The sequence below is a fragment of the Nerophis lumbriciformis genome, linkage group LG12 (assembly GCF_033978685.3).
Source record: "Nerophis lumbriciformis linkage group LG12, RoL_Nlum_v2.1, whole genome shotgun sequence".
Taxonomy (NCBI): domain Eukaryota; kingdom Metazoa; phylum Chordata; class Actinopteri; order Syngnathiformes; family Syngnathidae; genus Nerophis; species Nerophis lumbriciformis.
In genome coordinates, this window is record NC_084559.2 from 22457647 (window position 1) to 22529735 (window position 72089).

The 72089-nt window shown below is 39.9% G+C and overlaps 1 protein-coding gene across 1 annotated transcript; it reads left to right on the forward strand.

The window, feature by feature from the left end:
- Positions 1–25373: 25373 nt before the first annotated feature.
- On the forward strand, positions 25374–38613 carry angptl2b (angiopoietin-like 2b). The gene is made up of 5 exons (XM_061985772.1): positions 25374–25893; positions 28768–29656; positions 36937–37130; positions 37867–38137; positions 38201–38613. The coding sequence occupies exons 2-5, from the start codon at positions 28792–28794 to the stop codon at positions 38398–38400; spliced, it is 1530 nt and encodes a 509-aa protein (XP_061841756.1). The 5' UTR covers positions 25374–25893; positions 28768–28791; the 3' UTR covers positions 38401–38613.
- Positions 38614–72089: the final 33476 nt, after the last annotated feature.

Sequence of the window (72089 nt, forward strand, 5' to 3'; positions counted from 1 at the left end):
AAGAGCTGAGGGACCATCTTCAAAGTGCAATGCTGAAACAAATAATGCAAACAATAAAATGTAACTTCCAGGGCTTGAGATTAACGTAGTCCCGTTGTCGGTAAAAAAAATGCACAGGACGAAATTAAATGCTCCCCGGGACGATGGCTTTTAACCATTTTTTTTCTTTTTCTTTTTATGTATTTATTAATTTTACATTTTATATTAAATGTCTTGGTTTTTCCACCCTCTGAAAATCCTATGAAATGTTTAACAAGCCATCCTATAATAATACAACAGTTATTAATGTAACAATACAATAAAACAAATATATTTAATGATGTTTTTTTCATTATTTTAACAATAGGCTAATGTACAGTATATTACTTTATATAGATTCTACAAGAAACACAAAACTTAAAAACTAAATTATTTACAATTGCAGACACAAGGTTCTTGTTCTGCAGTGCTTTGTGCTAATGTGTTTCGTACACCTGCAAGACCGCAAGCAAGGTGGCAGAGAAAATGCGGACTGGATTTTGAGTGATGTGGGCATTTTCTATATGAACAAGTGGAATGGATTGGATACGACACACTAAATGGGCTCTCTACCTTACGCTATGAAGTGAGGGGAAACTGAGTGAATAATGACAGGTTATATGATTATTTATTTAAACTCATATTCGGGCCACTTTATAATGAATATGTCAGCATGTATTTGTAAAAAAATAAAATAAAATAAAAAAATAGATTTTTATTTTTTATTTTTTTTAACACCAAATTATTTAGGGGGGCTTAAGAACATTTTAGGGGGGGCTTGAGCTCCCCTAAAATAGGCCTAACAACGCCAATGATCTTTATGTAAACTTTTGACCACGACTGTACCTGCTCAAGCTGTGAAAATGCGCCGTGCAGTGTATAAGTAGTTGTATACATAGTCCACTTTGTGTAACCCTCACTAACGCAGAATTCGCTGCCTGCTAGTCATTAAAAGTAATTATGTAATCCAATCACACTCTGTGTTATATGTCAGGTGCATTCAGCTCGCCAGCCATTACTTGTGAACACATGATATTAAATAGGCCAGTAAAAAATCAACAGCAGAGTGTTAGAAATGAAAACCAGACGAAAAAACACGTTAGCAGCAGAAATACCAATTACTTCAGAAATTGCATATGAATGTTTCAAGATGAACCAAATTACCAAAGAAAGACAAACCCTAAACCCTGTTTTTTAGTCAATATTCATCCACACGAAAGATCAAACTTGCTTCGATGCACTAACAATTAAACCACTGGTGTCTGTAACATCGACTTGTACTTAGAGGAGTTGATTCACATTTTCTAAATCAGGCAGCTCTAGATTTCGAGTACAACATCTGGAAACAAATATGGAATTACCAGACTTGGAGGATGTTCATTCAGTTGTTTAAATTTGGAGAAAAAAAGTACATACAACATGACTTTGAACTGTAGTAATTTCATTTGGCAACTCTCTGGCTTTAAGAAACACTACAATAAAACAAGAATATAAATTGGGGTAGTCAGTAACAGTTATATTTTTAGATCAAGCATAAAGAAAGAATTATGGAATCTCTGAATTATGAGAAAAAAATTATGTATTTACTCTGTAAATTATGTATTTACAGAGTAAAAGGTGTATGAGAATCAGCACCTCCAAGTCCGAGTCCATGGTTCTCGCCCGGAAAAGGGTGGAGTGCCATCTCCGGGTTGGGGAGGAGATCTTGCCCCAAGTGGAGGAGTTCAAGTACCTCGGAGTCTTGTTCACGAGTGAGGGAAGAGTGGATCGTGAGATTGACAGGCGGATCGGTGCGGCGTCTTCAGTAATGCGGACGCTGTATCGATCCGTTGTGGTGAAGAAGGAGCTGAGCTGGAAGGCAAAGCTCTCAATTTACCGGTCGATCTACGTTCCCATCCTCACCTATAGTCATGAGCTTTGGGTTGTGACCGAAAGGACAAGATCACGGGTACAACTGGCCGAAATGAGTTTCCTCCGCCGGGTGGCGGGGCTCTCCCTTAGAGATAGGGTGAGAAGCTCTGCCATCTGGGAGGAGCTCAAAGTAAAGCCGCTGCTCCTCCACATCGAGAGGAGCCAGATGAAGTGGTTCGGGCATCTGGTCAGGATGCCACCCGAACGCCTACCTAGGGAGGTGTTTAGGGCACGTCCGACCGGTAGGAGGCCGCGGGGAAGACATAGGACACGTTGGGAAGACTATGTCTCCCGGCTGGCCTGGGAACGCCTCGGGGTCCCACAGGAAGAGCTGGACGAAGTGGCTGGGGAGAGGGAAGTCTGGGCTTCCCTGCTTAGGCTGCTGCCCCCGCGACCCGACCTCGGATAAGCGGAAGAAGATGGATGGATGGATGGATGGATTATGTATTTACTCTGTAAATTTTTATTTCAAGAGCTAACACCTGCATCAGATGCAATCCGCTCATTAGTCTGCAGTTGAAAAGGAGTGTCCACACCTTAGAGAGCTGTTGCAACAGGTGGCGTGACATGAATCATGGCTCCGACACCAGAGGTGTCATTTAAAACAAAGGAAGGGGATTATTAAACTACTTCAAGAAGGTAAATCATCATGCAAAGATACAAATCATGTTGACTGTTCACAGTCAGCTGTGTCTAAAATTTGGACTAAGTACAAACAACACGGGGAGGTTGGAAAAAGCAAGCATAATGGTAGACAAAGAAAAACATTAAAAATCAAGACAGAAAACATAAAGAAAAATGTCTTAAATACGAAATGCACAGCTAAACAAATGAAGAACAAATAGGCAGAAACTGGAGTCACCGTTTGTGACCAAATTTTAAGAAACCGCCTAAAGGAAATGGGACTTAAAAACAAAAATGCTAAACGAGAGCCGTCATTTCCATCTAAACAAAAAAGCAAGGTTCTAATGACCAAAGGAAAAGTAATCGTGGACTATAGATAACTGGATGAAAGTCATATTCAGTGATGAATCGCGAATCTGCATTGGGCAAAGTGATGATGCTGGAACTTTTGTTTGGTGGCGTTCCAATGAGATTTATGAAGACGACTGCCTGAAGAAAATATGCAGCATGGCCGTCATTACATCTTCAATAAATGCACACGTTTACATTGACATTTTGGACATTTTTCTTAATGCATCAATCAAAAGGGCATCATTGTTCAAGATGATAGGGCATCTAGATCAGTGGTTCTTAACCATGTTGGAGGTACCGAACCCCACCGGTTTCATATGCGCAATCACCGAACCCTTCTTTAGTGAAAAATAAAAACTTTTTTTTTTTCAAATTCAAGACAAGGTTATATGTTTTTTTACTGGTGCACAAAATGAACCGTTTATGAACATCACCTAGGTCAAAGAACAAAACCAACACATTGCATGAACTCACAACAAATGACACACCTGAAAACCATATCGTCCATAATACGACGATAGGGAGAAGTTTTTATTTACACGATGAGTCGGGTGTGTCTTGACCTCCGCGGCGGAGGCTCCATCGAACCCCTGAGGCCGACTCACCGAACCCCTAGAGTTCGATCGAACCCAGGTTAAGAACCACTGATCTAGAGCAAAAACTGTAAAAAAAAATGTAAATCCTTTCCCTTAAAGAAAGATACATTCAGTCATTGTCATGGCCGGCAAATAGTCTGGGGTTCAATCTAATTGAAAGTTTGTGGTGGAAATTGAAGAAAATTGTACATGATAAGACTCCAACCTGCAAAGCTGATCTGATAAAATCAATCAGTGAAAGTTGGAGCAATATTGATGAAGAGTACTATTTGTCACTCGTTAAAAGCTTACTGAAACCCACTACTACCGACCACGCAGTCTGATAGTTTATATATCAATGATGAAATCTTAACATTGCAACACATGCCAATACGGCCGGGTTAGCTTACTAAAGTGCATTTTTAAATTTTGCGCAAAATATCCTGCTGAAAACGTCTCGGTATGATGACGTCAGCACGTGACGTCGCGGATTGTGGAGGACATTTTGGGACAGCATGGTGGCCAGCTATTAAGTCGTCTGTTTTCATCGCAAAATTCCACAGTATTCTGGACATCTGTGTTGGTGAATCTTTTGCAATTTGTTCAATGAACAATGGAGACAGCAAAGAAGCAAGCTGTAGGTGGGAAGCGGTGTATTGCGGCCGGCATGCAGCAACACAAACACAGCCGGTGTTTCATTGTTTACATTCCCGGAAGATGACAGTCGAGCTTTACCATTGGCCTGCATGTGGAGAACTGGGACAACAGAGACTCTTACCAGGAGGACTTTGAGTTGGATGCACAGACGCGGTACCGTGAGTACGCATGCAGCTGCGTCTTCCAAACATTTGATCGCTTGCCCGTACGTGCGTGCCGCTATGTGTATGTCACATACGTAACTTTGGGGACTTTGGGGAAATATATGTGCTGTATGAACTTTGGGGAGGTGAACGGTACTTTGGGCTGTGGGATTGAGTGTGTTGTGCAGGTGTTTGAGTTGTATTGGCGGGTTATATGGACGGGAGGGGGGAGGTGTTTGTTATGCGGGATTAATTTGTGGCATATTAAATATAAGCCTGGTTGTGTTGTGGCTAATAGAGTATATATATTCTCTTGTGTTTATTTACTGTTTTAGTCATTCTCAGCTGAATATCAGGTCCCACCCGCCTCTCACAGCATCTTCCCTATCTGAATCGCTCCCACTGCCCTCTCGTCTTTCACTCTCACTTTCCTCATCCACAAATCTTCCATCCTCACTCAAATTAATGGGGAAATCGTCGCTTTCTTGGTCCGAATCGCTCTCGCTGCTGGTGGCCATGATTGTAAACAATGTGCAGATGTGAGGAGCTCCACAACCTGTGACGTCACGCTACTCGTCTGCTACTTCCGGTACAGGCAAGGCTTTTTTATCAGCGACCAAAAGTTGCGAACTTTATCGTCGATGTTCTCTACTAAATCCTTTCAGCAAAAATATGGCAATATCGCGAAATGATCAAGTATGACACATAGAATGGACCTGCTATCCCCGTTTGAATAAGAAAATCGCATTTCAGCAGGCCTTTAAATCCATGCTTTGGAGACTGTAAGCTGTTATAGAAACCAGAAGTGGTGGAACTAAATACTACTGGTATGTTGTAGTGTTTTCTTATGTGTTTTTTTTCCATGATTCCATAATTTCTTACTCATAATTGAGCGATTCCCTAATTTGACACTCTGCTTGATCCAAAAGTTTAACTGTTAGTAATCACTCAAAATGTATTTCCTTGATTTATTCGAATGTTTCTTAAATTCAGAGAGTTGCCATTTGAAATAACTATAGTTTCATGTCATGTTTTTTATCAGCTTATTTTAAAATGCAAAATTAAACAATGAATCAACGTCCTCCAAGTCTGGTGATTCCTAAATGTTTGTCATGAGATGCAGTTCACCAAATATCTAAAACAAATACAGACCTATTGGTGTTGAACTGTTGAATTCAGATAACTTTTTAATGACCCTCTTTTTTAGTGACAACAGGCATATTATTGAAATCTGCCTTGTTATTAAAGTGTAAGTAAATATTACCTGTCAGTCAAAACACACACAGAGTTCACCTCTGCTTACGTTTCCATTTAATTCTAACTAGCCCTAATTGTGATACAAGTTGGAGACCACAGCTATAAATCATTATCAGATGGAGGAAAACCGTGACAAAGCATGACTAGTTGATCTGGGATGAGCTTTGTGGGTCACTTTAGGTTGGTATATTTTTACAAGTTGAACTGTGAACCTTTACTTGCACAGGAGCAGGTCATGAAGAGGTTGCTTCTTTTAAAACAACACTTAGGCTGTGTTCACACTTAGGGATGGGAATCAAAAACCAGTGTATCAATTCCTTAGGAATCGCTTGCCATTTTGTTTAGCGGTTCCCTTAACGGTTCTTCCGGGTGGGCATGACGTCATTACCCAACATTCCCCGTGGCCTCCTACCGGTCGGACGTGCCTTAAACACCTCCCTAGTGAGGCGTTCGGGTAGCATCCTGACCAGATGCCCGAACCACCTAATCTGGCTCCTCTCGATGTGGAGGGGAAGCAGCTTTAGTTTGAGCTCCTCCTGGATGACAGAGCTTCTCACCCTATCTCTAAGGGAGAGCCCCGCCACCCGGCGGAGGAAACTCATTTCAGCCGCTTGTACCCGTGATCTTGTCCTTTCGGTCATAACCCAAAGCTCATGACCATAGGTGAGGACGGGAACGTAGATCGACCGGTAAATTGAGAGCTTTGCCTTCCGGCTCAGCTCCTGCTTCACCACAATGGATCGATACAGCGTCCGCATTACTGAAGACGCCGCAACGATCCGCCTGTCGATCTCACGATCCACTCTTCCCTCACTAGTGAACAAGACTTGAACTCCTCCACTTGGGGCAGGGTCTCCTCCCCAACCCGGAGATGGTACTCCATCCTTTTCCGGGCGAAAGTTAGCGCTAATATTTGTCAAATTGAAATGAATGTCTTCTCATTTAGATGAGCATGACGGGGAACATATTCTGACTGGCTCCGAGGCTGGCAGTACTCGCTCCAGTTCATGTCTGCCGCTAGACGAATGTCACTGAGCAGCGACTAAGTTTGTGGTCAAAGGTTTGCATTTACTTGCTACAGTAGACACTCCTTAATGTTCAACTGTACTCAGAGAAAAGTCACATGTTCCCCCCCCCACTAGATTTTCTCAGATGTTATATTTTACAGGTGAAACTCAAAAAATTATAATATTGTATAAAAGTCCATTTATGTCAGCAATTAACTTCAAATGTGAAACCAATATGTGATTGTGGAGGTCGTCCTCCAGAGGGTTCCTCGGATCACCAAACACTGACATTACAGCCCGGTTCAGAGTTACAAAACTCTTTTATTTTCGTGATAAAGTCTCTTGCCCCAACTCCCACACCTCTCTCCTCCCCGGCTGCTGCCTTTTAACAGAGCGACAGGTGATTAGATAACCAGGCCCAGGTGTGCCATCTACACACCTGTCGCTGATCTCGAAGCGGGTCCTGGCACACTCCGTTTCGCTGCAGGTCCGCAGGCCACGCCCCCCTCCACAGTGATATTAACTCATTACATGCAAAGTGAGATATGTCGAGCCTTTATTATCATTTTGATGATCTTGGCTTACACTTTTTGAAACCCCACATTTTCTGAGATTTTCAATTCAAGGTTTTCATAAACTGTAAACCACAATCATTAAAATTATAACAAATAAAGACTTTTGACACAGCTCACTTTGCATGTAATAAGTTAATATCACACGTTACTAAATGTTACATTCCTGTGCAATTTTCACATAATTTTTTTTGTTCAATTTTACAGAAGGATATTTATTTATTACATTTGTTTTCCAAAAAGTACAATTTTCTTCTTTGCTACATATGTGACCTAACTGTAGGCTTTGTAAGGTCATGTTACCTTAAAAACTAAACAAAATTGAGTCCGGTCCACCTTTTTTTCCTCTTTCTTTTCAAATAAAAATCGATAACTGAACAGAATCGTTAAGCAGAATCAAAAGTGGAATTGGATCTTATCAATTCCCATTCCTATACACACTGCAGGATATGATGCGAAATTCCGGTTTTTTTTTGTTGAATTTGATTTTTTTATGTAGCCCTTTTACATCACAAAAAAGAAGCAATATGCGAGCTGCCTTCATAAGCCGGCACAACCTGCCATGCCGAGCCGGAATATAATCTTCTTCGTACATACCCTCCGTCGTCTTGAAAGTGAGATGTGCGTCTCACTTTTCCCTGGATCTCCCTCTGGACTTTTACTGCCTCCCTCGAACCTTGACTTCCCCCGCTTTGGACTCGGACCTGTAGACTTCTCTCTCCCATGGACTTCCTCGTCTCTCGTTCAACATTTACGGTAACACCAGCTAATCCACACACATAGTCTTACACCATACACACTCTTGGATTTTGTCACACTCAATTTCTTTAGATTAGTTTATTAGTTAGTATTGTTTAGCTTTATTTTATATATTGAGTATATATACATATATATATATATATATATATATAATACATTATTGAACATTACGGCTCCCTGGTGTCTGTTGCCGTCATCTCCCTTAGTCAAACCTGAACAAATACACAGTGATGCCTAGAAGGCAGGGAGTAACTCAATCCTCTTGAAAAGTTTCTACTTCAGTTCGTATGGTTTGTTGAGTTAGCACAGGATAAATACATGGAAATGACAAATGATGTTGTTGATACATTTTATATATGCTTTATTTAGTTTTTTCTTCAATCCTAGATGGGCTGTGACTTTAAGTTGAATTGCTTTGTAGATACACTGAGATTAAGTTTAGGTTTGTTGTGTTCTTCATGGTGTTTTTCTAAGAATTCTCAGAATTTCCAACTAACTTGAAGTGTTTGGTCAAGAAGATTATTCGTGATATGTACATTTTCAGAATGGGCTTGTTCTATTTAAAGTAAAACAAAGAAAACAATCTGAAGTTGTCGAAGTTGGATTTTTAAGTTATTATGCCATAATTTTACCCGTCCCGGCCCACGTGGGAATAGATTTTGCTCCAAGCAGCCCCTGAGCTAAAATAAATTTGACACCCCTGCTTTAACTATTTCTGGGTCCTTGCTGCCACCCATTATTCCATAAACAAGAGGGAAATGAGCAATGGTCCACTTTGGGGGGGCACTGTTCCAGTCATTCCCCAGGATGTCCTCTCCCCAGGACATCAGTCATTAAAGCCAGTAGACCTGAACCTAAATACACAGCTACAGAAATGTGTCTGTGTGCTCCATAGTTCAATGAAAGCAACTCGCTCCAGTAGCTGCACTGGCATGATTCTTTTAATTTTTTTTTATACTTGACGGCTAGATGTATCTGTCTAGCAAAGAAAAACAAACCTGTTTGTTGATGTGAAAAATCCACATTAGTAACTGCCAAACGTGAGTGACATCATGATCTAAGTGTGAAAGGGACCATTATGGGGCAATAACATACAGTACATACAGTATTTAGCTGTATAAAGTGCCGTTTTCATATATTTTTCATACATTTTGTCTTGTATTTTCACTATTTTATTTAAGGACAAAATTGCAATAATAAACATATGTTTAATGCACCGTAAGATTTGTTGTTAAAATAAAGCCAATAATGCCATTTTTTGTGGTCCCCTTTATTGGAAAGGTACAGAAAAGCATCAAAATAATTTTGGTAGCGGTACCAGTACCAAAATATTGGTATCGGGACAACACTAACTCTAAGTCACCATGAAGAGGGGGGCGTATGTGACCTAGCAGGTGCTTGTTGCTACCATATCTTCTTAGAGAGGAAGCCAACATTTTTTGTTTTGTTTGCAACTACTGAGGAGCAAGAAAGTCTTAGGTACTTAATTTACTAAAGGTTTGCGTGTGCAAACCTGATAGCACACGCAAAGCTGATCTACTGAATGTGTGCAAAGTGCATCGCGTCCCTTAAGTCAGTGTTTTTCAACCACTGAGATATTGTCTGGTGTTCCGTGGGAAATAATGCGACTTCAACTAATTGGTCCAAAAATTATTTTTTGCAAATCAATAATTATAATCTGTAAATAATGTGCCGTTGTCGAGTGTCTGAGCTGCATAGAGCTCGGCAGGGTAACCATGTAATACTCCATATCAGTAGGTGGCAGCAGGTAGTTAATTGCTTTGTAGAAGTCGGAACGCGTCAAGGATGGTTTGTCGTGATCCCAATATGCAGAGCACAGCGGGAGACGGCGTGCAGGTAAAAAGGTGTCATAACGTGGACTATGGGTTGTTTGTTTTCCCGAGTTGCAAGGAAAGTTGGAGTGGACAAGGCGTGCAGGTAAAGACATATTCATTTTTACACTAACAAAAGAAACAAAGGCGCGCACAAGGCGGAAGTACAAACTTGGCGAAGAAAACAAAACTAGCACTTGGGCAAAAACTATGAACATGAAATAAATAACACTTGCTAACTGTGAGATGAATAAACAAACACTTACTTGAAAAGCATGGAACTATGGCATGGAATACGTAATCAATGGAGTAACAGGGATAACACAGTTAATGTCGCCAGGCCGACCAACAGAAAAAGACAGGCTTAAATAACAGTGACATGATTGGTGACAGGTGTGTGAGTCCAAATGAATCAGGTGCGTGACATGAGGACAGGTGAAAACTAATGGGTTGTCATTGAAACAAAACAAACAAGAGTGCACAAAGAGTCCAAAAACCAAACCGAACATAACCAAAACAAAACATGGTCACACAGACATGACAAAAGTTATGTAACGCTTAAACCAAAAATGAACAAAACGGAAAGAAAAAGGCAATAAAGCATAGGGATGGCTATGCAAAAACGAAAGTAAAACTGAACTGGCTACAAAGTAAACAAAAACCGAATGCTGGACGACAGCAAAGACTTGTGGAGCAGAGATGGCGTCCACAAAGTACATCCGTACATGACATGACAATCAACAATGTCCCCACAAAGAAGGAAAAGCGTCCGCACAACTGAAATGGTCTTGATTGCCAATAGAAAGCAGGTCAGGCAATAGCACTCAAAGGAAGGTGTGAAGCTGCTACAGGAAAACACCAACAAAACAGGAAGAGCCACCAAAATAACAGCGCAAGACAGGAACTAAAGCACTCTGCACCGGAAAACAACAACAAACTCAAAATAAGGCACGACAACATAGTGGAGTTTCATTTTTTAACATTTTCTGCTGGTGGTGTGCCGCCGTATTTTTTTTAATGAAAAAAAATGTGCCTTGGCTCCAAAAAGGTTGAAAAATACTGCCTTAAGTCAGCCGAATAAGGCTTGTAATCCATTTTGCGTCTCTTGTCTTTATTAATATGCAAAATATATGCTTATCATCAAAACGCCCACAATAGTGGGAGGAGAAGATGCAAATAAATCAAACAGCACGTGCTATGTGATTAATCAACACTCGCCACTGTTTTGGGAGCTCTACTTTGTGTTTTATTTGGCGGCTGTAGAACGGAATGCGCAAACTGACAGATGCACACGGCTGTGTGGAAAGAGGTGCTCACGCTGCAAAGACGATGGACAGAGAATCCTCTGTCCGTTTTGTGAGTTTCAACCTATTTGGACATAGAGAAATAAAAAACATATTGTCTATTGAGCAATTCTATAGCTGTTGAATGACTTAAAGAGGAAGTGCAGTTTTTTTGGGAATTGTTCACAATCATTATGAGACATCACAACTGATGGATTTTTTTCTATGCATTCTACACTCCTGCGCACGCTCTGAGGTCCGAGAGCCAGCTCCAGCTCGTGGTGCCCAAGACCAGACTTAAATCCAGGGGAGACATGGCCTTCTCTGTGGTCGACCCTAAACTCTGGAACTCTCTGCCCCTCCATGTTCAAACTGCTCTCACAGTGGAGTGTTTTAAGTCTCGTCTTATTCTTTGGCTTTTAACACTACGCGAGTTGTGTGGTACTCTGTCCTCTGTGTTTAAAAAAAAAAAAAAAATTCTATTTGCTGTTTTAATTGGTTTTACCCTTTAAAATCGTTTTTAATCATATTTATTTTTACATTGTTTTTATATTGGTTTTATATTTATTTATTTTTCGTTTTTATTCAGTCATTGGTGGAGCTAAGGATAATATTTGAATATTGTTTTTAATATTGTTGTGCAGCACTTTGGAAAAATGTTTTGTTGTTTAAATGTGCTATATTAAATACATTTAATCAAAAGTTTGCTATGGGAGCCGTTCAATTATGCCTATAAAGCCCCTAAAAAAACATCCAAACGTCTCCATTAGGGTTTTATATACATCATGTAAGTATATATGTAATGTAGTAACGAGCACATTTATAATAACATGTAACATTTACGTATTTTGCTCATTTTAAGCATAATTTAAATTTATTTAAAAAACGCATCACAATTTTTGCTTTTTTTTTCATCACTGATTACTACTCACTGCAGACTTTATTAGAGCCAACAAACATAATAAAACATCACATACTGTACAATGTCTGCTGTCATTGGGATGCCGACTGCTGGGATGTTTCTATATTCTCATTTAGATGAAGAATAAGTCATAATCCTCGCAATTTTCATGTCGTTCTCGCTAGTTCCAAGTCCTAAATGGCGGCCAAAGTGTCCCAATTTGTCGGATTATAATCTCAGCCATCTACTTTCCAGGTGAGAGGCGTGATTTATGATCTGCAATAGATCATTGTAATCGATCGATGTAAACATAGGGATCTTCTAAATGTGTCCACTGGATGTCGCAATAGCTATTCTTTGTATCTCTATGTGCCCGGTTAAGATAGAGGACTGGGGACACATTATCTCGGCGCACATAAATACGCTGAAACAACATGTATCCCCTTCTAACTTCATGTGTGATTCATGAAATGAGTCCAGATTCACGAGTTTTATTGTCGATGATACTACATATGTACATACTAAACCACATGAATTTAGTACATCAGTTGAGCAAAATGAGTAAATTACATTAACAACATCCTGTAATTAGGTTTTGATATTACTGTTTATTACATCTTCTGATAGATTAAAATTTTACACCAATGAGAGCATTTTAAAAACCCCGCCAGACTTACACCTATTTGACTGATCAATATTATCTAGAGATGTCCGATAATATCGGCCTGCCGATAAATGCTTTAAAATGTAATATCGGACATTATCGGTGTCGGTTTCAACCTCCCGGGAGACTCCCGAATTTCAGTGCCCCTCCTGAAAATCTCCCGGGGGCAACCATTCTCCCGATTTCCACCCGGACAACATTATTGGGGGTGTGCCTTAAAGGCACTGCCTTTAGCGTCCTCTATAACCTGTCGTCACGTCCGCTTTTCCTCCATACAAACAGTCACATAATATCTACGGCTTTTACACACACACACAAGTGAATACTTGATCAACAGCCATACAGGTCACACTGAGGGTGGCTATATAAACAACTTTAACACTGTTAAAAATATGCGCCACACTGTGAACCCACACCAAACAAGAATGACAAACGCATTTCGGGAGAACATCCGCACCGTAACACAACATAAACACAACAGAACAAATACCCATAACCCCTTGCAGCACTAACTCCTCCGGTACGCTACAATATACACCCCCCACTACCACCGAAGCCCCCATCTCCCGAATTCGGAGATCTCAATGTTGGCAAGTATGCTCTAGTATACTCTGGACTGAAGCTGCGTGCCTTCATTGTTTTTGTAGCTGTTGTTTTGAGGCATGTTTAAAAAAAAAAAATAATAATGCCCTTTGTGAAAATCAAAGTATAGTATTTCCCATAGTTGTAGTGGGTATTAGGATTATCTCAGGGAGAGCATATCCCAAATTCCAAGCTGCTGTTTTGAGGCATGTTAACAAAAATAATGCACTTTGTGACTTCAATAATAAATATGGCAGTGCCATGTTGGCATTTTTTTTTTCCAGAACTTGAGTTGATTTATTTTGGAAAACCTTGTTACATTGTTTAATGCAACCAGTGGGGCATCACAACAAAATTAGGCATATTAATGTGTTAATTCCACGACTGTATATATCGGTATCGGTTGATATCGGAATCGGTAATTAAGAGTTGGACAATATCGGATATCGGCAAAAAAGCCATTATCGAACATCTCTAATATTATCACATCATTTATTCAGAAATGATGAATCACGACAAATGAAGATAAACTACTATGAACATGTAAGTGTAAAAAAACATTATGATTTGTATGTTTTTCAGATTGTGCTTGTTCTATTTTTTTAAACAAAGAAAACCATCTGAAGTTGTCTTTATTTTTAAGTTATCGTGCCGTGATTTTACCAGTCCGGCCCACTTGGGAGTAGATTTTCCTCTATGTGGCCCCCGAGCTAAAATGAGTTTGACACCCCTGCTCTAAATGCTTTATGCAGGCTCCTCTGCAGTTCTGGAGCCGGCCACACAGGCTGGACTAGACTAATGAAGTCAGAACAATATCCTTTTGCTTTTGAATTCTCACACATTCTATATTTAATGGTCTCCTTTGGCGAAGGGGAACAGTTTGGACGAGCCTGACAGTTCCAGTCTTTCCACTCAAACTATAAATCTCACAATTTTCCAACCAATGAGTGGTCCTGCCACCAGCTTGAAGTAGCAAGACCATGGAATATCTAGTAATCTTTTTCCATACCATATTACAGGGTAAAACACAGATTTTTAAAGACAATTTTATTAGAGTATGAACACTTTTTTTTATACACTAAATGCTCAGAGGACAGAGTTGAAATGTATTCTGCTCAACTCATTCTGAACTTGCATTTGGAGCAATAAAACGTTACTTTGTAAGAGACAAAAATGGCCAAAAGGAGCACAATATATGTGAGTTTTTGAGACGGAGGTTTATAAGGGTCACCAGAGAATTGCTCGTCATTGCTGGCTTCGTTTAAACTCTTCTTAAAAACAAAAATTAGACTTAGACAAACTTTAATGATCCACAAGGGAAATTGTTCCACACAGTATCTCAGTTACAAGGATGGAAAGGATGATGCACACAAGGGCACAAAAAGAGGGTGAAAACAAAAGGTATAAAGTAGACTAAAAATGTACCATAGTAGCAATATAAAATAATAATATTTACATATTATATATACAGTATATAATATATACAATGTACAAACCCCGTTTCCATACGAGTTGGGAAATTGTGTTAGATGTAAATATAAACGGAATACAATGATTTGCAAATCATTTTCAACCCATATTCAGTTGAATATGCTACAAAGACAACATATTTGATGTTCAAACTGATAAACATTTTTTTTTTGCAAATAATCATTAACTTTAGAATTTGATGCCAGCAACACGTGACAAAGCAGTTGGGAAAAGTGGCAATAAATACTGATAAAGTTGAGGAATGCTCATCAAACACTTATTTGGAACATCCCACAGGTGAACAGGCAAATTGGGAACAGGTGGGTGCCATGATTGGGTATAAAAGTAGATTCCATGAAATGCTCAGTCATTCATAAACAAGGATGGGGCGAGGGTCACCACTTTGTCAACAAATGCGTGAGCAAATTGTTGAACAGTTTAAGAAAAACCTTTCTCAACCAGCTATTGCAAGGAATTTAGGGATTTCACCATCTACGGTCCGTAATATCATCAAAGGGTTCAGAGAATCTGGAGAAATCACTGCACGTAAGCAGCTAAGCCCGTGACCTTCGATCCCTCAGGCTGTACTGCATCAACAAGTGACGTCAGTGAGTAAAGGATATCACCACATGGGCTCAGTAACACTTCAGAAACCCACTGTCAGTAACTACAGTTGGCCGCTACATCTGTAAGTGCAAGTTAAAACTCTCCTATGCAAGGCGAAAACCGTTTAACAACAACAACCAGAAACACTGTCGGTTTCGCTGGGCCTGAGCTCATCTAAGATGGACTGATGCAAAGTGGAAAAGTGTTCTGTGGTCTGACGAGTCCACATTTCAAATTGTTTTTGGAAACTGTGGACGTTGTGTCCTCCGGACCAAAGAGGAAAAGAACCATCTGGATTGTTATAGGCGCAAAGTTGAAAAGCCAGCATCTGTGATGGTATGTGGGTGTATTAGTGGCCAAGACATGGGTAACTTACACATCTGTGAAGGCGCCATTAATGCTGAAAGGTACATACAGGTTTTGGAGCAACATATGTTGCCATCCAAGCAACGTTACCATGGACGCCCCTGCTTATTTCAGCAAGACAATGCCAAGCCACGCGTTACATCAACGTGGCTTCATAGCAAAAGAGTGCGGGTACTAGACTGGCCTGCCTGTAGTCCAGACCTGTCTCCCATTGAAAATGTGTGGCGCATTATGAAGCCTAAAGTACCACAACGGAGACCCCCGGACTGTTGAACAACTTAAGCTGTACATCAAGTAAGAATGGAAAAGAATTCCACCTGAGAAGCTTAAAAAATGTGTCTCCTCAGTTCCCAAACGTTTACTGAGTGTTGTTAAAAGGAAAGGCCATGTAACACAGTGGTGAACATGCCCTTTCCCAACTACTTTGGCACGTGTTGCAGCCATGAAATTCTAAGTTAATTATTATTTGCAAAAAAAAATAAAGTTGACGAGTTTGAACATCAAATATCTTGTCTTTGTAGTGCATTCAATTGAATATGGGTTGAAAATGATATGCAAATCATTGTATTCTGTTTATATTTACATCTAACACAATTTCCCAACGCATATGGAAACGGGGTTTTTATAACAAATCCCAATTACCATGTACAATATCACAGTATATGTATCAGCTGCAGCAAAAAAAAAAGGGAAGCATAAAATAAAGAGTAGATCCAGCAGAAAATATACATTATAAACAAAGAGAGGTTGCTAACATTGAAGCGGTCTGGTAATATACAAATGTTATCTGTAGTTTTCTGGTAATATACACATATCATCTATTATACAAATATCATCTTATGCAAGGATGGCCTCCACATCAGGGCTGGACGATCAAGGCAACAATAATAATGATGATTATTTTGATTGATATTGTAATCACGATTAACAACACGATTATTCATTAATTTGAAAACATGATTATTAACTAAAACTCAATGTGGAGGGGGGTGTGGCCTGCGGGCCTGCCGCGGAGCGGGGTTTGTAAGGACCGGCCTCGAAGCCAGCGGCAGGTGAGTAGATTGCCCAGCTGGGGCTTGTTATCTAATCACCTATCGCCTTTATTAGCAGCAGCCGGTCAGAGACACGTGAGTGGGAATTGGAGCGAGAGAGAGAGAGAGAGAGAGAGACACACGGATGAGACAGAGACTGCTGGAAAGCAATTCTGACCTGTTTGTCACATAACGACTTGATTCAACCTATCTACCGGGCTCCAGACAGATCTATCGGCTTCAGGAAACCTCTACACTCAACTTTAAATATAGTTTAAAAAAAACGGATATAAATTAGTAACAAGTAAACACATGTTAAGCGACACGTAAAAAGATAATAATACATTTAAATAACAATATCAATATAAAAAATAATACAATTCATTTTTTTCCGATTTAATTGTTTTTTATCTAGTCTTATACTTTTTACACTTATTTTACCACATAGAGTGTGAGCTTTTTGCGCCAAATATATATTGAATAAAATGATCGACAATTAAATGCAAAAATCCTCACATTTATAGGTGCGATACATCTTTAAACAATTTTGAACAGTATTTCAATCACTGCAGAATCATTTTGTAAATGTATCAATGCGTGCTTTAAGTACATGATGCTTGTTTAAGATTCTTTTTTGAAATCTTTATTTTGTTGGCGCAGTTAGACCGGATGTGGCGCACCGGGCAATTTTGTGAAAGGAGAAAGTTTGCTGTGCTGTTTTTACCTTGACGATGTTACGGCGCATACGCAGTCTGCTTCTCACTCTTCTGCGGGAGCACCTAGAAGCTCCACTGTGAGCTCCGCTAGACATGCCCCCACGCTCACTGCGCAGACCGCGCCCACGCACCGTCACAGCTGGAGGCAATCTTCAATCCACGCACCTGGACCCAATGAGAAGCGACAGTATAAAGAGCCTCGCCGCTGACTTCTCCTCGTCGGAACGTAGCCCTGTGTACAGTAAGCTTCTCATCTCTGACTCCTCTCCTGCTTGTCTCCCTCGTGCCTTGTCCTGACTTGTCCTTGTCGTTTCTTGTCCCCACAGTCCTCCGTGTCTCAGATTTAGCTACGCGCTTCTGCTGCTGCTCTTCCCCCCCGGACTTTGATTGCCTTCCCCGATCCTCGACCCCACGCTCGGGCTTCTGGATGCCTCTCCCCTGCCCCACGACCCCGCTTGGACCACGGACCTCTTTGCTTCTCCCCCTCTGGACTTGGTCGCTGCCACATCCAACACGTACTCCAACAAACCCTCCGGTATTTTATACGGTTAATTTCCACACATAGTATTCCATTCACACACATAGTAGCATACACACCCCACGTAATCATCAAGTGCTCATTAAAACCCGTTGAGCTAGATCCTCTGTTGTCCTGCCGTCCCCTTCCCCCTTGTCGACCCATAACAGACGATGAGTAAGGAGATAATTTGAGGCTGTAAAAAAAAAAGAGAGCACCTCTAACGTTGCAACTGCTGTCGTGTTTGTACATTAATTTTACATCGATGATGTCGTTCACAACAACACTAGCAGATGAGATGTGTTATGGGTGTATGGATTGTTCTTGCTCTTGGGGCGGCGTGCACAATAAGTTAATATAGATATAAATATCGCACCAAAAACTCGGGTCGAACACCAATTAAATTAAACAATAGCTCCGTTAATAATAAAAAAACGCTACAGTGACGCAAGATTACGCATATTGTGCTTTAGGTGGGTTAGGGTGGCAAACCGGGCGCTCGTTTTGAATAAACATTAACTCATTGTAAACAAACATGATGTCGATTGTGTGTAGGGATGTCCCGATCCGATATTTGGATCGGATCGGCTGCCGATATTTGCCAATATTTGCGTATCGGCAAGGAATGGGAAAATGCCAATCCAGATCCAGTTTAAAAAAAAACTCCGGTCCGTGTTTTCCAACGCACCGATTTAAATACTACATTCTTTTCTGCTGCTCCGTAATTTCCGTTCCGCATTTTCCAGCACACCTTCAACACATCCACATGTCTGAATTCTCACGCAGTTGCTTTTAGCTGCTGGCATTACACGACAGGCTCTTCTCACTCTTTCCTGTGTCTCCCTCTCACAGACAGCAAGTGCACCTTCTTACACACGTCACATACTGTCACGACACACGTCACATACGTATACGTCCTAACCGAGCAGAGAGGTAGCAGCATGGCTAACGTTAGCTGTGATGCTAGCGCAGCCGTGCGAGCAACGCTCCCTCTAAGGTGCTTGCCTGTGCAATTGCGCACTGTTTAAGCGTCCTCTGCGCATAGCAAATCTATGCCACGCACAAAATCAAATAAAAAAATAAGCGCATAACAATTTTCGACACACGGACACGACAGAGAAAACAGTTTTCGTCATCATTGTTCAAATATTGTGACGTCTGTCGAGACGCTTATCTCCATTCGGTGCCAGACATCCCCACCATCAAAATGCTGAGGCAAAAATTTCCACATCAACACCGTATGAAAAATTTTTTGATTTTTTTAGTTGTGATTTCCTTCTCTGCATGAAAGTTTAAAAGTAGCATATATTAATGCAGTATGAAGAAGAATGTTTTAATGTAGAAATGCAAGCCTTGAAAGAAAATTTTGAAAATCAAGACTACATTTCCTGCAAATGGGTGCATTTCCACCCTATATTTTAACTTTAGATTTATTCTCATATCAAACTCTTTTGGCTGTCTTTTTGACACTTACATCAGGCGCCCCCCTCCACACCCTGGATTATAAATAATGTAAATAATTCAATGTGATTATCTTGTGTGATGACTGTATTATGATGATAGTATATATCTGATAGTATATATCTGTATCATGAATCAATTTAAGTGGACCCCGACTTAAACAAGTTGAAAAACTTATTCGGGTGTTACCATTTAGTGGTCAATTGTATGGAATATGTACTTCACTGTGCAACCTACTAATAAAAGTCTCAATCAATCAATCAAAACACATAGAATCATCATACTGCTGTGATTATATGCATCAAGTGTTCATTCAAGGCTAAGGCAAAATATCGAGATATATATTGTGTATCGCAATATGGCCTTAAAATATCGCAATATTAAAAAAGGCCATATCGCCCAGCCCTAGTTCAATGATGCCATTTCTGTTTGTCATGTATAATTTTGTCTATTTTGTGTTTATCCTTGAATAAACAGGTCAGTTTCTTGTTACCAACCATTGTGTATTATTCAAACTCCCCTAATTCAGCTGGCTAGTTGTTATCAAGAGTACTAAAACCCTTTTCAACATGATTCTGACAACTAAGTAGGCTAAATAACTTTAAACTTTAATACATGCTCGGATAGGCCAGTATCGGTCAGTATCGGTATCGGTCAGTATCGGTATCGGATCGGAAATGCAAAAACAATATCAGTATCGGATAGGAAGTGCAAAAACCTGGATCGGGACATCCCTAATTGTGTGGGACTTTACTGTTTCAAACAAGACTTATCGTGTGACATATGCACTAAAACATTCCGCGATGAATGAAACAACATTGAGCTTCAACACATCAAACATTATCAGCCATCACAAATAACACCATCGCAAGGATTGTGCCCCAAAGACCTGGGGGCATACTTGCCAACCCTCCCGGATTTTCCGGGAGACTCCCGAAATTCAGCGCCTCTCCCGAAAACCTCCCGGGACAAATTTTCTCCCGAAAAACTCCCGAAATTCAGGCGGACCTGAGTGACGTGTTGACAACACACAACAACAGTGTCTACCGTAAAGCAGTTCGTCTGCCGTAAACAGCAATGTTGTGACACTTTTAAACAGGACAATACTGCCATCTACTGTACATGCATATGTGACCCACCCATAATGTGTCACATTTTTGTGTTGATTTATTTATTTTATTTTGTGGTTTGAATTCGTTTTTGGAGCTGTCATTACACATTTATCAGTATTCACATTGGTCAGTAGGGGGCAGTAGGGCGTTTCTTCCCAATTGAATGCTATCACCTGCAGACCGGAAGTGGCTTGTCATTCTGATGAGCGCGACCAGTCTGTGAACAATTGAAACGTCCTGTGTGCTTTTTCCTCCTGTATAACAGGTTAGTTTTGGTGAATCAACTCACTGAATAATATCATGTGATCTTTATAAGTTTAAGTACACATTCTGATGGTGGAGCCTAACTCTAAAGTGTTGTAGTTTGTAAATGAACACTGAAATTCAAGTATTTATTTTATTTATATATATATTTATATATATATATATATATATATATATATATATATATATATAGCTAGAATTCACTGAAAGTCAAGTATTTCTTATATATATATATATATCTTAACCACGCCCCCCGCCCCACCCCCGACCACGCCCCCACCCCCCACCCCCCACCCCCCACCTCCCGAAATCGGAGGTCTCAAGGTTGGCAAGTATGCCTGGGGGGGCTTATTCTTACAGTACTTACAGTATTCTTACATTCTTGCAGCGTTTGTAAAATGCAACAAGTTTGCCAGAGACAACCTGAGGGCGAAAGTTATCTGTAAATTCATCGTGGAAATGATGAAATCACAGATTTTTCAAAATTTTACCATCGTTGAAGATACTGGCTTTGTCATGATCCGTGGTCCAGATCATGTTTTTGTATTTTCTGTTAGTTTTGGACTCCTTTAGTTCCTGTTTGTGACACCTCTGAGTTTGGTTTGGTTGCCATGGCTACTTATTGTTTTCACCTGCCTCTGGTGTTCGGGACGCTCACCTGTTTCTCATCAGAGGCATTATTTAAGCCTGCCTTTGCCAGTCAGTTGGCCTGGCTTCTTTGTTTGCTTCATGGTCCTGTAACGTGAGTATCGCTTATCTTTAGTCTATGCTAAGGAGTAGCCTTAGCTTCAAGTGCGATCGGCACTTTGTTCCGTCGGTTTGTTTTCTGTTTTTTGTACCGCTCTGAGTGTTTTCAAGATTAAATCATGTCCCTACCTGCAAGTCCTGTCCGGAGTCGTCCGTTTGCATCCCGGGGGAACGAACCTCGCAGCAAGCTGCAACCCTGCCGTAACAGGCTTTTGTCAGAACAAATCTACAGGTACAATTTGTCAAATCCACCTTTGACTTTCTTACCTCCCAAATAATTTTAAATAAAATAAAACAGTTTACCGCTCAGAAGGTTCCGGTTACTCATCCACTTCCAAAGACATGTATGACAGGTTAATTGGAGACTCGACTGTTCATTGCGAGTGTGACTGGTCTACTGTATAAATGGCCTGTGCTTGACCAGTCCAAAATGTATCCTGCCTCTAAAATGTAAATGAGTAAAACAGGGGGGGGAAAAAATTGTATTTCATGCATAGTTTAATATATAGTAGTGATACATATTATTTTGTATGGCAGTGCATGTGACATTGTTAGCAAAGTGAAAATTGGACAGCTTTTTAAATTTCCAATTCCCTCAGAAAATGAATAAGGATACATTCTGTCACACAGCAAAATGCAAAAGAAAATCATACTATTGAATGCTTTAAAGAACATTATAGCAAGTACCACGTTACATGCCGCAATATATATAGTGTACCGTAATTTTCGGACTATAATTCACAGTTTTTTTCATAGTTTGGCCGGGGGTGCGACTTATACTCAGGAGCGACTTATGTGTGAAGTTATTAACACATTACCGTAAAATATCAAATTATATTATTTAGCTCATTCAAGTAAGAGACTAGACGTATGAGATTTCATGGGATTTAGCGATTAGGAGTGACAGATTGTTTGGTAAACGTATAGCATGTTCTATATGTTATAGTTATTTGAATGACTCTTACCATAATATGTTACGTTAACATACCAGGCACGTTCTCAGTTGGTTATTTATGCGTCATATAACGTACACTTATTCAGCCTGTTGTTCACTATTCTTTATTTATTTTAAATTGCCTTTCAAATGTCTATTCTTGGTGTTGGGTTTTATCAAATAAATTTCCCCAAAAAATGCGACTTATACTCCAGTGCAACTTATATATGTTTTCTTTCCTTCTCTATTATGCATTTTCGGCCGGTGCGACTTATACTCCGGAGCGACTTATACTCCGAAAAATACGGTATCTAGTATCTACTAATTGTACATTTACACACTACCAGGTAAGGATGGGTATTGTTTACATTCTAACCGAAACTAAGACCAGATCGGTACTATTGAAGTAGTTCCGGTGCTTAAACAATGTAAAACATAAAATGTTTTGTTAAAAATAACAATGTAATGTTGATAAAATGGTAACTGAATGATACATTAAAAAATGAGATCTAATATTCCCACAACAAATATCATATTTATTGCCGCAAAAGGCAGCAACAATTCAAAACACAGAGAATGATGAGAAAACAGCTTGCTTCTGTTGTAATGTTGATACTCACAATTCCGAGGTTAATGAATGCACTTTGCTCGCCATGACCATGATTGGTGCATAACGTGCTGTATTGTTGTTGTGGCTAGTGCTACACTGCAAAAAGTCAGTGTTCAAAAACAAGAAGAAAAAAAAAAAAAAAAATTAGGGGTATTTTATTTGAACTAAGCAAAATTATCTGCCAATAGAACAAGGAAATTTGGCTTGTCAAGACTTCCCAAAACAAGTAAAATTAGCTAGCCTCATTGAACTCAAAAATACCTTAAAATAAGTATGTTCTCACGAATAACAAGTGCACTTTTCTTGGTAGAAAAAAAAAAGAGAAACCTTTTTGCTCAATATGTTGAAAAATATTCTTAAATTAAGAAAATGCTAGTGCCATTATCTTGACATAATGATATGCGCTCGGCATCATGATTTTTTTTCCATGCTTGAAGTAAGAAATTATTACTTTAAAAAAATAGTTTTTTACTTTGCATCAGTTGATATTCTAGTTTCAAGCATGTTTTACTCAATATAGGTCATAAAATCTCAGCAACAAGCTGTAATATCTTACTGAGATCATTTAGGACCAAAACCCTTAAAACAAGTAAAACACTCTAACATAAAATCTGCTTAGTGAGAAGAATTATCTTATCAGACAGAAAATAAGCAAATATCACCCTTATTTGAGATATTAATCTTACTTAGATTTCAGTTTTTGCGGTGTATGGTGGTAGCTGTTGGAGCTGAGGGCTGCGTTGGCATGGTAAGGTCAGCATCACAGTTTGAAAAGAGCGTAAGACTCTAACATTACTTAAATCGTCAAGAACGTGTTAAGGTTGCTGAGTCTGTATTTTTTTAGCACCAAAATGAGGCACCGATTGTTATGTATTTGTTCAGTCTTGCCATTTTGAAACTGGATTTCAGTATCCATCACTACTGCCAAGTGATGATAGCCACATCATCACTTTTCTTTTCAGTATGATTTCACAGTTTTTTCCGAAGGTTAGATACTTAAGAGTAAACCCAATGACTGTATTGACAAATGGCTCACTTGTCCCAAACTGCACTTTTTCTTCCTTGACTAAGTTTGAGTCTATTAAGGAATTCAAACCTATCAGCAGGATTAAGAATTCATATTAGTTGCAGAATAAGACGAGTTGTCAATGAATACAGTACTTTTGCAACATTTAAACTATAACATTTTTCATTTCAACATGAGTGTAACATTTTCCAGTACGCCAACATTCTTCCACCTGCTCAAATTCAAAGTTGGAAAGAAAATTAATCATAACATCAACACCGTGGCTTGGACAAGACCCAATGAGTCAGTTAAAACAATCCGCATTGAAAAGAGAAATCTAGTTTCCAGCCACTGAGTACAAAGAATATTCGTATTTAATGACAAAATCAGACGCAGTTGTCATCAACATGGAAAGCGCAGAACAGCATGAATGGAATAATCCAAATATAAGTGTAATACATGATGCATTATATGGGAGTTGACAGATGCGTTGACCAAACTTCTTTTTGAAGGATTAACCCATTAGATGTTCTGCAATAAATGTGCCCATGTCAATGTGCCACTGGAAATGAGTCTTATCTTGCCTGGTTACACTACATATATCATTGTATGGCAACAGAAATACAACAAATATCGAGAGGCACAACAAATACATCCATGGGCAGACTACTGGAGTTCAAAATAAATCATTATCTGCATTATATAGATGTGGATTTCTGACGTTAAAGACATCAAATACAAAATGATACCAGTGGAAAAAGGAAGCCCAATGACAACATTATTGGCTGGGTGAAAGCTACACAACTTTGATTGAAAACAGATCAACAACACAAGACAACATACAACATCCAAGGCAACAGGACTGAAAGCCAAGTTGCAGTTTGCACAATAAATCCAGCTTTGGCATGATTGACCACAACGACATTGCAATGTGTTATCCTTCCTTCACCAGCACATGGACACAAGTTAGTACAGCTCTGCCTCTGACGTAATGGTGTTGTTATTCTTTGGCATGATGTAATTCAAGTGTTGTTTGCTTTGCTGAGCTCCGACACGTTTCTTGTATTTCACCTTCAGACGATTAACCACAGTGGCCAGCCGTTCACGCAGACCTGGTCTGAGTCGAACACCTGGATCTACTTCCTAACTTGACAGACTCTTTCCGTCTCTTGAGGCAAGTGTTCATTATCACCTAATTAGGGCCTGATCAGTGAAACACACCACTATTGCCTAGCACCGGAGCAACCATGCAGTCCCAGACCAAAATAGTGGTGATCAACCAGTGTCCAGTGGGCAGGGCAGGGGGTTGGACATTTGAGTAGTGTGCATGTGTGTAAGTGAGCGTGTGTGAGAGAGCAATCTCTTTTGTGTCACTGGTAGGAGGGGTTGAGTACACGCTCAACGAATGCGTTCCTTTCAAGAGAGGAAGAATTTGCCTGCCTACTGAAATTCTGCTAAAAAGTCATCATTTAAGAGTACCAAGGAGGGAGTGAGAGAGGTGCAGCTGAGAGAGACAGCCTCTTAGAGCTCTGAGGCAGAAGTGATGGATTCAGCTCGCCAAAAAGTGACAGTCTTCTAAAGGGCCAAAGGCAGCACACAGACCGCCCTGGACGTCACCACTTTCTATAGATTCCATCAGGTAGCTGAGGTTAGCATTGTTTCTTAAAGTTGTTTGATCCTTGATCTGGAAGTCAAGCTTCATGATAGCTTTTTTAATAAAAGCCTTGAAACAACGTGTACCTGTCTCCTGCTGGAATGGACCAAGGTGACAGAAAGTGAGTAACCAGACTGGGACAGAGCACCGGAGGACGAAGCTGGGTCACGAGGAATGACTTTCTATCAAAAGGAACTACAGTTGGCTCAGCCAGGAGAGCAAGGCAACTGAGGGAGTCTCATCAATACGTGTCAGTTTTTCTTGTAAGTAGAAACTTTGGGATCATAAATGTCACATTAATGTTAATTGTGCTTTAAATTTTGTCATACGGCATTGATTGCCTAACCTGTTAATTGATTGATCGATGTGGTTAAGTTGAGGGTGTCGATTCAGCACAGGGGGATGCTGGAGAGCAGGTACTCAAGACAAAGTACTTCTTCACTACAAATGCAAACACTCGTCTTGTCCAAGCAAAGTATCATAATCATGTGGATAAGCAAACAGTGCTATATAGACATACAAGACATACATGGTTTGTCATGCACTGCAAGAAATATGAAAGTTTAATATCATCTCTAATTGAATTTGAAACTATCAAGCAGTGTGCAACTTCAGGATGTCCCCCTGGAGCTCAAGAGGATATGGAGTCAGGCACTTGAATCCTGTCTTTGTTTCTGTTGCCAGGGTAGTGTTTGGATAATAAGGGTTAGAGGTACAGTTTTAGACCTTATCGAAACAATTCAAATCATATGTCCTCTGAATTAATGTGCATCAAGAGAAATCATAAAACCTCCAATTTTACTGCAGGTACATACTGTAGCTGAGGATCATGAAATTCTAATTTTCTTCGTATCAGGATTTATAAGCAAGAGGAAACCGTGAGGTCAAGTAATGGGTGATAAGTAGCTAAGGCCCATCCGTGCCTATTAATGTGTTTGGACTCAATAATTAATAGGTGACATGGAGTCAGACATTACTCAGCAGAGTTGATGCCAATTCAAAATGCTGCACAGTGGTCCTGCAAAGTAAATGCTTCGTTTCCGCTACTTAACTGTAAGTACTGCTGCGTGGTCGTGATCAGATATAAAGTAAGAAAAATGAAATACAACAAGTGAGTTGGTGTAGTGCATTTAAGAGGTGTGGCACAGAGAAAATATATACTGGTCCTAAATCGACAAGGTATCGATCTAAAACGGATGAGTTGGTTTAGGGCATTTAAGAGGTGTGGCACGGAGAACCGATATAGCGGTCCTGCATCGACAAGGTCTCGATCTCTCTCCGTGTGTGCATGGCAACTCACTCTAATGAGGTGACTAAGAATGTGAGGAATGCCATGCTCAAGCTGAAATGAGAGGGACGAGGCCGAAAGACATCAGCCAGTGAGGGAAAGGTTGTTCAGCTTCTAAGTAATATACAGTAAGCATTACCAAACAGCCTGGAGTGCTCCGTTGGTCGTAAGTACACTGACCTAACTGCTGGACCTGCCTGTCATGCTCGATTTAGCATTGAGTGAAGTTACTTGAGGTGAGTTGCCAATCAAATTAGGAAAGAGAGGTTTTCACTGCATGTCTGTCATTCGTCTTTAGAGCCTTAGCTGTATGGAACTACATTGCACTTCTCAAAGCCCAGTCATCTTTGCCACTGTTGCGCACTGAACAGCACCTTCTTAAACTGAATTAATATTAGGACAATATTGAGCAGGAGGGATTGAAACAGCAGATAGAAAGGATGAGGTTTTCTGTTGTTCCCTCTGGCAGACTGTGCATTGGGTTAATATTATGGCAACTCAGTTGAGGCAAATGGGACTCACAGGAGACTTAATCCTTTAAGTATTGTTTTTTTGTAATAAAATGTGTGCCATTGCATATACAAAAGTACATACCACTTAAACAAGCATACATTTTCCTCATCCAAATCTGTTTTGTCTCAGCTTTGAAGTGTTGCTGCCCAATGCTCCCCTCACCTCCCAGGAGGTGATTAAGGGTGATGGGTCAAATGCAGAGGATAATTTTGCCACACCTAGTGTGCGTGTGACAATCATTGGTACTTTAACTTTAACTTAATGAAGCTTAGAGTACGAGATACTAGCCCAACAATGGCCAACATGAGACACCTCTACAGCAGGGATGACTTGCATGGCAGAGCTCATGTTCCAGGGAAATCAACCACGACAGGAGCCACTAATCAACTATAGCACATTACAAAAGACAGGCTCCATAGCAGAGGTCATCAACTACATTTGTTCAGGATTTGGAAAATTTCAACATACACTGTGAGGGCCAGAAATGTTTGTAAAACAGAACTGTAGAATGATGTACTTTGTCAGATGCTGCCAAGATGTCCATCACATAGTTTATAGAGAACAATGGCTGGGGAAACGCAATCCCAAGCGTGAAAACATGACAACATCCAGCAGTAAGCAGATGCAGAACAATTATGAAGATTGGACTCATGAGTATGTAATAGTGCAACATTTTAGATATGCTGTAAATATTGACTTTGCAACAAACCGAGCATTGGTGGGATTTCTTTCTGGAAAATATTTCCAAAAAGCTATTGTTTTATACCTCTATCGCTCCTTCCTCAGTTATATGGCACACTTCAAACAACATATATATATATATATGTATATGCTAACTCTTAGAAGAAATACAGACAAAATATAATTGCATTCAAATATGTAAATACTGTATACAAAAGGCATATTGGGGCAGACATAGCTCATCCACAAGTCCTAATATAATAAATTATATTAGCATAACTCCTGTTTATATAGTCAATGCATTGCTTCTCAAATAGTGTGGGGTCGGGAAGTGTCAGGGGGGGCCTGAGAGTCAAGGGACTTCCAGTAGTAGTCTTTTTTCATTCTTGAATGAGGCACAAGCCTCCAGAAAGGTGGCAGCACTCCTCAAACTAATCAATATTATCAGGTTCTCAATCATATTTCAATATGGGGGTCGTGAAAAAGATTATTGCCTGAAGGCGGACACGATTAAAAATACTTGAGAAGCACTGAGTCAATGACACTGTCATATACAAGTTTTAAGGAAGCGGAAAGCTACATTTTAGGAGTCAGTGTTATGGATATTCACTCTCAATTGAAATCACACTCTCCTTTTTCTTCCCTGTTCCCTCAGGCTTGGTGTGTTGGACCATATCTAATGGATACCCCGTCAATGGTCCTGCTGGGGCTCCTTGCATATGGCCTTGTCTGTCAGATTCAAGGGAGTGGTTCAGACAGCCGCCACAGTAGTGCAGGGGCCCAAGAATTTGAGAGTAGTGATGATGGCTTTGAGAGAGAATTTTTCTATGCCGGTAGGAGCAAACGTGCTCCTGCCGCTGAACAGCAGCAGGACAAGTGTTCTTACACTTTCATTGTGCCACAACAAAAAGTAACAGGGGCTATCTGTGTCAACTCCAAGGAGCCAGAGGCCACGCTGGAGAATCGGGTCAACAAGCAGGAGTTAGAGTCGCTAAACGTGGAGCTCCAGAAACAAAAGAGCCAGATTGAGACTCTACAACAATTGGTAGAAGTAGATGGAGGCATCGTTAACGAGGTCAAGCTTCTGAGAAAAGAAAGTCGAAACATGAATTCTCGAGTTACCCAGCTGTATATGCAACTGCTCCATGAGATCATCAGGAAAAGAGACAATGCCCTTGAATTAGCACAGATGGAGAACAAAATCCTTAACCAAACTTCCGAGATGCAGCAGCTCACCGGTCGCTACAGAGACTTGGAACATAAGTACCAACATCTGGCTTCTTTGGCCACTAACCAGTCAACTCTTATTGCCCTGCTGGAGGAGCAGTGCCAGGGTCAGCCTCCTCCCAGACACGTCCCTGTGGCACAGCCACGATCTCAACCACCTCGGCCATCACCACCTCTCAACAAGCCTTACCAGCCACCAGTCCTACCTCGCATCACCAAACCACTCAGCAATGAGATACAGAATGATCAGAAGTCTCTTCCACCGCCAACTATGCCTACAATTACACACGATCCATCTTCCACTGACAAACCCTCTGGTGAGTGTAACAACAAAATATTTTCATTCTTTAAAATACTAAAATAATGGTAAATGATTGTTTGTGATATCCACATTAATTTTAAACACATATTTAGTCATCAACCAAAGCATCCTGGCCATTCATAGCTAGGGATCTGTACCAAATTTGGTAATTGTATAACCAAAGCCATCGGTACTATCGATTCAAGTGAAACTAAATTATGACATATTTCCATATCTCTGTTGCCTGTAATGTCACTTCCGGTTGCAAACTCGACACCGGTTCAAGCACTTGGTACAGAAAGGCTCTACTTTTCAAATGTACTAACTCAATGCTAATTTACATTGGATTGTCCGTAGAAATGCTAAAAAGTGGCTTAAACACCTCAAAACTACAACTAGGATGCACAATCAAAACAGCTGGTGTCTAATAAATAAAATACAGTATAAATACTTTGTAGGGCTCAACTACAGAAAATGCTGGCCCATTTGAATCAATGGCAAATACTACTTCCTGGCTACAGTAACACACTGCACTCTATACAATAATGCCATGTAACATCTTGGAATTTCAACTGCATGCTAAATTTTTTATATCACACAGCACAGGAAAGTACTTGCAAATTATACGCAGAAGTGTAAGAAAACAAGATAGCAGCACAGCACAGTGTTGTCTGTTAAAAAAACTAAATTATATTTTAATTACCATTTATTAACATCTGAACTCACACCAAAGTACTGAACATTGGTATTGTTGAGTATTGGTATCATTTCGCAGGTACCAAGAACTGATACCGAATTAATTCAAATGTTATTATTATAATAATTATTATTATGTCAGACCCACTCGACATCCATTGCATTCGGTCTCCCCTAGAGGGGACGTACCGAGGATGTCGTTGTGGCTTGTGCAGCCCTTTGAGACACTTGTGATTTAAGGCTATATAAATAAACATTGATTGATTGATTGAAATGTGAATAGTAATCACCCTATTCATGGCAGTATACGGACTTTAAATTGGAGCAAAGTAAAGACACAAATGCATATTGACAAAGACATTACTATTTTTAACCCTTTAAGATGCATGTTGACTGTTTAATACATGAGCACAAATAAGGGTTTATGAGCCCATTTGCTTGATACAAGTACCGGTACTTATTTTGAAGATTAAAAAAAAAAAAGCTCTACCAAAATCTTACATGTGTTGTAATTTATATCGCAATCATCATGAGAATATATACATTATCTCACATTAAAGAGGTGGGATTGCGTCATGGTTTGCTCCAAACTTCTGTTTCATAATTGCAAAAATAAAAATAAAGGAAACCCATTTTTTGCATGTTTAATGCATTATTTGTTATTATCCGTCACACTATGGAATGAGTAAATTTTCTGTAAAATTATCTCAGTTTTTTTTCCAGACTTTAATTCTAAACAAGCCTTGACTTCTTTGAAAATGTAAGCATTTTGTAGAACCACCTATGGCAGGGGTCAGCAACCCAAAATGTTGAAAGAGCCATATTGGACCAAAAATACAAAAACAAATCTGTCTGGAGCCTCAAAAAATTAAAAGCCATATTATGTACAGATAGTGTGTCATGAGATATAAATTGAATTAAGAGGACTTAAAGGAAACCAAATGAGCTCAAATATACCTACAAATGAGACATAATGATGCAATATGTACATATAGCTAGCCTAAATAGCATGTTAGCATCGATTAGCTTACAGTCATGCAGTACACCAAATATGCCCGATTAGCACTCCACACAAGTCAATAACATCAACAAAACTCACCTTTGTGCATTCACGCACAACATTAAAAGTTTGGTGGACAAAATGAGACAGGAAAAGAAGTGGCATAAAACACATACTTGCCAACCTTGAGACCTCCGATTTCGGGAGGTGGGCGGTGGGGGCGTGGCCGGGGTGGGGCGGGGCGTGGTTGGGGGCGTGGTTAAGAGGGGAGGAGTATATTGACAACTAGAATTCACCAAGTCAAGTATTTCATATATATATATATATATATATATATATATATATATATATATATATATATATATATATATTTACATCCTGAAAATATGCAAACAAAACTGTGTTTGGATAATTGATACTTCAAACTTGCATAAATAAATCTTAAGGAATATGTAAATCGGGAGATTTTCGGGAGGATATTTGTCACGGGAGGTTTTCGGGAGAGGCGCTGAATTTCGGGAGTCTCCCGGAAAATTCGGGAGGGTTGGCAAGTATGCATAAAACATGTCCTAGAAAGTCGGAAAGAGTTATATATGTAAACAAACTACGGTGAGTTCAAGGACTGCCAAAATTAGTAGGACAAAATGGCGCTCGCCAAATACTTGAATCAGTGAAGCATGTTTAATATAAACAGTGTGCTTTATAACAATTAGGGAGGTTTGTGTCATGTTTGTCCTCCTACAGAAACCATATTAAAACCAAAATTATTTTTTCCCCCCCTCATCTTTTTCCATTTTTCATACATTTTTGAAAAAGCTCCAGAGAGCCACTAGGGCGGCGCTAAAGAGCCGCATGCGGCTCTAGAGCCGCGGGTTGCCGACCCCCGACCTATGGGAAACGGTGCCTGTCCGTTGATATCACTGATAGTGTCATAAAGAGCTGTGAGCAAAACAGAAAGCCAGAACAGAGCACTGAAAAAAAAAAAAAGAAGGCGTGAGATACCGAGAGGCAATGATGTCATTTGTTCCACTCGCACCAGGCAGGAATCAAGTCATATGTTCCAACAAAGAACTTGACTTATCAAGTACAAAAATCAGCGTTTGCTCGGATTCGGTTTGCAACTGTCAGAATGTACAGACACAAATCTACAGAATATTTAACCATTGCTCAGAGAATGAAAAAGCAGCCTTATATTTAGGATTCCAATTTAGCCCAGATTTACTATACTGTAATGTAGTGTGACTTATTTCCTTTTACATGCCAAAAATGGTAAATTCACTTCCGCAGTGTTATTGGAACCCACTTACCTCTGTAGGACCCACATCTTTCCATATTGCATTTGAGCACTTTGTTTATGATGCCAGCTGGCACACCCCGCAAAAGCTTTAACACTTCCACACTCAATTGAATTGGGGGGGGGGGGGGTAGGGGGGGGGCTGTTGCTCCCCAGTATAGTGTTTTTTCCACGTCAAACAAGTTGAGAAATTCATTATACGGTCATGATAGGAACAAGAGAGAAGCGCTGTACAAAAAAAGAACAGATTTAAAGGATTTATTCTAGTGCTGTCAAGTGACTATTTTTAGTCAGATTAATCACACTTTTGTATTTAGATTGCTCATGATTAATCCCAGGTTATGGATCGCTTAACTTAACTTAAAAAGACCCCAATATTTAGACGTCAATGTATTTTATTGTCAGAATGTCATTCAGGAACTTTTTGATTGTTTTAGACTTAGACTTAGACTTCCTTTTTATTGTCATTCAAATTTGAACTTTACAGTACAAATAAGAATGGAACTTCATACTTACCGTATTAAAAACTATAAGACGCAGTCAGACTTATACTCAGGAGCGACTTATGTGTGAAATTATTAACACATTACCGTAAAATATCAAATAATATTATTTAGCTCATTCACGTAAGAGACTAGACGTATAAGATTTCATGGGATTTAGCGATTAGGTAACCGTATAGCATGTTCTATATGTTATAGTTATTCATACTTGCCAACCTTGAGACCTCCGATTTCGGGAGGTGGGGGGTGGGGGCGTGGTCGGGGTGGGGCGGGGGCGTGGTTGGGGGCGGGGCTAGGAGGGGAGGAGTATATTTACAGCTAGAATTCACCATATATATAAGAAATACTTGACTTTCAGTGAATTCTAGCTATATATATATTTATTATATATATATATATATATATATATATATATATATATATATATATATATATATATATATATATACATATATATAAATAAAAGAAATACTTGAATTTCAGTGTTAATTTATTTACACATATACACACACATAACACTCATCTACTCATTGTTGAGTTAAGGGTTGAATTGTCCATCCTTGTTCTATTCTCTGTCACTATTTTTCTAACCATGCTTAACACCCTTTCGCAGGTACCCAGAAAGGTTTCGAGTACCACCAAAAAAACTGAATCTCTGAAGACAGTATAAAAATCTGTGTTAAAGGTGTACAAATACTGTTTGTATAATAAGCATGCTATTTTTTTTTTTTTACAAATGAGGGTTAAGAGTTCAGTACTAAAAAAAAAAAAAAAAAAGAATGTGGCTTAAGTACAGTTTTTTAATTGAGCTGCTGCATTTTTTGGTTGGGTTGTTTATTTATTTTGAGTAACTTTTATACATTTCTAAAAGGGGAATAATGTAATAGAGTGATCTATGTTTGTCTGTTGCCAACTCCTGGTGAATGTTGGCTATAGCTACTGGGGTTACTTTTTGGTTGGCCAACGATTTACGTGGTGTTGCGCACCTGACGTCACTCAGGTCCGCATGGAGCTGGAGGGGGCGTGGCTTCCAGCTCCGCCTGAATTTCGGGAGATTTTCGGGAGAAAATTTGTCCCGGGAGGTTTTCGGGAGAGGAGCGGAATTTCGGGAGTCTCCCGGAAAATCCGGGAGGGTTGGCAAGTATGTAGTTATTTGAATGACTCTTACCATAATATGTTACGTTAACATACCAGGCACGTTCTCAGTTGGTTATTTATGCCTCATATAACGTACACTTATTCAGCCTGTTGTTCACTATTCTTTATTTATTTTAAATTGCCTTTCAAATGTCTATTCTTGGTGTGGGGTTTTATCAAATAAATTTCCCCCAAAAATGCGACTTATACTCCAGTGCGACTTATATATGTTTTTTTCCTTCTTTATTATGCATTTTCGGTCGGTGCGACTTATACTCCGAAAAATACGGTAAATGCATGTCATTTATTTGAAGTTCTATCTATAGTCCCCCATCAGGGTGTATTTTGAAGCAAAATTTGCCAGCCACCACGTTATTGACCTGATCGTTGATCGTATTACAACGCCTTTCAGGTAACTAACCATTTATACATCGAAACCAGGGGTGTCAAACTAATTTTAGCTTAGAAGCCACATGGAGGAAAATCTATTGGACTGGTAAAATAATGGCATCATAACTTAAACATAAAGACAACTTCGAATTGTTTTCTTTGTTTTACTTTGCTCAAAAATAGAACAAGTGTCCGTATTAAAAATAATCCTCTTGCCAAGACACTTCAAGTTAGTTGAAAATTCTGAGAAACGAAATTGGAGCAGTTTCAAAAACACAATGAACTATAGACTTTGTCTCAGTGCATCGTCAAAGTCAGTGATTTTTTTAAAATGTTTTATCCCGTCCAGCCACTCAGGCAAAAACATAGTGTTGAGTTCGATGCCCATATCTGCTGTACAGTTTTACTTTACAAAAGAAAAGTGTGGGATACTTCTCTTGTATTTGACTTTATTAAATTGATTTATATTAATGTTTGGTGCTCCGAACCAGAGCAGGAGGGGATAGGAAGAAGAAAGAAAAAAAAAAGAAGACAGGGGAAAAATTGCCGGTACAAGAGGGGTATAAGACAGAGAAACAACAACAACAACATCGCTTCAGCAAAAACAATATATACAAATATGATACGAAAAATGATAGCAAAGAAGCAGTTAGTGAAGTAAATATTAATAACACAGAAATGACAATTAACATTATTGCACTACAAATGGAGCAATGAAAATACCAATAGAAACAGCACTATTGATAATGAATATTAATAATAATTACCTATATCATCAACTTGTATCAACAATACAAGTATTTCAAAAGCAACAATACATATATGTAATGATAACTTGAAATACAAAAGAGAGCGGGAAATGGAAGAGAAGAAAGAAAAGCGAACTATATTAACCTTGTAGATTGTTATAGTAGAAATAGGTTTAGCTTTGTCAGTGTTTGTGTTTTACCCAGTTTTCCCTAGGGGAACAGTGTTGATATACTGTATGTTTGATGAAACATGACTATACACATGAGTGTATGTACGCATATGTGCTTGTATATGTACAGTATGTGTGTATGTATGTTTGTACAGTGAATATGGATGTATGTACTGTGAGTGTGTGTGTGTATGTACTGTATTTGTTAATGTATGTGGGAGCGTATGTACCTATGTATGTGGGTAGGTACAAATGTGTGCATGTGTATATGTATGAATGAATGTACGTATGTATATATATATATATATACATAATTGTGTGTATGTGAGTATGTACCGGTATGTGTATTTGTATGTACTATATATTTGTCTCCCAGTGTGTGCGGTAGCCAAAGTATGGCCCCAGCCACCCAGGGGAGCCCGACCCAAAACAGCAGCTGTGATGCCCGGGGAACAAGGGACCACCAACCCCAGGCAGGCCGGCCAGTGAAAGCCAACTAAGTCACAGCCTATCTGGGGTTGAACAAAATAAACCATAAACAAATTATTCTCGGTATCAAATACCTCATTTGTCATTTCCACGTATTAACTAACTCAACAAACCATACAAACGGAGGTAGAAACTATTCAAGAGGGTCGAGTTACACTCTGCGTCCACTTTTCTCTTTTTGGGAAAATGATCTTGCCAAAGCACGATGTACATTTTATTTGGGTCGAGGGGGGTTGTGTACGTCCCGGTATAAACCATTTGATTGTCTAAAAGAACTGCATACACGACATTCAGTGGACATATTTAGAAGAGCGGTTTCTTTCATTGAAAAATTGCAGCTCATTTGTACACTTAGCAAACTCATGACGTTGGTCCGATTAAACCTGTTTGTGGGCCTGATCTGGTCCAAGGCTGTATGTTTCACATCTCTGATCCAAACATTAGTCTACGCACTTTAAATCCTGTATAAATGAATGTCAGTTTTCAAGTTCTTGTCAATAGCTGGATTGTGCATACAAACAAACCAACAAACAAATCCACATAAGTGCTATCAAAACATCCCCAGAAAGAGTAGGAAGCAAAATCCCAATACTGCAATGTCAGGACGTAAAAGAGGATTGAACAGTTTGCTTGTTTTATCAGTCCGCTGTAAGGGTTCCCTCTGCCCTCATGCCAGTGTTTCCTTTGGCTGCACAGCCAGAAGTCATTTCCCATATGGGAGGGAAAGCCAAAGACAAATGTTACTATTAGAATGAGAAGAACGTTGTTGGTAGACAGGATTCCCTTAGTCAGAAATAAAATCAATGTGTGGTTCAGATGCTAAATCTGCTCAATGAATAAGACCCGTTGTATCATTTGCTCTGTCCAGGTCCATTTAAAGACTGCCTGCAGGCTCTGGAAGAAGGTCACACCAACAGCGGCATGTACTTGTTAAAACCGGAGAATGCCAATCGTCTAATGCAGGTGTGGTGTGACCAGAGACATGACCCAGGTGGTTGGACCGTAATCCAGAGGCGAGTGGATGGCTCTGTCAACTTTTTCAGGAACTGGGAGACATACAAGGTACCACCACTTCACAGCAAATGAAGTACTTTATAGTTTCAAAAGCAGCTGGTGGCTTATGTGGGGCTCCTTGACGCTAACCAGATGTGAACAAATAATGAATAAGGAATTATTTAGGTTACGAATCCAGTCATGGTAAAGCACACATGACTCATTAATCCCACCTACGTGTGTTGGTTTTAGTGAATTTAGCACTCAGAATAAATTAATATCTAACAATACATGACTGGTGGTTGTGTAAGCACTTGTAGACTCTTAAATTCCAAAAATAAAAGGAAACTGTTGTTTACCGCGAATCACAAGGTTCTGATTAAACTGCAGCAAAGGGCCGAAACAGATATTTCCTAGACAAAATCTTCTAACCTCTTGAGATCATAAATTGCATTCATGCTGTGGTAATCAGAAGGAGTGTTTGTGTGATTCAAAGCATGTGCAGGGCAGGAATAATACAAACCAAACTGACTGATGCACGAACAAAGCAACACAAGGCAGCGTTCAGCACACAGGATTAATTGTCTTTCTTTGTTTTCGATAACAAAATAGCAATGGGCACACTCACAGAACAGTCAATGCCTGTCGAACATGACTCATAGGGTGCATTCACCATAATGGTCCATTAAATAAATACACTCACAGAAGAGCAAAGTCTACCTTCAAGAGAATAACCTACCACCCTTACATAGATTGAATATTTCAACCAGTACTGATTGTGTTTTTGACTTTTTGCACTTCACAGCAAGGGTTCGGAAATATCGATGGCGAGTACTGGCTCGGCTTGGAAAATATCTACTGGCTGACTAACCAGGCAAACTACAAACTGCTGGTAACACTGGAGGACTGGTCCGGCCGCAAAGTGTTTGCAGAGTACGCCAGCTTCCGAGTGGAGCCCGAGGCCGACTTCTATAAGCTAAGGTTGGGCCGTTACCATGGCAACGCCGGCGACTCCCTCACTTGGCACAACGGGAAACAGTTCACAACACTGGATAGAGACCATGACACGTACACAGGTATCTTTTATAATTTAACGTACCTAATTTTCTGTATCTTCTAATCTCGAATTGTCTCCCCAGGTAATTGTGCCCACTACCAGAAGGGAGGCTGGTGGTACAACTCTTGCGCCCATTCTAATTTAAACGGAGTCTGGTACAGAGGAGGACACTACCGAAGCCGCTATCAAGATGGGGTCTACTGGGCCGAGTTCAGAGGGGGAGCCTATTCCCTAAAGAAAGTGATCATGATGATCCGGCCAAACCCAAACACTTTCCACTAGCTATCAAAATGCATTTTACCAGGAATATAAAACAACACACACACACGTAAAGGATGCAGAGTGTATTTATCAACATACAATTTACTTTTCATAGGTCTTAGTAATGGTACATTACTCAGGTACATCAGTGTATAATGCATCCATCCATCCACCCATTTTCTACAGCTTGTGCAGTTTACTTGAAATGTTCCCTGCCTAAAAATAAATATGCAAACAAACAAAGACATGCTACATTTACACCACGATCACAGGCAGACTTTCAGTCGAAACAAAAGACACCTACTTCTACTTTCTTAAGCACACAACACAATGTAAATATCTCTGTTTTCAGGTAAAAATCAATCAATAGGAAAGGAAGTGCAATCAAGCTTTATGCCAGTGATTCTCACACTGTGGTACCTCAGCTTGAGGTACCCCAAATAATCACTTAATCAAATATTTAAACACAGTGTTACTGTTCAAAAAAATATCATACTTCTGCCTTGTTTTCAATGAATACTTAGAATACGCAACTGTATTCGAACGTTGGTCATTATGGTGGTACTTTGAGAGCCAAGTGTTTTCCGAGGTATTACTTGGTGAAAAAAGTTTGAGAACCACTGCTTTGTGCAGTATTTCAAAATACGCTACATGGCCCTAATGTGATACCTTGCCACAAAATAAGACTCTTGATAATGTTTGGTCTGCATTAAAAAGTCTGAAAGGCAATTAAGTAAAATCAAATGTTTAAAGGGGAACAATATCACCAGACCTATGTAAGAGTCAATATATACCTTGATGTTGCAGAAAAAAGACCATATATTTTTTTAACCGATTTCCGAACTCTAAATGGGTGAATTTTGGCGAATTAAACGCCTTTCTATTATTCGCTCTCGACATCGGGAAGCAATCCGCCATTTTCTCACTTTCGTCGGAGGGTGTAACAATACGAACAGGGACGGATTCAAGTTGCACCAGTGGCCCAAAGATGCGAAAGTGGCAAGAAATTGCACGAAATTTGTTCAAAATACGAGGCTGTGGGGAAAGCCGACGAAATGGTCAGTCGTTTATCCCGCACACTTTACCGACGAAAGCTATGCTACGACAGAGATGGCAAGAATGTGTGGATATCCTGCGACACTCAAAGCAGATGCTGACATCAACTCCAAAACTGGACAGATCAGCTTTCAGGAAAAGAAAGCGGATGAGGGTATGTCTACAGAATATATTAATTGATGAAAACTTTATTCATTACTCGCGGTTTTACGTAAATTATTATATATAAACTGTGTTTACCAATAATTTAGCTTAAAAACATTTATTTTTTTCAATCATTCGAGTACATTCGGGTAGTCTTGTGTAATGCAGTATTTTGTGTCTATTTAGGTATGGTTAACCTGAGTGCTGAAATCGTGGAAAAATTAATGTTCTTAGCGCGCCTGAAATGGGCTGTCTGCACTCTCAAAGTGCATGTTGTTGCCAAATGTATTTCATATGCTGTAAACCTAATTCATAGATGTTAGTTTCCTTTAATGCCAAACAAACACATACCAATCGTTGGTTAGAATTCGTCCTCGCTTTCTCCCGTGTCGCTGGCTGTCGTGTCGTTTTCGTCGGTTTCGCTTGCATACGGTTCAAACCGATATGGCTCAATAGCTTCAGTTTCTTCTTCAATTTCGTTTTCGCTACCTGCCTCCACACTACAGCCATCCGTTTCAATACATGCGTAATCTGTTGAATCGCTTAAGCCGCTGAAATCCGAGTCTGAATCCGAGCTAATGTCGCTATAAACTTGCTGTTCTATCCGCCATGTTTGTTTGTATCGGCATCACTGTGTGACGTCACAGGAAAATGGACGGGTTAACGATGGTTAAAATCAGGCACTTTGAAGCTTTTTTTTATTGATATTGCGTGATGGGTAAAATTTTGAAAAAAAATTCGAAAAATAAAATAAGCCACTGGGAACTGATTTTTAATGGTTTTAACCCTTCTGAAATTGTGATAATGTTCCCCTTTATGAAGTCATTATTAGAGTCTTGAATTCACATATGTTACACCTATTCAGTTGACCTTTGTGTGACAGAAAGACAAATGTTATGCATAAATTCAATTATATTAAAAAGGGAACATTATGAAAAATGTCCACACATTGTATGAAGTACCAGTGACACAGGAAACCTATCCCATGGCATTTTTCTTTATTTAAATATAAGTGTATAATTAATCAAAGCAGTAATATTGTTTGGTTTTCATGGGTTGGTATAGGGGCCAAAATCATAATACATGTAATATTGCAATTTTCACGTCTCCCAACAGTTGACATTGTGACATTGTTTTCTTTGCCTGATTGAACCGTTATTTACTAATTGGCTTGTATGAAACAAGCACTGTATTTACTGTATAAATCTAGAGGTTTGTTGATGTCAATGGATCCAACACATTGCGTTTGTACATAAGATATTTGTAATATAAATGTAGTAAATCTGTTTATGTTATGTTTAAATTGCAATAAAACATGTACAGTACAATGTTTTTCTCCTTATTTCATAAAAATTGACAAAAACAAAAGATCTCTCTATGATTGATTAAAATGCCTTTTCAAGTCTGATTTTGGGGACATACTGTATGTAGCCTGGAATAAAAAGGCAAGATTTATGGGGGAGAATAAGTTAATGAATGGTGGCTCTCTTCAGTTGCATTCTCATGGGAATGCATTTGAGTGCTCCCACTCAAGGATTATTGCCTGACCAGAGATACTTTTTCCGTGCTCTCTTTATTGTGTGAATGCTCCAAAGCATTCACACATATGGTTTTCTATACCAAAATTCATCTATTTAAACTTATTCTTCTTCTTCTTCTCCAGATTTTGGCGCGTTCTACCTTCCACATTTTTCATTCAAACCCTTCCCTTGACAAATTCCAAAAATTCCCAGATTTCCCAAAATTCCAGGTTTTCCGGGACATTTTTCCCATTTAAAACTTCCACCATTTCCACATTTTACAACCCATTTAAACCGTTCCACCGCCAAGACATTCCTCTTAATCAGGACAAAAAAAAAAGTTGTTTTTTGAACTGGAAAAATACCCGGTTTTCCCGAAATTCCAGGAATTCCGTAATACTACTTCTCAATTCAACATGTTACTACCTCAAATTTCTCGACCGATTGGAAACATTTCAACACCAACCATTTCAATTAATTTTTTTTTACCATTTGCAATACAATTCCCGCTTTTCCCGAAATTCCCAATTTTTTCTGAAATTCCCATTGAAATCAATGGGACATTCTTCAAAGTTCCACAACTTCCACATTTTTCATCTGATCCAAACTGTTCCAACTTCTAAATATTCAGCCTGTTCAAGAATTGTGTGCTCTACTTCAACAATTCTAAAAAAAATTCCCGGATTTCCCATAATTACTTTTTTTTTTTTTTTTTTTTTTTTGCATTTTCCCCATTCAAAATTAATTGGCCATTTTTTCACACTTCCACACTCCCCACATTCTTCAACCCATTCAAACCATTCCACCTTTAACACTTTCCACCATTCTGGAAATTCAGAATACCCTTTTTCCAAGTTTAAAAAAAATTCCCGAAATTCCGTAATACCATTTACTTCTTCAACATTTCTTGCCCGATTTAAACAATTCTAAAACCAACCAATTCAGCTCATTTAGGACATTCATGCTCTGAATCATTTTCAAAAAATCCCGTGTTTCCCCAAATTCTCTAATTTCCAGGAAGTTCCAATTGAAATGAATGGGACATTTTTCCAAGTTGCGCAATTCCCACATTTATCAACCTATTCAAACCATTTCAACATCAACACATCCCACTCATCCTGGACATTCAAACAAACACTTTCCCAAGTTCCAAACCAAATTCCGGTTTTCCTGGAAATTCAAACTTTTCAACATTCAAACCATTCCAACATTCAAACCATTTCAGCGTTTCAACAATTTCAACATTTAAAACATTTCAACATTCACCCTTCATTCCATTAGTATTTCAGTTCAGCGTCAGCTTTTCAACATTTAAACCATTCCAACATTCAAACTATTCTTACATTCATACTACATTCTGTCAGCATTTCAGTTCAACTTCAGCATTGGAGCATTCGCACGCAATTCCTTCAGGAATTGCCTCTTCTAGTTACCATTTTTTTAGGGAGAACAATTGAAAACTATGCAAATAAAAGAGCCCATTAGACCAGTGTCCAACAAATCAATGTAAAGTGAACACTGATATTCAGTCCACTATTGTGCTTATAATAGTGGGAGCTAATCCTATTGTATAGTGGAAAGCATCATTACTATATTGTCATGTCTGTGTAATCATGTTTTGTTTTAGTCATGTTTTGTTTTGTTTAGTTATTGGACTCTTTAGTTTCTGGCTTTTCACTCCCTTGTCTTGTTTCCATAGTTACGCATTAGTTTCACCTGTTCCACGTTTGGACTCATTGTGCACTCTTGTTTGTCACCATAGCAACCCATTAGTTTTCACCTGTCACGTCACGCATTTTTTTCTCGTTTTGAGTCACGCACCTGTTTTTACTAATCATGTCTGTAGTATTTAAGTTCATTGTTTTCAGTTTGTCTTTCTGGCGACATCCGGATTCATACCCCTGTCACACTCTGTTTACCTCTGCGCACTTCATAGTCCATGCCAAGTAAGTTTTTGTTTATTAATGCCACAGTTAGTGTTTTTGTTTCATTGTTCACAGTTTCTGCCTATGTGCAAGTTTTGTTTTCAATAACCTAGTTTTGTACCTCCGCCATTGTGCGCGCTTTTCGTTTGTTCTTTTTTGATATATTAAATAAAACATGTACTTACATTCCCGTCTCGCCCGAGCCAACTTTCCGTTGCCTTCCGGAAAAGCAAACACCCAGGACCAAGTCGTGACATACAAACCCCGTTTCCATATGAGTTGGGAAATTGTGTTGGATGTAAATATAAACGGAATACAATGATTTGCAAATAATTTTCAACCCATATTCAGTTGAATATGCTACATAGACAACATATTTGATGTTCAAACTGATAAACTTTTTTTTTTTTTTGCAAATAATCATTAACTTTAGAATTTCATGCCAGCAACACGTGACAAAGAAGTTGGGAAAGGTGGCAATAAATACTGATAAAGTTGAGGAATGCTCATCAAACACTTATTTGGAACATCCCACAGGTGAACAGGCAAATTGGGAACAGGTGGGTGCCATGATTGGGTATAAAAGTAGATTCCATAAAATGCTCAGTCATTCACAAACAAAGATGGGGCGAGGGTCACCACTTTGTCAACAAATGCCTGAGCAAATTATTGAACAGTTTAAGAAAAACCTTTCTCAACCAGCTATTGCAAGGAATTTAGGGATTTCACCATCTACGGTCCGTAATATCATCAAAGGGTTCAGAGAATCTGGAGAAATCACTGCACGTAAGCAGCTAAGCCTGTGACCTTCGATCCTTCAGGCTGTACTGCATCAACAAGCGACATTAGTGTGTAAAGGATATCACCACATGGGCTCAGGAACACTTCAGAAACCCACTGTCAGTAACTACAGTTGGTCACTACATCTGTAAGTGCAAGTTAAAACTCTCCTATGCAAGGCGAAAACCGTTAATCAACAACACCCAGAAACGCCGTCAGCTTCGCTGGGCCTGAGCTCATGTAAAATGGACTGATACAAAGTGGAAAAGTGTTCTGTGGTCTAACGAGTCCACATTTCAAATTGTTTTTGGAAACTGTGGACGTCGTGTCCTCCGGACCAAAGAGGAAAAAACCATCCGGATTGTCATAGGCGCAAAGTTGAAAAAACAGCATCTGTGATGGTATGGGGGTGTATTAGTGCCCAAGACATGGGTAACTTACACATCTGTGAAGGCGCCATTAATGCTGAAAGGTACATACAGGTTTTGGAGCAACATATGTTGCCATCCAAGCAACGTTACCATGGACGCCCCTGCTTATTTCAGCAAGACAATGACAAGCCATGTGTTACATCAACAAGGCTTCATAGTAAAAGAGTGCAGGTACTAGACTGGCCTGCCTGTAGTTCAGACCTGTCTCCCATTGAAAATGTGTGGTGCATTATGAAGCCTAAAATACCACAACGGAGCCCCCCGGACTGTTGAACAACTTAAGTTGTACATCAAGCAAGAATGGGAAAGAATTCCACCTGAGAAGCTTAAAAAATGTGTCTCCTCAGTTCCCAAACGTTTACTGAGTGTTGATAAAAGGAAAGGCCATGTAACACAGTGGTGAACATGCCCTTTCCCAACTGCTTTGGCAGGTGTTGCAGCCATGAAATTCTAAGTTAATTATTATTTGCAAAAAAAAAAAAAAGTTTATGAGTTTGAACATCAAACATCTTGTCTTTGTAGTGCATTCAATTGAATATGGGTTGAAAAGGATTTGCAAATCATTGTATTTCGTTTATATTTACATCTAACACAATTTCCCAACTCATATGGAAACGGGGTTTGTATATAAATGTGGGTTGTTTATGACACCAGGTTTCTTTACCACAATGAAATACTTAAATATTTAAAATTATGGACTATACCATTACTTTACAGTCCAAATTAGTGCAAGGACTGGCAGAACAAAATCAGGGCCCAAATATAGATTTAGCAAGCTCGAAAAAGAGCAATGAAGTGTGACAGGCTTGGCTTGTTCAAGTAATGCATCCAGCAGTCGTGTCCACTGTCAGCAAAACCGGCCTTTACTTGACATAAAGTGTCGGTGAGTTTTCCAAAAACAGCTGGAAAATGAACTTATAATGACTTCACAGCAATGAACAAAAACCCCATCATGTCATACTTGGAGAGCAGGACATTTCCAAGACAGGAATTTGAAAACAATTGAAGATGATATTCTGTGACTACAACTTTACAGACAATTTAACTTCTCTTAAGAGGCCATTTACCAACAGAGCTAGAGTGGCAAGCACTGTTTAAATTCCCTTTGTGAATATAAAACCCATTTTACCATGTACCAGCGTATGTTACGATTCCCCTGTTTCAATGTGTTACTGCCATTCAAAGAGCATGTGGTTCTGACTAACCAAAGATGTTAATCGCTGCAGCTTTAGTCAGTGGCCTGACTCCTCTGCAATGCACCATTTTTTCCTCATTCTCCAACATTTGCTTACACCTTCAAAGCAGTTTGCTTTACCCAAATTGCGGTTACCTAAGGGGAATGTCTCATCGTCTCCATAAACAGAAACAACATATTGCGTGGCTGAGGACTCACCACCATGGAAAACCTTTACCAAGGTTGGCCAGTGCAGACCCCACGCTTCCACCAGCATGGAAAAACCATGCACTGACACATCGCAAAGTCAGCAAAAAGACAACCGCATTTCCTGAGCTGTCAAACCTGAACATGAACCTTCAGGCTTCACATCTGTAAAAATCCAATGTCTTTGGACTGTTTATAGAACCTTTTTCCTTTGCCCTGTCAGATTGCTTCACATTCTTGTTTCTTAGTAAATCCTACTGTATCAGTGGAAGCCACAGAACAAATTGTTTTAATGAGACCTTTAACCACTCATATTGCATGCCAAAGCTGTGGGTAGCCAATCTATTTTCAGTAAATATGACCGATTCACCATGTCAAATTGTGTGCAAATGCTATGAGATTCTCTTCAAGCAGAAAGTAATTGGTAATGATAAGTTGATATCAATACACCGGTTGCCAAAGAATGTCCGATATGGCGTAAAATCTATATTGCGATAAATATTGCAGCACAATGTATTATTTGGTATGAACAGCAAATGATAATATGACTATTACAAAGGCTCGCAGTTTGGCTGCCGGTGTATGCGATAACATGTTGTGCCTTTTCCGGTTGTAATATTTTATTGGGCATGACGTTAAAGTGCATCCGGCAGTGGAGGCTCCTCTATGGGGTCTTGGGGAACTAGAAGGTTAACCCCTTTACTACTGTTACCCCAGGTGGCCCTTGGCAAAGGCCTAGTACCTGACTGCCCCCTAGCCATGGATACGGTGAAGACCTCAACGACGGAGCAGGCGGAAGACGGTAGATTTAAGAACTACCATAACGGCTGCAAAGGCGGCAGAAGGTTGCAGCAGAAAAGGGTCCCCAGTCGTCTTGGACTCCATGCCACTGGACCCTGACCCGATTCTGTCAAGGATCGTGTGGTGACTGTCTGTGCACCAGTCTCCCCACGTTAAACTAAGTCACGCACAGGCATCCTCCATAAAGGGATAGACCCCTACCAGGAGGATCGTCATACTCGTTCGAGTGACCGCCGATGATGATAATTTTATTAAAAGTATTATTAATTTACTTGCTAATAGTAGTACTGTTAGTACTACAGTACTAATAGTAGAACTGTCAATAGTTGGTTACTTTTTGTTGTAACATGGTTCTATCTACACTTCTGTTTAACTGTAAAGGGCACCTATTTTTTCGTGACTTGGCTTCTTTACATTTGTTTTGGGCAATACTACAAACTGGGTAATTGATCCAATACCAAGTACCGTAGTTTTGGACCGTAAGGCACGTCGATTATTAGGCACATTAGAGGGGTCATATTTAGATTTTTTTTCTACATTCAAAACACTTCCTTGTGGTCTATATAATGGTTCTTTGATCAAAATGTTGATTGATTATGTTTTACAGACCATTTTCAAGCCACTTTCTGACGGTCTCTTCAGGATGTGCCATTTTGTATTTATGGCCTCCACTTTGGTAGCGTCTTCTCCCTGTCTTTGTCATGATCCGTGGTCCGGATCATGTTTTTGTTATGTTCCGTTAGTTTTGGACTCTTTTAGTTCCTGTTTGACACCTGAGTTTGTTTCAGTTACCATGGCTACTTATGATTTTCACCTGCCTCTGGTGTTCGGGACGCGCACCTGCTTCTAATCAGAGGACTATTTAAGCCTGCCTTTGCCAGTCAGTCGTCCTGGCGTCATTATTGGTTTCATGCCCCAGTTTCGTGTTTTTTCTATGCCATAGTTAATGCTAAATGTTTCATGCCTCAGTTTCGTGTTTGTTTCATGCCACAGTTTCGTGAGGTGCATGTCTATAGTTTAATGTCCTAAGTTTTCGTCTTAGCTTCCGCGTGCGATAGGCACGCTTGTCTTCGGGTTGTTTTCTGTTTTGTACCTCGTTGATTGTTTCTTAAAATTAAATCATGTTCCTACCTGCAAGTCCTGTCCGGAGTCGTCCGTTTGCCTTCCTGGGAGAACGACCCCGCAGTATGCGAAAACCACGTCGTGACAGTCTTCATTTGTTACAGGTTTTAGTGTGTCCGTAGCGAGTCGACTGACAGATATAAGTTAGAACTATACGCTACTTTATATTAGAACTTGTAACAGCGGAGGATGAATGCACCACAACAAGAGGATAAAGCTAAATAAGGAGCTTATTGACTACGACGAGGACTACAATGGCGAACGCACGCAAATTTAAGTACGATTTGAAAAGCTGGATTTAAATAATAGGGTGAAACAAAACGCCCAAATATACAGTCGTGGTCAAAAGTTTACATACACTTGTAAAGAACATAATGTCATGGCTGTCTCGAGTTTCCAATAGTTTCTACAACTCTTATTTTTTTGTGATAGAGTGATTGGAGCACATACTTGTTGGTCGCAAAAAACATTCATGAAGTTTGGTTCTTTTATGAATTTATTATGAGTCTACTGAAAATGTGACCAAATCTGCTGAGTCAAAAGTATACATACAGCAATGTTAATATTTGGTTACATGTCCCTTGGCAAGTTTCACTGCAATAAGGCGCTTTTGGTAGCCATCCACAAGCTTCTGAATTTTTGACCACTCCTCTTGACAAAATTGGTGCAGTTCAGCTAAATTTGTTGGTTTTCTGACATGGACTTGTTTCTTCAACATTGTCCACACGTTTAAGTTAGGACTTTGGCAAGGCCATTTTAAAACCTTAATTCTAGCCTGATTTAGCCATTCCTTTACCACTTTTGACGTGTGTTTGGAGTCATTGTCCTGTTGGAACACCCAACTGCGCCCAAGACCCAACCTCCGGGCTGATGATTTTAGGTTGTCCTGAAGAATTTGAAGGTAATCCTCCTTTTTCATTATCTCATTTACTCTTTGTGAAACACCAGTTCCATTGGCAGCAAAACAGTGAAGTGAAGTGAAGTGAATTATATTTATATAGCACTTTTCTCTAGTGACTCAAAGTGCTTTACATAGTGAAACCCAATATCTAAGTTACATTTAAACCAGTGTGGGTGGCACTGGGAGCAGGTGGGTAAAGTGTCTTGCCCAAGGACTGAGACTCACTGGCTTTGGCTCATTTTCTGTGAAGAACATATATCAGAATACATATTTAATGTCCACACACCATACACCCTCCCTACACATTTCTATTACATATAAGATGTCCGGGTCCACTGGAACCGGGGATAATAGAAGTGTGGAAATTGATTTTCTGTGTACCACACACACACACACACACACACACACACACACACACACACACACACACACACACACACACAGCACACACACACACAGAAGGCCTAGACAGGAGGAGGACAGAGTGTAGGTACACAGAACATCAGAGGGTCAAATGTGCGAGAAAATGAGAGCAGACAGTGTTGACAAACAATGTTGCAACCTTGTGTGGGAACCGCAGGTGCAGAAACACACAAGAAGAATCCCTGTGGGATGCAAAAACTGGCAGAGAAATGTCCATGCAACGTTCATATTGTTGTTACTCAGCCAGCGTTTGTGGGTCTGATGGACCCGTTGCATTTTGTGTCTTTTAATGCCTCACAATCAAACACTTTTATGTTAAAATACTGAACAGATGTTTACCTTATCCCAATAAACATCTGTTCAGTATTTTAACATAAAAGTGTTTGATTGTGAGGCATTAAAAGCCACAAAATGCAAGGGGTCCATCAGACCCACAAACACTGGCTGAGTAACAACAATATGAACGTTGCATGGAAATTTGTCTGCCAGTTTCTGCATCCCACAGGGATTATTCTTTTGTGTTTCTGCACCTGCGGTTCCCACAGAAGGTTGCAACATTGTTTGTCAACACTGTCTGCTCTCATTTTGTCGCACATTTGACCCTCTGATGTTCTGTTAAAATACTGAACAGATGTTTATTGGGATAAGGTAAACATCTCTTCAGTATTTTAACATAAAAGTGTTTGATTGTGAGGCATTAAAAGCCACAAAATGCAACGGGTCCATCAGACCCACAAAAGCTGGCTGAGTAACAACAATATGAACGTTGCATGGAAAATTTCTCTGCCAGTTTCTGCATCCCACAGGGATTCTTCTTGTGTGTTTCTGCACCTGTGGTTCCCACACAAGGTTGCAACATTGTTTGTCAACACTATCTGCTCTCATTTTCTCGCACATTTAACCCTCTGATGTTCTGTTAAAATACTGAACAGATGTTTATTGGGATAAGGGAAACATCTGTTCAGTATTTTAACATAAAAGTGTTTGATTGTGAGGCATTAAAAGCCACAAAATGCAACGGGTCCATCAGACCCACAAACACTGTTTCCCTTATCCCAATAAACATCTGTTCAGTATTTTAACATAAAAGTGTTTGATTGTGAGGCATTAAAAGCCACAAAATGCAACGGGTCCATCAGACCCACAAACACTGGCTGAGTAACAACAATATGAACGTTGCATGGAAAATTTCTCTGCCAGTTTCTGCATCCCACAGGGATTCTTCTTGTGTGTTTCTGCACTTGCGGTTCCCACACAAGGTTGCAACATTGTTTGTCAACACTGTCTGCTCTCATTTTGTCGCACATTTGACCCTCTGATGTTCTATTAAAATACTGAACAGATGTTTATTGGGATAAGGTAAACATCTGTTCAGTATTTTAACATAAAAGTGTTTGATTGTGAGGCATTAAAAGCCACAAAATGCAACGGGTCCATCAGACCCACAAACACTGTTTACCTTATCCCAATAAACATCTGTTCAGTATTTTAACATAAAAGTGTTTGATTGTGAGGCATTAAAAGCCACAAAATGCAATGGGTCCGTCAGACCCACAAAAGCTGGCTGAGTAACAACAATATGAACGTTGCATGGAAAATTTCTCTGCCAGTTTCTGCATCCCACAGGGATTCTTCTTGTGTGTTTCTGGACCTGCGGTTCCCACACAAGGTTGCAACATTGTTTGTCAACACTATCTGCTCTCATTTTCTCGCACATTTAACCCTCTGATGTTCTGTTAAAATACTGAACAGATGTTTATTGGGATAAGGGAAACATCTGTTCAGTATTTTAACATAAAAGTGTTTGATTGTGAGGCATTAAAAGCCACAAAATGCAACGGGTCCATCAGACCCACAAACACTGTTTACCTTATCCCAATAAACATCTGTTCAGTATTTTAACATAAAAGTGTTTGATTGTGAGGCATTAAAAGCCACAAAATGCAACGGGTCCATCAGACCCACAAACACTGGCTGAGTAACAACATTACACAAGGGTTAAATTGATCTGTGCCAACTTGCTGATCTTTGGATGAATGTATGATACTTTTTACACTGTAACAAATTAACCAAATCATGGTACATCTATAATAACCTTGACATAATACTGTTCCTGCAGAATAAAGTTCAATATTTCAGAACTGACTGTGTGCACTGGGAAAAAGAATACATCATTTGATCTAATCATTGCATGAATTGATTAGGAGGAGCAAAATAAATAAATTACAGTACTGTTAACTCTTGTCTGTCAGCATTAATATACTTACTAAATCAATTTTAGTAGACTGTTGAACTGTTGACTCCCGTGTAACTTTTACTAAACCTAATCGAAATTTCATTCTGCCCTTCTTGAATTCAAGACGTCACTCTTTTAGGGTGTTAAGCGTTTTGACGTCTATTGCACCAAAAACACTGAGGAAGAAAAGAGACTTTTTCCACTGAATGTGCATTCCCTTTTCCATGCTTACACTTCGAGTCATTCAAGTAGCGACTGCAACCGGTGAATATAATATTATCTTCATTTGTGTGATGACTTCATTCCTGTCTAAAGTGACCACAAAGTGTCTAGCGGTAATTTAAGTATCTGGAATAGAATCCTGTCTCTGCTATTTTGACGAGAGTTCAACCGAGGTGACGAAACAGTGATGCGTGTTAACTATTTGATTGTCGATGCATGCTAGCTAATATCTGGATCGAAATTAAATTGTACAATAAATGAGATAAGGAAAACGTATAATAAGCACAGGAGCAAAAATGTACCGGTGAATATGGCATCTTTCCTTTCATTCACAAGGCATTCCTCTCCTGCTGTAAAATGCGTGTGATGCATATGGGAGTTATTAAGGATGCCTGAAATTGGAAAATCATAATGATGTGGTGAATACTCATTTCATTGTTTAGTGGAACTTTGGAATTCCTGTTCCTTTTCCCATTTTCCAAAGGATCAGCATTTGAACTGATTTCCAACTGTGGATATGTGCAGATTTGCCTATATCCTGACAAGCCCTGACCGCTGCTTCATGCGCCGTCTGATGTTGTTCCAGAGCATAGCGCCGTCCTCTGTAGGGACCTGAAGGAAATCTCTTTGAGATCGTCAAACTATATTTTCCTCTGCTTCAATTTTTAGAAAATATATATACGTAGGTATTTTAATGACGTAATATTTGCCTCACGTTTTTCAACACGTGAGCTTTAAGTAATACTGTATGTTTATGCCACAGCTTTATTTGTCAATATCCATCCATCCATCCATCTTCTTCCGCTTATCCGAGGTCGGGTCGCGGGGGCAGCAGCTTAAGCAGGGAAGCCCAGACTTCCCTCTCCCCAGCCACTTCGTCCAGCTCCTCCCGGGGGATCCCGAGGCGTTCCCAGGCCAGCCGGGAGAGATAGACTTCCCAGCGTGTCCTGGGTCTTCCCCGTGGCCTCCTACCGGTCGGACGTGCCCGAAACACCTTCCTAGGGAGGCGTTCGGGTGGCATCCTGACCAGATGCCCGAACCACCTCATCTGGCTCCTCTCGATGTGGAGGAGCAGCAGTTTTACTTTGAGCTCCCCCCGAATGACAGAGCTTCTCACCCTATCTCTAAGGGAGAGCCCCGCCACTCGGCGGAGGAAACTCATTTCGGCCGCTTGTACCCGTGATCTTGTCCTTTCGGTCATGACCCAAAGCTCATGACCATAGGTGAGGATGGGAACGTAGATCGACCGGTAAATCGAGAGCTTTGCCTTCCGGCTCAGCTCCTTCTTCACCACAACGGATCGATACAGCGTCCGCATTACTGAAGACGCCGCACCGATCCGCCTGTCGATCTCACGATCCACTCTTCCCCCACTCGTGAACAAGACTCCGAGGTACTTGAACTCCTCCACTTGGGGCAAGATCTCCTCCCCAACCCGGAGATGGCACGCCACCCTTTTCCGGGAGAGAACCATGGACTCGGACTTGGAGGTGCTGATTCCCGTCCCAGTCGCTTCACACTCGGCTGCGAACCGATCCAGTGAGAGCTGAAGACCTTGGCCGGAGGAAGCCATCAGGACCACATCATCTGCAAATAGCAGAGACCTAATCCTGCAGCCACCAAACCAGATACCCTCAACGCCCTGACTGCGCCTAGAAATTCTGTCCATAAAGGTTATGAACAGAATCGGTGACAAAGGGCAGCCTTGGCGGAGTCCAACCCTCACTGGAAACGTGTCCGACTTACTGCCGGCAATGCGGACCAAGCTCTGACACTGATTATACAGGGAGCGAACTGCCACAATAAGACAGTCCGTTACCCCATACTCTCTGAGCACTACCCACAGGACTTCCCGGGGTACACGGTCGAATGCCTTCTCCAAGTCCACAAAGCACATGTAGACTGGTTGGGCAAACTCCCATGCACCCTCAAGGACCCTGCCGAGAGTATAGAGCTGGTCCACAGTTCCACGACCAGGACGAAAACCACACTGTTCCTCCTGAATCCGAGGTTCGACTATCCGGCGTAGCCTCCTCTCCAGTACACCTGAATAGACCTTACCGGGAAGGCTGAGGAGTGTGATCCCACGATAGTTGGAACACACCCTCCGGTTCCCCTTCTTAAAGAGAGGAACCACCACCCCGGTCTGCCAATCCAGAGGTACCGCCCCCGATGTCCACGCGATGTTGCAGAGCCTTGTCAACCAAGACAGCCCCACAACATCCAGAGCCTTAAGGAACTCCGGGCGGATCTCATCCACCCCCGGGGCCTTGTCAATAATTGGTCCCAAATACAAATTTAAAAAAATAAATTGTTCAGAACACTATAATAAAACACTTTCAGTCCTTCTTCCATTTCAGAGTTAACAATTTTGATATATTAAAGATATTTCTTTGATATAGCAGTATGTGGATGATAGCAATATACACTATATTGCCTATAGTACAAACCCCGTTTCCATATGAGTTGGGAAATTGTGTTAGATGTAAATATAAACGGAATACAGTGATTTGCAAATCCTTTTCAACCCATCTTCAATTGAATGCACTACAAAGACAACATATTTGATGTTCAAACTCATAAACTTTATTATTTTTTTTGCAAATAATAATTAACTTAGAATTTCATGGCTGCAACACGTGCCAACGTAGTTGGGAAAGGACATGTTCACCACTGTGTTACATCACTTTTTCTTTTAACCACACTTAATAAACGTTTGGGAACTGAGAAGACACATTTTTTAAGCTTCTCAGTTGGAATTCTTTCCCATCCTTGCTTGATGTACAGCTTAAGTTGTTCAACAGTCCGGGGGTCTCCGTTGTGGTATTTTAGGCTTCATAATGTGCCACAAATTTTCAATGGGAGACAGTTCTGAACTACAGGCAGGCCAGTCTAGTACCCGCAGTCTTTTACTATGAAGCCACGTTGATGTAACACGTGGCTTGGCATTGTCTTGCTGAAATAAGCAGGGGCGTCCATGGTAACGTTGCTTGGATGGCAACATATGTTGCTCCAAAACCTGTATGTACCTTTCAGCATTAGTGGCGCCTTCACAGATGTGTAAGTTACCCATGTCTTGGGCACTAATACACCCCCATACCATCACAGATGCTGGCTTTTCAACTTTGCGCCTATAACAATCCGGATGGTTCTTTTCCTCTTTGGTCCGGAGGGCACGACGTCCACAGTTTTCAAAAACAATTTGAAGTGTGGACTCGTCAGACAACAGAACACTTTTCCACTTTGTATCAGTCCATCGTAGATGAGCTCAGGCCCAGCGAAGCCAACGACGTGTCTGGGTGTTGTTGATAAACGGTTTGCGCCTTGCATAGGAGAGTTTTAACTTGCACTTACAGATGTAGCGACCAACTGTAGTTACTGACAGTGGGTTTCTGAAGTGTTCCTAAGCCCATGTGGTGATATCCTTTACACACTGATGTCGTTTGTTGATGCAGTACAGCCTGAGGGATCGAAGGTCACAGGCTTAGCTGCTTACGTGCAGTGATTTCTCCAGATTCTCTGAACCCTTTGATGATATTACGGACCGTAGATGGTGAAATCCCTAAATTCCTTGCAACAGCTGGTTGAGAAAGTTTTTTCTTAAACTGTTCAAAAATTTGCTTACGCATTTGTTGACAAAGTGGTGACCCTCGCCCCATCCTTGTTTGTGAATGACTGAGCATTTCATGGAATCTACTTTTATACCCAATCATGGCACCCACCTGTTCCCAATTTGCCTGTTCACCTGTGGGATGTTCCAAATAAGTGTTTGATGAGCATTCCTCAACTGTATCAGTATTTATTGCCACCTTTTCCAACTTCTTTGTCACGTGTTGCTGCCATCAAATTCTAAAGTTAATGATTATTTGCAACAAAAAAAAATGTTTATCAGTTTGAACATCAAATATGTTGTCTTTGTAGCATATTCAACTGAATATGGGTTGAAAATTATTTGCAAATCATTGTATTCCGTTTATATTTACATCTAACACAATTTCCCAACTCATATGGAAACGGGGTTTGCATTTGGCCACCTGCCTTGACTCACATATAAACTTGAAGTGCCATCCCATTCCTAACCCATAGGGTTCAATATGATGTCGGTCCACCGTTTGCAGCTATTACAGCTTCAACTCTTCTGGGAAGGCTGTCCACAAGGTTGCGGAATGTGTTTATAGGATTTTTCGACCATTCTTCCAAAAGCGCATAGGTGAGGTCACACAACAACTGGTCAAGAAAGCCTGGCTCTCAAGTCTCCGTTCTAATTCATCCCAAAGGTGTTCTATTGGGCTCAGGTCAGGACTCTGTGCAGGCCAGTCAAGTTCATCCAAACCAGACTCTGTCATCCATGTCTTTATGGACCTTGCTTTGTGCACGGGTGCACAGTCATGTTGGAAGACGAAGGGGCCCGCTCCAAACTGTTCCCACAAGGTTGGGAGCATGGAATTGTCCAAAATGTTTTGGTATCCTGGAGCATTCAAGGTTCCTTTCACTGGAACTAAGGGGCAAAGCCCAACTCCTGGAAGACAACCTCACACTATAATTCCTCCTCCACCAAATTTCACACCCGGCACAATGCAGTCCGAAATGTACCGTTCTCCTGGCAACCTCCAAACCCAGACTCGTCCATCAGATTGCCAGATAAAAACGCATGATTCATCACTGCTCTAGAATCAAGCGACGACGTGCTTTACACCACTACATCCGACTCTTTGCATTGGACTTGGTGATGTAAGGCAGTGGTTCTCAACCTTTTTTCAGAGATGTACCCCCCTGTGAATTTTTTTTAAATTCAAGAACCCCCTAATCAGAGCAAAGCATTTTTGGTTGAAAAAAGAGATAAAGAAGTAAAATACAGCACTATATCATCAGTTTCTGATTTATTAAATTGTATAACAGTGCAAAATATTGCTCATTTGGGGTTTTTATTTATATTTATAAAGGATTTTTGAATTGTTGCTATTTTTAGAATATTTTAAAAAAAATCTCACGTACCCCTTGGCATACCTTCAAGTACCCCCTATTTGAGAACCACTGATGTCGGGATTAGATGCAGCTGCTCAGCCATGGAAACCCATTCCATGAAGATCTCTGCGTACTGTACGTGGGCTAATTGGGAGGTCACATGAAGTTTGGAGCTCTGTAGCAACTGACTGTGCAGAAAGTCGGCGACCTCTTTGTACTATGCGCTTCAGCATCCGCTGACCCCTCTCTGTCAGTTTACGTGGCCTACCACTTTGGGGCTGAGTTGCTGTTGTTCCCAAACTTTTCCATTTTCTTATAATAAAGCCGACGGTTGACTTTGGAATATTTAGCGAGGAAATTTTACGACTGGATTTGTTGCACAGGTGGCATCCTATGACGCTGGAAATCACTGAGAGCGACCCATTCTTTCACAAATGTTTCTAGAAACAGTCTCCATGCCTAAGTGCTTGATTTTACACACCTGTGGCCGGGCCAAGTGATTAGGACACCTGATTCTGATCATTTGGATGGGTGGCCTAATACTTTTGGCAATATAGTGTACGATCTTTGAGACATGGCTTAAAGACATGTTTCTAAACTATTACTTGAGGATGCCAGCATTACACATAAAAACTGCTAATATCTATTCAACTTAGCAAATCTAATTTCCCCATTGTGGGATGAATACAAGTCTATCCTGTCCTGTCCTATCCTATACCACAGCTGAAAATCCTGTCAAAGTGATATTAGGAAACATCCATTTTAATGAGTTCTCCCACTCACTCTTAATAATGTGCCCTGTGTAGTCCAAAACATTACACAACACAGTACCCTAAGGGCCTTCAGACCAGTTCTAGCCAATGAGTCAAAACTACTGGAACATGGATTAGTTCCCCCACTCACAAAAAAAAAATAGACTGCTTTAATGAAGGAAAATATGAACAAAGAGAGAACTTAATAAAACGATTTATGTCTTGGAATTTGATTGACGTTATTCGTTTCGATAGTGAATTCGTCATGCAGTCGTCGGTTCACTGATATACACAATTTACCTGTGTTAGAGTTTTATAAATGTATTTGTGTACTCCAGGAAAATGTTTTCATCGGGCATGCTGAGGAATGTGTTCGGGGAACATAGACAAGACAAGGGTTGCGGTAACGACGTAATCTGTGATTTTAAAGGGGAACATTATCACCAGACCTATGTAAGCGTCAATATATACCTTGATGTTGCAGAAAAAGGACCATATATTTTTTTAACTGATTTCCAAACTCTCCATCCATCCATCCATCCATCCATCCATCTTCTTCCGCTTATCCGAGGTCGGGTCGCGGGGGCAGCAGCCTAAGCAGGGAAGCCCAGACTTTCCTCTCCCCAGCCACTTCGTCCAGCTCCTCCCGGGGGATCCCGAGGCGTTCCCAGGCCAGCCGGGAGACATAGTCTTCCCAATGTGTCCTGGGTCTTCCCCGCGGCCTCCTACCGGTCGGACGTGCCCTAAACACCACCCGAGGGAGGCGATTGGGTGGCATCCTGACCAGATGCCCGAACCACCTCATCTGGCTCCTCTCGATGTGGAGGAGCAGCGGCTTTACTTTGAGCTCACCCCGGATGACAGAGCTTCTCACCCTATCTCTAAGGGAGAGCCCTGACACCCGGCGGAGGAAACTCATTTCGGCCGCTTGTACCCGTGATCTTGTCCTTTTGGTCATAACCCAAAGCTCATGACCATAGATGAGGATGGGAACGTAGATCGACCGGTAAATTGAGAGCTTTGCCTTCCGGCTCAGCTCCTTCTTCACCACAACGGATCGATACAGCGTCCGCATTACTGAAGATTCCGCACTGTTGATCTCACGATCCACTCTTCCCTCACTCGTGAACAAGACTCCGAGGTACTTGAACTCCTCCACTTGGGGCAGGGTCTCCTCCCCAACCCGGAGATGGCACTCCACACTTTTCCGGGCGAGAACCATGGACTCGGACTTGGAGGTGCTGATTCTCATCCCAGTCGCTTCACACTCGGCTGCGAACCGATCCAGCAAGAGCTGAAGATCCTGGATTTCCGAACTCTAAATGGGTGAATTTTGGCGAATTAAACGCCTTTCTATTATTCGCTCTCGGAGCGATGACGTCACAACGTGACGTCACATTGGGAAGCAATCCGCCATTTTCTCACTTTCGTCGGTGTGTTGTCGGAGGGTGTAACAACACGAACAGGGACGGATTCAAGTTGCACCAGTGGCCCAAAGATGCGAAAGTGGCAAGAAATTGGACGAAAGTTGTTCAAAAAACGAGGCTGTGGGGAAAGTCGACGAAATGGTCGGTCGTTTGTTCCGCACACTTTACCGACGAAAGCTATGCTACGACAGAGATGACAAGAATGTGTGGATATCCTGCGACACTCAAAGCAGATGCTGACATCAACTCCAAAACTGGACAGATCAGCTTTCAGGAAAAGAGAGCGGATGAGGGTATGTCTACAGAATATATTAATTGATGAAAACTTTATTCATTACTCGCGGTTTTACGTAAATTATTATACATAAACTGTGTTTACCAATAATTTAGCTTAAAAACATTTATTTTTTTCAATCATTCGAGAACATTCGGGTAGTCTTGTGTAATGCAGTATTTTGTGTCTATTTAGGTATGGTTAACCTGAGTGCTGAAATCGTGGAAAAATATATGTTCTTAGCGCGCCTGAAATGGGCTGTCTGCACTCTCAAAGTGCATGTTGTTGCCAAATGTATTTCATATGCTGTAAACCTAGTTCATAGTTGTTAGTTTCCTTTAATGCCAAGCAAACACATACCAATCGTTGGTTAGAAGGCGATCGCCGAATTCGTCCTCGCTTTCTCCCGTGTCGCTGGCTGTCGTGTCGTTTTCGTCGGTTTCGCTTGCATACGGTTCAAACCGATATGGCTCAATAGCTTCAGTTTCTTCTTCAATTTCGTTTTCGCTACCTGCCTCCACATTACAACCATCCGTTTCAATACATGCGTAATCTGTTGAATCGCTTAAGCCGCTGAAATCCGAGTCTGAATCTGAGCTAATGTCGCTATACCTTGCTGTTCTATGTTTGTTTGTATTGGCATCACTGTGTGACGTCACAGGAAAATGGACGGGTGTATATAACGATGGTTAAAATCAGGCACTTTGAAGCTTTTTTTAGGGATATTGCGTGATATGTATGGAAACGGGGTTTGTATTTAGGGAGAGTCAATTAAAAATTACTTTTATCTTTAATTATGATCATGATTTCTGGTTATGTTAGGCCAGCAGAGAAGGCCTAGCTGCATTTCGATGACGTATAGGTTGAAGGATACGTATCTGATTTATATCCACATACGAAAGAGGCCTGGGTCGGATTTGAAAAAAAATGGAATTGTACTGTTCACATTGACATTAAACAAATCAGATAGGCTTCATGTCACATATTGACCTGCAATGTGAACATAGCCCAGATGTGCTGTGTGACTGGCTAGTGACAACTCCGAGAGGCACCGTGGCTTTCTTTCAAAGTCAGCTTGGATAGGCTCCAGGTCACCTATGACTGCGAGATTAACACACGGTATATAGAAAACGTATGGATGGAAAAACAGTATGTCTAAGTGAAACCAGGCATGTCTTTCGGCGTTAGCGTCATGGTCAAAATGCGGTTAAAGGGACAAACGTTAACCACTACATTTAGTATGTAACACACTTTTAAGTGTGAGGGGCAACGATTTCTGGGTTAGAGTGTCCGCCCTGAGATCGGTTGGTTGTGAGTTCAAACCCTGGCCGAGTCATACCAAAGACTATAAAAATGGGACCCATTACCTCCCTTCTTGGCATTCAGCATCAAGGTTTGGAATTGGGGGTTAAATAACTGAAAAATTATTTCCGGGCGCAGCCACCGCTGCTGCTCATTGCTCCTCTCACTTCCCAGGGAGTGAACAAGGGGATGGGTCAAATGCAGAGGACAAATTTCACCACACCTAGTGTGTGTGACAATCATTGGTACTTCAACATTAGTATTGGTGATTTCCTATAGAACATGTGTTAGGCTATGTCTACACTAAGCCGGATAACCCCTTAAACGAATAATTATTTAGCCTAAGCCAAGTTTCAACCACACTAAACCAAGGTCCCCCTCCTTGTATAAGTCTTTACACGGGTAAGTGCGTCGTCTATTTCTTGAATCGCCGGCTCTTAGCTTTTTATGGACACATTGATCGTTTACGAACTGAGTTCGGAGAGGAAGTGACGGCACACGGCAAAAACTGAAATCTAAGTAAGATTAAATATCTCAATTAAGGGTGATATTTGCTTATTTTCTGTATGATAAGATAATTCTTCTCACTAAGCAGATTTTATGTTCGAGTGTTTTACTTGTTTTAAGGGTTTTGGTCCTAAATGATCTCAGTAAGATATTACAGCTTGTTGCTGAGATTTTATGACCTATATTGAGTAAAACATGCTTGAAACTAGAATATCAAGTGTTGCAAAGCTGTGTCATCAACACTCACAAGTATAAAACTACTTTTTTTAAAGTAATAATTTCTTATTTCAAGCATGAACAAAAAAATCATGATTTTGACACAATTGTGTCTCATAATTAAAACGGATGATAGCCAAATGGACTTTGCTGTTTTATTTTCAATGAAACAAGAGAAAATACGTACTCATATAGTAGTACTCAGGTAAATTCTTCAAAATTACAATAAAGAAAAATTTGGCTGGGGGCCAGGCTGTATATATATATCAGGGGTCGGCAACCCAAAATGTTGAAAGAGCCTTATTGGACCAAAAATACGAAAACAAATCTGTCTGGAGGCGCAAAAAATTAAAAGCCATATTACATACAGATAGTGTGTCATGAGATATAAATTGAATTAATATTCCGCCCGATTGTAGCTGAGATAGGCTCCAGCGCCCCCCGCGACCCCAAAGGGAATAAGCGGTAAAAAATGGATGGATGGATGGATTAAAGGAAACTAAATGAGCTCAAATTAGCTACAAATGAGGCATAATGATGCAATATGTACATATAGCTAGCCTAAATAGCATGTTAGCATCGATTAGCTCGCAGTCATGCAGTGACCAAATATGTCTGATTAGCACTCCACACAAGTCAATAACATCAACAAAACTCACCTTTGTGGATTCATGCACAACGTTAAAAGTTTGGTGGACAAAATGAGACAGAAAAATAAGTGGCATAAAACACGTCCTAGAAAGTCGCAGAAAGATATACATGTAAACAAACTAAGGTGAGTTCAAGGACTGCCAAAATTAGTAGGACAAAACGGCGCTCGCCAAATACTCGAATCAGTGAAGCATGTTTAATATAAACAGTGTGCTTTATAACAATTAGGGAGGTTTGTGTCATGTTTGTTCTCCTACAGAAACCATATTAAAACAAAAAATTTTTTTTTTTCCCCCTCAACTTTTTCCATTTTTCATACATTTGTGAAAAAGCTCCAGAGAGCCACTAGGGCGGCGCTAAAGAGCCGCATGCGGCTCTAGAGCCGCGGGTTGCCAACCCCTGATATATATATATATATATATGTGTATATATATATATACATACAGTATACATATATATATATATTACTCGCAAACTGAAAGAGCACGCACTTGGCGTGATGATGTCATGTTATCGATGGAAAAATGCATTTTTAGACCGTATGATTTGCCTGAGCGGCTAAGAGACCCCGAGAGTAACAAGTTGTTGCCTTGTTGCCTTCCATTAAGAACAATAAATTAGTTTTTAGTATAAGTTTGCTGGTTTCAAGAAATGTAATGCCGAGCGCATATTATTATGTCAAGATAATGGCACTAGCATTTACTTCATTTAAGAATATTTTTCACCATATTGAGCAAAAAGGTCTCTTTTTTTTTTTTCTACCAAGAAAAGTGCACTTGTTATTAGTGAGAATATACTTATTTTAAGGTATTTTTGGGTTCATTGAGGTTAGTTAATTTTACTTGTTTTGGAAAGTCTTGACAAGCCAAATGTTCTATTTGCAGATCATTTTGCTTACCGTATTTTTCGGACTATAAGTCGCAGTTTTTTTCATAGTTTGGCCGGGGGTGCGACTTACCGTAAAATATCAAATACTATTACCGGTATTTAGCTCATTCACGTAAGAGACTAGACGTATAAGATTTCAAGGGATTTAGCGATTCGGAGTGACAGATTGTTTGGTAAACGTATAGCATGTTCTATATGTTATAGTTATTTGAATGAGTCTTACCATAATATGTTACGTTAACATACCAGGCACGTTCTCAGTTGGTTATTTACGCCTCATATAACGTACACTTATTCAGCCTGTTGTTCACTATTCTTTATTTATTTTAAATTGCCTTTCAAATGTCTATTCTTGGTGTTGGGTTTTATCAAATACATTTCCCCAAAAAATGCGACTTATACTCCAGTGCGACTTATATATGTTTTTTTTCCTTCTTTATTATGTATTTTCGGCAGGTGTGACTTATACTCCGGTGCGACTTATACTCCAAAAATACGGTAGTTCAAATAATATACCCCTCATTTTTGTATTTTTTTTTCTTGTTTTTGAACACTGACTTTTTGCAGTGTAGCTTTCATTTTTAAGGAAACTTTTTTTTTTTTTTTTCCACTTTATAATCAGCCTGTCGAGTCGGACTGCCGAGAAATAAGATGAACATTTCCAAGCATTCCCAAGCACTTCACCCAAATTTTAAGCATTTTTCAAACCTTGAAAACACAACATTGAAACCCAAGCACTTTCAAGGTTTTTAAGCACCCGTACAAACCCTGTAAATGACATCACCTCTTTATGCCACACCAGAGAAATACAATCGTAAATTGCCTTTTGGATTCTCAGCCGTTAGGGTTTAGCTCAAACTAGCTAGCCAGGTAGCCCTCATTAGCTGCGCGGCTAGCTAAGTTGAAAGTGGCTAGTTATTTAACTCCCTCGCGAAGGAAGAAAAGCACCAAAACAAACATCACATTAGCGAGAACTCCCATAATACTGTACCTCCATCGACGTCTTCTCCCACAGTTCTTTTCTTTTTCCATTCAGTCAGTCGATGGTCTCCACATGTGGAGCCCACCTGGGCCCAGCGGCTCTCTCATGCTGGGGACTTGGAGACTCAGGCCAGGAGGTCGAACATTCATTTTCCCAAATTGTCTCTTCTTCTTCCTTGATTTAGCACGTTCCGTCACGGAACCAACACTGCCCGAAAGTGAATACCCAGTGTTTTCCATTTTTTTGGAGGTGGGATTAAAAATAAAACATACTTTAACCACATGTCATATTTTGTCAGTTGGGTGTCTTCTTTTTCCAAAGCAAAATAGCAATAAATTATTTGTGTGGAGGCAGTTGTGGAAACGATTGGGAAATAATGACAGATGCTTTTATTGTGTATATTTTTCGTTAATGTGTAAAAGTTTATTTTGGGGGCAAGCATTGCAAATTAGCCATGGATATACACTAGACTTACCATACGTCCTCTTTTGCGGGGCTGTCCGGGCGGAGTTTCTTAAATGCCTCAAATGTCCGGCATTTTGAGTTAGGGTTGCGTGTATTTTCAATATACGTTCAGGGTTAAGAAGGGGTTAAAAACAAAACAAATTATGAAGGTGTGCGGCAGCAGCATTCTTGAGGGAGGGGCAGAGACAGAGAGAGCAAGAGAGTTATGATAAACGCGCATGCGTCGCCACGCTCTGCTTTTTATCCATAGATTTATCAGATTAATTTTTTTATTATCTATAGCAGGGGTGTTAAAAGTGTGCCCCTGAGGCCATTTGCGGCCCACAGCTAATGTTTTAAAGGCCCACGGCACATTCTAAAAATACTATTAAAATAAACAAAAACATAACAAAAGTGAAATAAAAAAGCTTAAAGGTGAAATGTAATTTAGAAAAAGTTGCAATGTTGACTACCGTATTTTTCGGACTATAAGTTGCAGTTTTTTTCATAGTTTGGCCGGGCTCCAGTGCGACTTATATATGTTTTTTTCGTTCTTTATTATGCATTTTCGGCAGATGCGACTTATACTCCGGTGCGACTTATACTCCGAAAAATACGGTAATAAAACAAAGCTTTTTTTTTTTTTCTTTCAAACTGTCATTGCTCAAAACATAATATTGAATCAAAATCAATGTTATTATGAATTATTGACCTATCCAAGGTTTACTTCACATCAAATAAGATTTTGCATATTTTGTGTGTTTGCCATTAAAAACATAGTTTTGTTTGACAAAAAAGGGCGGAAAACAAACAAAAAAACAACATAAAAAAACAAAAATATTTTGAAATGAGGGATAGATCTGAAGTTGATGTAGACTCCAGAGATTTAAGCGTTAAATATAAAATGTATGTATGTCCTGGCACACCATTATCATCATTTCATGACCCAAGCAAAACACTTTTTACACTTTTGTACTGAAATAAATACACCTACAACTTATTAAATAAAAACATAGAAAAAACTACCAGCAGCGGTAAAGTTTAGATCTATGAAGGACAGAAGAAAGCGAATGAATGTTTATAACTGAATACATTTACATAAGCAAACAAATTTGTTTTCTTTTTTTATTGTTTTTTTTTTTATGAATTAATTAACATTTATGAAAACCTTTTTCCAAAACACAATATAGAATGTGAGATATAACAGGATAATGCATACGTTTATAATTTTTTTTTAAAACACTTTCAAAAAAGTGGGACCCCAAAAATTTACTGTGGGGCCCCATTTTTATGACTTGATGGGGTCCCTTTTGAGAATTCCTAGCGGCAACACTGCTGTCAACAGAGGAGAAAAAATGCTTTATTTAAATAAATATATTATCTATAAAGCAAGTTCGAGTATCATTGGCAAATTTTCACCTAGTCCCGACCTTGGCGTGCATATATGTGTCCTCTTTTCGGGATTTCAGAATATGCTCAGCCTAATATACACTGCAATTTATTTGCCACTTGCCAAGATTTAAAACTGTAGACATGTCTTTAGTTTTAGTCAATGACTTCACATCAAAAATCTTAATTTTAGCACGAATGAAATATATTGTGTCTATTCTAGTTTAAAAAGGTTAAAAATTGAGAAAATAACTATTTAAATAAGATATTTTGGTTTTCTCCTCTTGGAAAATCTTGTTTAAATATTCTGCAAAATACAATCAATCAATCAATCAATGTTTATTTATATATTATATTATTATTATTATATTATATTATATATATAATATATTATATATTATATTATTATTATTATATTATTATTATTATTTATATTTATATAAATCACAAGTGTCTCAAAGGGCTGCACAAGCCACAACGACATCCCACATCATGGCAAGGAAAAACTCAACCCAATGGGACAATGAGAAACCTTGGGCGACCGGTGCAATAGACTTCGAATGGATCTAGCATAATATAATATACTTGATGTATCAATCAATCAATCAAAGTTTACTTATATAGCCCAAAATCACGAGTGTCTCAAAGGGCTGCACAAGCCACAACGAGTGTAAGTTCAAGTTCAAGTTTAAGTACCACTGATAGTCACACACACACACACACTAGGTGTGGTGAAATTACCCTCTGCATTCGGCCCATCCCCTTGTTCCACCCCCTGGGAGGTGAGGGGAGCAGTGAGCACGGGAATCAAATAACTGCAAGTTGAATAATGCTTGTTTTCAGAATACAATACGCATTCCTAGTTTAAAAGTCCAGCTAATTTCAAGATTTACACATCTTAATTCAGGTTGTCTTATCAAGTAAAATTAACTAACTGCACGGCCTGATAATTTCCCTAGTTTTTAGTATTTTTTTTCCCTAAAATCCAGTCTTTTTATATCACTGCACCTCCGGGTTCCTCGGACCACCCAGTAGAGACATGACAGGCTGGATGGTTTTGTAATTTTGTTTATTTTTCAATAAACTCATCGCTCTGCTTTCCAGCAATCACCTCTCGTGACAGTCTCGCCCAGGTGGGCCATCTACGCACCTGTCGCCGATCTCGGAGCCGGCCCCGGCACACCCCGCCTCGCTGCAGGTCCGCAGGCCACGCCCCCTCACAATAATATTTTGTCAGCTCTTTTTTGCAGTGTAAGTGATAAAGTGTACTGTATGTCATATACCATATGAGAAGTCATATATGTAGTTGCTAAACGATATTGCGTGATTGGCCACAGAAAGATGGACTCGGTTTAAGAAAGATGGCCTCGTGGAGACGATTGGCTGCCATGAAGTTGTTTTAAAGTCATTTAAAGTAAAGACAGTTCGATGGTTGATGGTAAAGAGCAGTTTTTTTCCTGTCAAGAATGGGTACGAAGAGGTAGTGACCCGTCCAAAACTTGTCTTCATCATCATTTGAAACAATTCTTAATTAGATCTGAATTTGGAGCTGAGTTATGAATGTTTAAAGTTTTGTGGCGGACCATCAGATCAAGGTTTGGCGCCACGCCACGCCCAAATCTTTTGGCACAGGCAAAATTCCTTCGCAATTTATCATCGGCCATCTGTCTAGTAGTACGGGGGTGTCAAACTCATTTTAGCTCAGGGGCCGCATGGAGGAAAATCTGTGCACACTATTAAAATCATGGCATTACAACTAAAAAAAATAAAGACAACTTCCGATTGTTTTCTTTGTCTTACTTTGGCCGAAACACATTCTGAAAATATTACAATAAAAATGTAGATAAAACTACCGGCAGCGGTGAAGTTTAGATCCATGAAGGAAAGAAGAAAGTGAATGACTGTTTATAACTGTCAGGTTCAAACACTGATGACATCTGTTAAACAGAAAAAGAAGCAAGGAATTAAACAGAGACAGAATTAAATTTAGCTCAATTGAGGAGAAACGTCTGGATTGTACTCTTGCACAGTCTCCCACCACGCTCTGACAAAAGATTGTACGCCTCCTCTTTTATTTGGACTTTCCCTGATTACATGGCAACAGCTGTTTCTAAAGGAAGGGGGTCGTAAACAGCCGCTGCCTTTGTTCACAAAACAGCTCAGGGCCCGCATGGGGGGAAATCTGTGCACACTATTAAAATCATGGCATTACAACTAAAAAAAATAAAGACAACTTCCGATTGTTTTCTTTGTCTTACTTTGACTGAAAATAGAACAAACACATTCTGAAAATATTACAATACAAATGTAGAAAAAACTACCGGCAGCGGTGAAGTTTAGATCCATGAAGGAAAGAGGAAAGTGAATGAATGTTTATAACTGTCGGGTTCAAACACTGATGACATCTGTTAAACAGAAAAGAAGCAAGGAATTAAACAGAGACATAATTCAATTGAGCTCAATTGAGGAGAAACGTCTGGATTGTACTCTTGCACAGTCTCCCACCACGCTCTGACAAAAGATTGTACGCCTCCTCTTTTATTTGGACTTTCCCTGCTTACATGGCAACAGTTGTTTCTATAGGAAGGGGTCGTAAACAGCCGCTGCCTTTGGTCACAAAACAGTTCATAGAAAAGGTGCCTGGAGGGGAGTCCGGTCCTGCTTCCTCTCCGCTTTGTAGATCTCGGGTCAAGACAAAATCTTCCTGTGGATTACACTACATCAAAGAAACTGACAGCTTCATGTCGCTTCCCATCCTACACACTGGAGTTTTACAAGCCTTTTGATTGGTAGGATCAAAGACAGCTTTTGTCTGCTCGTCGAGAACTCATTGAAACGCGAAGTTTTGACTTACATACAATTATTCTGACAATAACTGAATACATTTACATATGCATAAAAATGTTTTTTAAAATAAATGTTTTTTTAATGAATGAAGTAACGTTTATGACAACATTTTTCCAAAACACAATATAGAATGTGAGATATAACAGCATACATTTATCATTTGTTTTCAAAACGCTTAAAAAAAAGTGGGACCCCAAAAATTTACAGTGGGACCCCATTTGTATGACTTGATGGGGTCCCCTATGGGCCGGTTCTAATACTAATCAAATATCATCCTGAAGGCCATAGATAATTAATTCGTGGGCCAGATCACGAGTCCTTGACTTTGATACCACTGTATCTGTCATTTAAACCGCGGCTCATTAGGTCAAAGTCCCAAGGAGGAGTTCGTTAAAGTAAGACTTCTCTTTTTGGCCGAAAAATGACGGAAGCCAAGATAGCGGACTAAGTCAGTGATCAAGTCAATGCATACGTCAGTGCAAATATGAGTGAGGAGACCGCTACTGAATATCTGGGTGCTATGATCAAACGCGAATATCAGAATCAGAATCAGAATCAGAAATATTTGAATAATCCCAGAGGGGGAATTAAGAATTTGACAGATTTTCAGCACAATCCCATTCCAGATCAGACAAACATTACGGGGAGACAGACGGGTCTGGCAACTTCCGGCGCCCCTTACAAAAAAGGTGAGAAACAGGTAAACGCTGGAGAGGGGGTCCAGACTGAGGCCAAGGGGCATACTTGCCAACCTTGAGACCTCCGATTTCGGGAGGTGGGGGGTGGGGGTGGGCGTGGTCGGGGTGGGACGGGGGCGTGGTTGGGGGCGTGGCTAAAAGGGGAGGAGTATATTTACAGCTAGAATTCACCAAGTCAAGTATTTCACATATATATATATATATATATATATATATATATATATATATATATATATATATATATATATATATATAAGAAATACTTGACATTCAGTGAATTCTAGCTATATATATATATATATTTATTTTATTATATATATATATATATTTTTTTTTATTATATATATATATATATAAAATAAATACTTGAATTTCAGTGTTCATTTATTTACACATATACACACACATAACACTCATCTACTCATTGTTGAGTTAAGGGTTGAATTGTCCATCCTTGTTCTATTCTCTGTCACTATTTTTCGAACCATGCTGAACACCCTCTCTGATGATGCATTGATGTGTGGCACGCACAAAAGTACTTTCATCAAATGCACTAGATGGCAGTATTGTCCTGTTTAAGAGTGTCACAACATTGCTGTTTACGGCAGACGAACTGCTTTACGGTATACAAAAAAGTGACTGCTGTTGTTGTGTGTTGTTGCCACGCTGGGAGGACGTTAATGAAACTGCCTAACAATAAACCCACATAAGAAACCAAGAACTCGCCCTCCATCATTCTATAGTTATAACGTGATTGGGCAGGTACGCTTTTTTATATTGTGGAGGACCTGAGTCCGCCTGAATTTCGGGAGATTTTCGGGAGAAAATTTGTCCCAGGAGGTTTTCGGGAGAGGCGCTGAATTTCGGGAGTCTCCCGGAAAATCCGGGAGGGTTGGCAAGTATGCCAAGGGGAAAAAAACTAATAGCACATATAAACATGTGTGTAGGAGGGAAACATCAAAGAACACAAAGAACACTAAAGGCATTAAAATAGCAGAGCTGATGCAACCAACCACTTCTACACACAGCCACAAAAGAAAAACAACAACAACAAAAACAAAAAAAAACATATACACTGTGGTGGTCTCTGCGGTGTTCCACGCCATCGTCTGCTGGGGTGAGGGGGAGTATGGTCAGGGACTGAAACAGACCCAACGAAGCAACCAACCAGTCCGCATGGATGAGCGAGGATACGTCCAAGGAGACCGAGGTGTCCGATACCTGCTCATTCAGCACAAAACATGGTGAAGCTTGTCCTCAGCCCTGTCTCTTCATCCGCATCTCTCCTCCAGTCTCTCCAAACGGACTCTGGTGTGGCAGAGACCCAGCAGCTGGACTCCATAGGCCAAAAGGCTCCCGGGAGGCAGATCCAGAAGTTCACAAAAAAGACATAGAACTCGTTGTGCTTCGGCAGTTCTAATAGAGCTCGAGTCCCTTTGCTTCCAGCAATTGTGAGGAAGCAAAGCGATGACTTACGAGCGTTGGCACTGAGTCAGGCCACTTTATGGCAGGAAGCAATCAGAGCTTCCCAAAGTCAGATGCTCAAATGGGCTTTCCAAAGAAGCCCGGTTATGCAGATAATCCCCAAAGCTTCTCGTAATGGTAGCAAAACTGTCACAGCTTAACAAATGAGACCGTGTCGTCAATTAGTTTGCATGGATTATGTCGCAAAGCCAGGATAAATCGCCACACCTGAGATCGATTAAAGAGCTTTTGATTACACAGACTTGGCCTGGCCTTGGTTTGCCTTCTCATGTTCGACTGCGCACAGCGATTCTGTACATCACGTGGAACGTCACAAAGCAATCAATCTGCTGTAATCCGAATATTTATGCACGAGTGACGCTTAGTTCACACTACATGCTTGACATGTATTTCACAGAGGTGCCATTATTTATTGCCTTGTGCTGCAGTCTGAAGTAAAAGTTCTATTCGGTAATTCAATAAAATGTCAGAGCAGAGAACCGAACCAGCCAGCCCAGAGCTTTATTGGACATTTGGCTCCCTTATGGTCTTATTTATGCAAAACCCACATGCAGGGAGGCTGTAGCACAGCTGTGACACTCAATTAATATATGTCTCTCTTAGGCTTTTATTTTTCTAACATGGTGGGGATGAAAGAGAAACTCCAAATATTAGTCAGAAAAATTGAGTAAGAAAATTGAGCTGTTATGAGATCAATTAATTTTATGACTATAGCCACCTGTCACCAGTATTTTTCATTTTATTTTCCACTTGGGCTTGACTGTTCTTTTTTCTTTTGTGAGTTTTTTTGAATTCTTCCTCTGAATGGCCTACTTTCTCCAAGCACAGTTTGCACAGTGTAAGGCAAAACCCCCGGATTGCTTTTTATTCCGAGCAGCAAACTATCGGGAGTACGCAAGGGGCCTAGATCTTCCTGCAAAAAGCAGAAACGAGCAAAAAAAGCAAACCGTGAAATGGAATCTATCCCTGTACTTTATCAAAAAAAAAAAAAAGATTCGTCGAGTGATATGAAGAATTATCCGTCGGAGGATTTCCCAGATGTATTGAACTACAAAACCCAAAACCAGTGAAGTTGGCACGTAAAAACAGAATACAATGATTTGCAAATCCTTTTCAACTTATATTCAAATGAATAGACTGCAAAGACAAGATATTTAATGTTCGAACTGAGAAACTTTTTTTGTTGTTGTTGCAAATAATCATTAATTCAGAATTTAATGGCAGCAAGTTGTCACAGGGGCATTTTTACCACTGTGTTACATGGCCTTTCCTTTTAACAACACTCAGTAACCGTTTGGGAACTGAAGAAACCAATTTTTTAAGCTTTTTAGGTGGAATTATATATATATATGTATATATATATATATATATATATATATATATACCGTAGTAGAGCACTATTTTTTGGATAACCTTATTAAGACATATATATATATATATATATATATATATATATATATATATATATATATATATATATATATATATATATATATATATATATATATACAAGCAAGAATAGGAAATAATTCCACCTAAAAAGCTATTTATATATATATATATATATATATATATATATATATATATGTGTGTGTATATATGTATATGTATGTATATATATATGTATGTATATATATATGTGTGTATATATATATACACACACATATATATACACACATCTCTTTTTGTTAGTTTCATATATATATATATATCCATCCATCCATCCATTTTCTACCGCTTATTCCCTTTTTGGGGTCGCGGGGGGCGCTGGAGCCTATCTCAGCTACATTCGGGTGAAAGGCGGGGTACACCCTGAACAAGTCGCCACCTCATCGCAGGGCCATATATATATATATATATATATATATATACATATACATATATATATATATATATATATATATATATATATATATATATATATATATATATATATATATA

Excerpts from the sequence above, each read along its gene's own strand:
- angptl2b (XM_061985772.1), top strand. The coding sequence starts at position 28,792 with ATGGATACCCCGTCAATGGTCCTGCTGGGGCTCCTTGCATATGGCCTT. Across the intron at positions 29,657-36,936 it reads TTCCACTGACAAACCCTCTG|GTCCATTTAAAGACTGCCTG; the intron begins GTGAGTGTAACA and ends TGCTCTGTCCAG. Across the intron at positions 38,138-38,200 it reads AGACCATGACACGTACACAG|GTAATTGTGCCCACTACCAG; the intron begins GTATCTTTTATA and ends TTGTCTCCCCAG.